This window comes from Lepus europaeus, chromosome 4 (genome assembly GCF_033115175.1).
Source record: "Lepus europaeus isolate LE1 chromosome 4, mLepTim1.pri, whole genome shotgun sequence".
Classification (NCBI taxonomy): Eukaryota; Metazoa; Chordata; class Mammalia; order Lagomorpha; family Leporidae; genus Lepus; species Lepus europaeus.
In genome coordinates, this window is record NC_084830.1 from 105,746,236 (window position 1) to 105,816,741 (window position 70,506).

The 70,506-nt window shown below is 51.7% G+C and overlaps 1 protein-coding gene across 2 annotated transcripts; it reads right to left on the bottom strand.

The window, feature by feature from the left end:
- Positions 1-6,094: 6,094 nt before the first annotated feature.
- On the bottom strand, positions 6,095-46,086 carry SFXN1 (sideroflexin 1). 2 transcript variants are annotated; one of them, XM_062188668.1, is made up of 11 exons: positions 46,006-46,086; positions 29,652-29,824; positions 27,257-27,427; positions 24,464-24,562; positions 22,966-23,041; positions 22,371-22,456; positions 21,053-21,180; positions 17,495-17,544; positions 10,063-10,112; positions 9,295-9,342; positions 6,095-7,336 (listed from the first exon to the last, which is right to left on the bottom strand). In XM_062188668.1, the coding sequence occupies exons 2-11, from the start codon at positions 29,813-29,815 to the stop codon at positions 7,240-7,242; spliced, it is 969 nt and encodes a 322-aa protein (XP_062044652.1). In that variant the 5' UTR covers positions 29,816-29,824; positions 46,006-46,086; the 3' UTR covers positions 6,095-7,239. The 2 variants fall into 2 exon arrangements, with proteins under 2 accessions (XP_062044652.1, XP_062044653.1); XM_062188669.1 differs by lacking the exon at positions 46,006-46,086 and having other exon boundaries at positions 27,257-27,407; positions 29,652-29,740.
- Positions 46,087-70,506: the final 24,420 nt, after the last annotated feature.

Consider the following 70,506-nt stretch of genomic DNA (forward strand, 5'->3'; position numbering starts at 1 on the left):
GGAGCCAGGCGCCCCGTGCAGGATGGGATGCCCGCGCACCGAAGGGATGCCTCCGTGCCTCTGCTGGACCGCGCGTGCACCGAGCTTCCTCCCCGCTTCCTCCCCCCGGTGCCTGAAGTCGCCTGGGAAATCCGGCGACGCAGGTCCGCGGGCGGCAGTCGGCGGCCTGGCGCCACCTGCCGGCGGCTCCCTGGCGCGCCCGGCTGCAGCCGCGCCGATCTTGCAGGCAAGGCTGCGCCCTGGCGTCGCCTCGCAGCGCGGCGGCTCTTGGACAAGGGTTTTTTCCCCTGGGCAGCTAGCTGGCTGGCATCGGAGGGCGGTCCCACGAGGGGCTCAGGATCCCGGGCCTTTTGGATGGAGGGTCTGAGCGTCGCCCCAGCCGCGCACACCCTAACTTGAGCTGGGATCACTGTGCAGTCCTGGGGAGAGCTGGAGACACGGGCCCTGCCTCAGCATCCTGGAATTAGTGGTTTTCTGATGGATTACAAAAAATTAAGACTACCTGTAAATCCAAGTCATCAACTGTTAACCACTCTTATGGTGTATTTAAATATCCTTCCATATGAAGGTGTTTTTATATGTATCATTGCTTTATTACAAAACTGCGATTATAATGCACATAGAATTAAAAAAAAAACGATTTATATTTTGTTTGAAAGGCAGAGTTACGGAGAGAAAGATCTTTCATCTCCTTGTTCACTCCCCAAATGGCCACAATGAAGCATGGCTGGGCTGTGCCAGGCTGAAGCCAGGAGCTGGGAACTCTGGAGTCTCCTATGTGGGGGACAGGGGACCAAGGACTAGAGCCATCTTCCATTGCCTTTCTCAGGCACATTAGGTGGGAGCTGGACAGGCAGTGGAGCAGCCAGGGGTGGAACAGGCGCTCGTGTGCGAGGACAGTTTTGCCGGCGGTGGCTTATCCTGCGGCACCACAATGCCAGCTCCCTAGAATTTTTTTTTCTGAAATAGCACTTAATGTGCCCTGAGTTCAGAAGCAGAAGACAATGCAGAGAATTAGAAAAGAATAAAGGGAAAAAATTTAAAAACTACTCCTCACTCACTATCCAGAGATAGCTTTTCTCTTAGGGCAGTTTAGTTTAATTTTATAACTATCAAGTCATTCATATATATATATTATGTTTCATAAATATATATGTATATATATTTATTGCAAGACTTGTAAACCTGAATTTAAAAAGCAGTGCCCCAAAGGAACAATTGATTCCTACATCTGAGATTAGTCCTTGGTACTACAGCTGGTGCTGTGTATCTATGGGTTCCACATCCAGAGCCTCAACTAACCGCGGACAGAAAATGCTGCCATTAGGTACGGTGACGGCATGTGTACAGACTTGTACAGACTTTCTTCCTTGCCTGTGTTCCCTAAGCAATACCACGTGACGCTGATTTCCATAGCATTTCCATTGTGTTTAGCCTGCTAGGGAGTCCAGAGACGACAGACCCATGGGAGGATACGCACAGCGTACACGCATGCCACACCGGTGGTTTATACAATGCACCGGCGCTTCCACAGGATTTGGTATCCACGGCACGGGGGGTGGTGTCTCGGAACCAATCCCCCACGGGTGTCTAGGGACAACTGTGTTTTGGTTTTTTTCCTGCCTGGAAGCTCCACAACATCAGTTTATCTCAAAGGCAGAGTGACAGAGTGGAAGAGACACACAGAGAGATGTCTTCCATTCACCGGTTCACTTCCCAACAGCCAGGGCTGGGCCAGGACGAAGCTAGCAGTCCAGAACTCCATCCCAGTCTCTGACATGGGTGGCAGGGGCCCTAGTACTTGGGCTGTCTTCACCTGCTTTCCCAGGCGCATCAGCAGGGAGCTGAATCAGAAGCGCATAGTAGCAGGAACTCCAACCAGGGCTCAGATATGGGATGTGGGTGTTTGGAGCTTGCAGCTTAACCCACTGTGCCATGATGCCCATATACTTGCTTTAGATCTTATGTGATAATTCGCTATTGCAATGGCAATGTGATGGCTTTTACTCAAATTATGTGTGTGTTCCTTCACTAGCTCTCACCCCGAATATTCTAATGGATAAATAATAATGGTACATTTGCATGGAGAAATTTGATAATTTCATACTCGTACACAGTGACTGGTGATCCCACAACAGTAATTAGCATTTCCATTTCCTGAAACATTTATCACTTATTTGTGTTGGGAGCTTTGAAGTCCTTTCTCCTTGTTCTTCATAAAATACACAATAAACCATGGTAAATCATCGCCACCCGACTGTTCCATAGAACATTACACCTCATTCCTCCTAACTGGATTTTGGAACTCATTAGCCAACCTTTCTCCTTGCGTGGACTTCTGAAAGCCCCAAATAAGGTTTGCAACAAACAATTTCACTTCTTCAGTGGGGCTTCCCCTCATTTTAATGGAGACGATGCACAGAGAAGCGCTTGGAGTGGTTACAAGAGAGCATGTACGTATGTGTGTACAAGGCTGGGCGATGCTGTGGCAGTCCCCACTGTAAGCCCCGGGGAGGGTGGACAACACCATCGTGGTCCTGCCATCGTGTGACATGGGGCCATTAGGCCTGCTAATGAAGGTTCGTGTTAAAACACCTGTGTTCCGCATCAGAGCCCCTGGGGATGGTTCCCAGCTCCAGCTCTGACTCCAACTTCCTGCTCATGCACATGCCCCTGGGAGGCAGCGGTGCTGGCTCAGGTAGCCGGGTTCCTGTCATCCGTGTGAGGCCTTGATTAAGTTCCTGGCTCCTGGCTTTGGCCAGGTCCAGCCCCAGCTGTGCACATACGAAGAATAAACCAGAGGATGGGCGCTTTCTCTCGGACTCTTTAACATGTGGGAATATTATGGACTCCTTGAGGGTAAATTAAGTCTCCGTGTATCTCCCACTGGCTCCCTCTGCACCAGAAGCGTGGACAGTGCTGTGCTTCTTGCAAAAAGGGCTGGCTCTGGACCAGTGGCTTTACCCAGGTTGCTCACACCCACTCCCCATCCTGAATTCTCAAGGATAAAGTTCCTTTTCCAGCCCTCTTCCCAGAAAATCCCATGTTCCCTGTTCTTTCCACATCCTGGGGATGACTTCTCCATAACCGGACAGGATGTGAGGATGCTTTGCAGACTCCTGAAGCACTAGGGTGAACGCAGGGAACACACGGACCATGGGCTGGTGCTGGAGACACCAGCAGCGGCAAAACAGAAAATCGCTGTCCTCGGGAGCCTGATGGTAGCATGGACCCCCACCCCTTGCAGGTCAGCAGCAGCCCCTGGTGTTCGCTTGGATTCCACTTACAGTTGACTTCGAGCTGACTTAACAAAGCTCAGAGGCCTCTGGGAACCCCAGAAGGGGGCTGCAACCAGAACCTCTTAAGCCCTGATGTGCACGGGGGTCACCTGAGGCTCTTGTTATCTGGAGATCCCGTCTCAGTAAGTCCGGGGCTGGCCCAAGACTTTGTGCCTCTAACAAGCTTGGATGCTGCTGGCCCACAGAGCACACCTTGACAATCCAGGGGTTAGGGGCGACCTTGTGTCATCACCACTTCCAATAGCATTCCGGACACACGGAAGAACTAGCACCTTCTGGTTGGCTGCATTCTTGGACAGGGCTGCAGGTGCAGGGTCAGATGTGGGCCCCCAACACATTGGGAGCCCCAGCTCTCTCACCGCGGGTAGACGCCCCCCACCCCCCGGCCCACTGCCCCGTTAGGACAAAACCCTAACTGCTAGACATCTCGAAGAGATGCATTTACCTGGCCCTTGTCACCTGGTATTTTTAGCTTGGAGCTCCCCTCTGAGGAAGTCGCCAGGGTTCTGATATCTGAACCACCATGCACCGGCATTCTGAATGCCTGTCCCGTGTCTCCAAAGCAAATAGCTGGCATCCACTGAATGTTTACTATATGCTATCCGCTGCACAGGGATTATAGTGCTTAATCTTTACAATTCTGCGAGGTAGACTCAATTATCTTCTGCAAACAATCCAAACGAACTAAAAAGCCTGAAGGTCACAGAGAATGTCATTAAACTGGAAGGAATATCCTCTGCCAGGAGCTACAGCAAAGACCAGACCTGATCTGCTTCCCAAACCCATGCTCTTCAATACACGCACATAACATCGGCAACAACGGAGTTACGGTAGCGAAGCTGGTGCAGGAAGATGAGCAAGGAAGTGACGATGCTGTCTTTAGGAGTCTGTCCAAAGGCCCTGCTGTCTTCGCTGCTTTACTGTGGCAAACGCCAGCTCCATGTTAAGAGCTATAGAAGCAAAATTACCATCAAGTGCGATGGCATTCGTCATTAGGGTCTCCAACAGAAACTCGCTTCTCTCCTTGCTCATAATTAACGCTCCTGGAAGGACAGTTACAGGGTGGGAGGTGCACCTCCAAGTGAGGTGGTTCTCCAGTATCCGTGGGTTTTTTCTTCAGTTCTAGGGACTTGCGGTCAATTGCATTTTGATCAAAAATTGAGTGGAAGATTCCAGAAATAAACAATTCATAAAATTTAAATAATTTTGATCAGGGTATATTAAATTGTTCTGTTTTATTAGCTATTATTGTTAACCTTCCTGTGAATAATTTACACATCAAAGTAAAGACTCACGTAGCTAGAAAAAAATAGTATAAAAAAATAGGGCTTGGTGCCACCATGGTACTAGGCATCTACTAGGGGTGTTGAAACACATTCCCTGAAGATTTGGGGGTTACAAAATGAACCACGGCACTTAAAAAGTTTACAGAAAATGCAATTAAAGGGTGTTTGTTTTCTGCAAAAAAAAATTTTGAGATCTATGCATAGCTTTTAATATTTATTTGAAAGGCAGAGATATATACACACATAGAGAATTATCCATCTACTGATTCATTTCCCAAATGGCTGGAACAGCCTGGGTTTGGCCAGGTCAAAGCCATGAGCCAGGAACTTCTTCCAGGTCTCTCATGTGGGTGCAAGGGCCCAGGCACTTGGGCCATCTTCTACTGCTTTCCCAGGTGTATTAGCAAGGAGCTGGATCAGAAGTGGAGCAGCTGGGACTCAAATTGGCATTCATATGGGATGCTGGCACTGCAGCAAAGGCTTAACCTACTACACCCCAGCGTGGGCCCTAGTTGTGTTTTTTTTTTTTTTTAAACACATTTTCCATGAACTTTTTGAAGACTCTCACACCCAGCTCCAGAATGCAGAAGAGTGATAGCCCAAGCCAAATATATTTCCTACTGAAGGCGTGATCTAAGCATGTCTTTCCACTAGGAGTTAGCAATGGCACCGCAGATGGTCAGGCTGAGCGCAAGGCACCATTGGCTGAAACGTGCCAACTGCTCTATCCTTTACGTACAAATAAGAGAGAGAATTTATTTTCATTCCGAGTTTATTTAACATTTCATCCAGTTGAACTGAAATAACACACTGACTTCAACACTGGCAAGACGCTGGGCTAATACTGAATCAAGACTGCCAGTGAGGAATTCCATCGCAACCCTTTGTATCACGTCACCAGGAGTAGTAATCACTATTTATCTTTGCCAGCTTATTGCACTTCCTGTGGCTTTTTTATTTTGCCCCCTCCAGAAAAGCTATTTCTAAATGGTTAGCGAGGACTGCCAACCTTGCTTCTTTTGTTCTGTTTTTTTTTTTTATAAACCATGATTAAACTATATAGTTAATATTTCTATAGAAAAGCAGGAAGTCTGAAGCTTCAACAGACAATGTTTAAAAAGATACACCTGCACACAAGGTCCCTGCGCCTCTCCGGACTGTGTGTGGCCACCTCTTCCTGGCGGTCTTTCTGGTGTGTCCCCCTGTCCTCTGACCAACATCATTCCACTTTCACTTAGGGTTCAGTGCAGAGTGAGTGGGGGCGGGGGCTCTGCTGTGGCTGGCGCTGTGGGCCAGGCCCCCAGACCTGCAGCCCCGCCTCGGAAGTCAGCCTAGACCACCTGAGGGAGACAAGCATCGATGGGAAGAAAATACGTCCCCAGGGCATAGCGCCATGGGGAAGCCACTCTGCCCCGACAGATCTGGGTGAGAAGACCCTGGGGTGGGGGTGGGGGTGGGGTACAGCTTCAGATGTACTCATCCCTTCTGAGAAAAGAGCAAACAGAGACACAAGGCACGCACGCTCTGTTTATGAGAGTTCCGTCTGGGCACACGGTCAAGGCTGAGCAGTTTCTAGCGATGCTTCTCACTTAGGGTCTCGGAATTACAGGGATCTCGGTGGCGCACCTGGGATGTTGCACATCCACTCCTGGTGGCCCCATATCCATTATTCGTGTGAGGTCACCGCCCATGCCGCCAAGGGTGCTCCGTGGTTTCCGGGGCGGGGCGGGGCGGGGCATGACACACAGCGTTCCTTTACTGACTCACACACAGCTTATCTCAGTATCTTTCTCAGAGTCACGCGCCTAGGAGAAAAGACAACACTGGCAGCTGCAACCAGGGTCTCACTTGAAAAAAAAAAAAGAAAAAGAAAAGAACCCAACAAGGCAGCGTGAGCCCCGACCACGGAGCGCTGGTATGAGCTGCGCTGCCAAACGCTGACATGGGTCCGATTCAGCTCTTCAGGGACTCTCTGACTAGAGAAGGAAACAGCAGCCCGGTGAGATGAAGTTTCCGAAGGATGCAGGACACTAGATGGAAGCCGGCCAGGGACATCCACTGACAGCCCCCACGCACGCTCCGGGGCCAGCGAGGATGGTGGCTGGCTTTCCCAACGACAGCATCGTTTGCACAATGAACCCCCAGGCTTCATCATCTACCTCGGGCCTGCCCACTGCCCACTGCCCACACTTGGAAGCCAACCGCTGTTGCTGTTTAAGCCCAAGTTTTCTCAGGTTAGCCTCGAGGCTTTTGTATTTTTCCAAGTCAATGCTGAGATTTCCCGGATTGGAAACAGGAATGGGATGAACATTCGGTACTTTAACGATTCCCTATCCACGGATGGAGCATCACTAAATATTTGCTGAGTCTATCCCAACCCCCTGCTCTATGCCTCACAGTGCTGTTTCTGGGAACCCTAGGTGAGGGCTGGGATATCATCTTTGAAAAACAATTTTGATAACAGCCACGGGAAGGTTATTCTGTAAATCATAACATGAGTCAAACATAAGGGAGCCTACAGGTGCCGAGTTAGAAGTTTAGCAGCTTGATTCTAAGGGGCTAACGTGGACGTGTGCACCTGGGAGCACTCAGGTCGGATGGGGCTTTCCCCAGTGACGTGGCAGGAGCAGCTGTGGGGGCGTCTCTCCCCAATTTTACAAGCCCTTGTTAAAGTACACGCGCCGTAGGTCAGGATGGGCCTCCCGGATCTGGGCCTGCAGCTCCGCCTCCAGGCTCGTCACAGACATGGAACTGTGGAGAGGGAGAGAGAGGCAGGGTTACTGAGGGGTGCAGGCGGGAGCCAGGGCGAGGCCAGGCAGCAGTGCGATGGATCTCAGTTACGTGTGCTGAACAGGGGACTGGTGTCGGCACACTATAGAGGCAGTGGGTGACACTCTCGTCTGAAACTTTCCCAAACAGGCAAAACTGAAGATCTCTGTCTCTAGATGTTTACTGGCAGACGTGGGCATGTTCAGACACGCAGAGGTGAGTTCATGGGAGAGCAGCTTCCAGCATGCTGGTTGCATCTGCAGAGTCTTGGCTGCTCCATTTCCGATCCAGCTCCCTGCTAATGCGCTTGGGAAAGCAGAAGATGGCCAGTGCTTGGGCTCCTGTACCGTGGTCTCTGGGGGAGACCCGGAAAAACTGGCTCCTGGCTTCGGCCTGGCCCATCCCTGGCTGTTGCAGCCATTTGGGGAGTGAAGGAGTGGTTAAAGATCTCTCTCTCTCTCTCCCCTTCTCTCTGTATTTCTGCCTTTCAAATAAATAAATAATCTTTAAAAAAAAGATCTGCACATGAAATGGCACAGTAAGTATATCTAACTGCTATAAATCCTCCCATATACATTATTTAAAAAATTGTTTGAGAGGCAGACACACACACACACACACACAGCAAGCACTTGCATCCACTGGTTCCCTCCCCAAATGGCTGCAATGCGCAGGCCAAAGCCAGGAGGCAGGAACTTGCTCCAGGTATCCCAAGTGGGCAGCAGGAACCTACTTACTTATGCCATCCCCACAACTTCCCAGGTTTCTGCATTAGCAGGAGCTTGAGCCAGAGCCAGGAACTGAACCCAGGTACTCTGAATATAGGACAGGGTCATCTTAACCACCCGGCTGAATGCCTACCTGCCCCACACCCATACTTTATACCCCCCGTGGAGTACTAATAACACAATGCTAAACCGACAGGTGTTCGCTGCCTTTGTACTGTACTGTTTAGAGAATAATGGCAACAAAAGTCTGTGCGTGTTCAATACACACTCAATTTTTTTTTCCTGCGCACTTTCAACCCTCAGTTAAATGCAAACGCTGTGGGCATAGAGGGCTGTCTGGAACGAAAGCCACGATGTTTGAGAGTGCACTTGGCACCACGTACACACACTTTAAACCCCAGGCCGCCTGTGGGGAACCCAGTGTCTCTTCAGTGGAGGCCGGGCACTCTAAACTGTCTGGTTACACAGCGGTAACTGGTCTGCTTCAGAGATGAGGCGGCGCCTCTGCACGGGGCTTCTAGAAGGTTCTGAAGGGCCTGTCCTCTCAAGGCCGGGCTCCTCTGTAGGCACCAAGCGGAGGAAGGGCTCCCTGCTGATGAGATCTGAATCTCCATCCGAGAGCAGTGGGGCCCAGGCCGGAGTGGAAGGTGCAGAACTCCACCAGGGAGAGGGGCCTGCTCTGGGAGTTCCAGCACAGCGCGCCTGGTCTAAAGGCCTAGGATGCAACCCAGCCTACGTCTGGGCCCTGCTGGACCCTGAAGGGCGGGGTACTCCAGAGGCAAGCAGCTCAGAAACACCAAAACCAACACAAACCAAGCACCTGAGCTAAGCACCTCCAGTCGCTGAACCCCCGGCTGGAACGTCCATGCCAACACACCTGTGTTACAGATGCGCACAGCAGCACAAGGAACCACAGGCGGCTTTTTCCGAAAGCAAACCTGCAGCAGAGTTAACCTGGCTCTTCCAAAAGAATAAAGTATTTCAACTGTGACAGCCGTGGGGGGGTAGGAAAGAGCTGGGCACCCAGAGTTTGGAAGTGAGACGGATGTGGGCGTGACTTCCGCCTCCATATGGCCATCTTAGAGACGCTGGCTTTGTGATCTTCGAAGTCTGAGCTTCCCTACCAGTGGCCCAGAACCACAGCCCCGGGGGAGCCCTCTGCTGGACTCCAGGGCTGAGACTCGCCACCCTTCTACAGAGCGAAACACGTACCTCTTCTGGGGAAATAGGGCGCAGCACAGGGGCGTCGCAAACACCAAACTGAAAAACAAGCAAAGAGACAAATCTGACCGTTTTGAAGCGGCTGACGTTTCAGTCTTTTTCTATTTTACTTTTATAACAACCCCCTGTCTTCGTTTAAACTGTTATATTGCCTTATCAAAATAGGTCCTTAGTTAGTGTTAATTATATTTCCTAGCATTGCCAAAATAGTGAAAAAACAAACAAATAAAAAAAGATAGTGAGTTTGAGAAACAATCATGGGGCCGGTGCTGTGGCATACGGGTAAAGACACTGCCTGCAGCGCTGGCATCCCATGTGGGCGCCGCCTCGAGTCCTGGCTGCTTCACTTCTGATCCAGCTCTTTGCTGTGGCCTGGGAAAGCAGTGCAAGATGGCCCAAGTCCTTGGGCCCCTGCACCCCCGTGGGAGACCTGGAGGAAGCTCTTGGCTCCTGGCCTCGGGTCGGCACAGCTCCAGCCATTGTGGCCAATGAATCAGCATATGGAAGACCTGTCTCTCTCTCTCTGCCTCTCCTCTCTCTCTGTGTAACTCTGATTTTCAAATAAATAAGTAAATCTTAAAAAAAAAAATCACACAAATAGCCCCAAAGTAAGTTCCTCTCAAGACAGTTTATTTTTATCTAATTATTAGGACCTATGGGTGCTAGGTGGTCTGGCATTGTCTCATATTTTCCACCCATCATATGCTGTATATTTAGCTTTGAAAAAGAAATTCCTCATATCAAGTAATTTCTACTCACCAAAAGCCGACTAGTCCAACCTGAATAGGCGCGCTCATCCACGGGAACCTCTGTGTTGAGACAGAAAGGGCTTTGAATGCCTTGCACAGACAGGCTCTTGGGCCATTCCTAGCGCAGCTTTCTGGAAGGCACCTCTCCGCATTACAAGATCAGGTGCAATGGGTTAGTTACATGTCAGGGTGACACTGCAGCAAGTGTGTTAGCCCGGCTCCCCACAGCCCCTCTGCTCGGTCAATGAACACACATGCAGAGAGAGACCCCATGCGGCTTCTATTTTTTCCCTTTGCACACCTGAGTACTATACGTGTGCTGCATGGCTAGGGACAAGGAGTCTTCAGCAGGGTCACAGGAAATGCATGTTAGGAAGAAACTGCGTGGCCTTCCACATTTTTGTGCCCCCAAACAAACACCTTTGATTTCCAATCCCCATGGACTTTCTGAAATCCCCTGGTATGGAGAGGTGAGAAATGGCTTCCATTTAATTACAATTCCTCTCCCGCAGGAGCCCGGCCACAGCCTGTGGACCAGTGCATCGGTATGCACGTCTCTGCAGGCTCTGAAGTCCTTGTTACAGTACAAGTGCGTCCCGACAGCTTCCTAAACATGTGCAGAGGAAGAGTCGCCCGGTGACGTTCAGGACGCACCTGACCCAGTGCTTGCAGCACAGCAGAACCCAACACTTGCCTCGCAGCTTTGGCTTTCTTGGTTGGAGTTGCTGTCAGTATGGCTGAAACTATGTCTCCCATAAAACATTTTTGCTACTCATTTTCTTTTTTTTTAATGGAAAGCAATGAGTTGGCTGGTCTTTTGGAGGATAAATGCTGTTAGATTTCTAGCTTTACAAAAGGAGTGGGATCAAAACACACACTATGAAGAACAATCAGACGGTTAGGTAAATAAGGCCACAGAAAGGGCGGCAACCGGCTTGCGGGGGTGGGGGTGGGGGGGATGAGCTCAGAGTCAAGGCAAGCTAGGTGGCGTGCACGAGTGGCGTACCCTGGTCCCCAAGGAGACTCCTCTGGCACAGAGGTACCTCAGGAGGGCCGATGGAAAGAGAAAGGCATGGACTAGAGAGGAGTGCAGAAACGCTGTCAAGAGGATGATCCACGCGCTGAGTTCTCAAAAAAACAGAGAGAACAGCAGAGTCGTATGTTGCTAAGACAGACACACGTGCTGAGAACTCTGCGGCTGGCCATGCTGTCATGGGGAGCACAGCGTGCACTTACGCAGGCTGGCACGACATCACGCAGTGACGCTAACGGGGCCGCTGTCACATACGTGGCCCGTCACAGACCATGATGCTGAGTCTACCTGACTGCTGTCTGCAGGCCTCCTGGTTCCGTGTGATGCAGGATCTTCCTAAGGACACGGGAACTACCTGTCCTAACACTTCCAGGATGGGTGACACCTGCACGGGGCCAGGGGATGGGAAGGCAAGCTAAGTGCTGAATGAGATCCTGTACTCGCAGAAACCCGAGCCTGGGAGAGCAGCCTCCAAGTTTCAAATAGACTCTGGTCTGCAACAGACTGGCTACCCTGTCCTACACACAGCACTTCAGAGGCTCACACCTAAACAAAGTGCGCACTGCGGCCCCCACGGAGGGTCTTCATGGAGAGGGTCCTCAGAATGATGGGAATCCTGGGGAACTCTAACTTACCTCGCAAAACGCGATCTGATGTCATTGCTTTTCCTGCCTCCTTTATGCCTACCTCTCTAATAGAACTCAGTCTGGGACCACATCAGCGTGCTGAGGGCTGGTCTCTCACTAGATAGACACAAGTCCGCAAGGCAGAGACATGCCTTACCTAACAGAACCATGCCAACAAAGGGCACTCTGGGGCTGGGCGTTGTGGTGCAGTAGGTTAAGCTGCCACCATCTTGGAGTGCTGGTTCAAGTCCCAGCTACTCCAATTTCAAACTAGTTTCCTGCTATTGTGCCTAGGAGGGCAGTGGAGGATGGCCTAAGTAGTGGGGTTTCTGCCACCCAGGTGGGACACCCAGCAGGGTACATAGGGTTCCAGCTCCCCCATACCTCACCGACACTTGCTATGTTCAGTCTTTCTAATTCTAGCCATTGCAATAGGTGCTCAGGGGTTGTTTGTGGAGTTTTAATTTGAATTTCCCTGATGACTAAAAATACTGAATGTCTTACGTGCTTATCTTATCTTAATCTCTGCATATCTGCAGAAGTGTCTCTTCAAACCTTTCGCCCCATGATTTTATTAACAAAGTGGTTTCTTTGTTTCTAAAAAATGTATTTGAGGAGAGAGATCCTATCTATCCACTGGTTTGCTCCCCAGATGTCTACGACAGCTAGGGCTGGGGCGAGGCCAGGAGCCAGGAACTGAATACAGGCCTCCCCATTTCTGGATGGCAGAACTCCATCCCCACTGCCTCCCAGGGTCTGCACTAGCAGGAAGCTGGAGTCAGGAGCCGGCGCCAGGCACTGAACCCACGCACTCTGAGAGTGGACACAGGTGTCTCAACCACCCCGGGGCTGTTTTGTTGGATGAGTGTTGAGAGCTCTTTGTATTTTCCAAATATAGTCCTTTGGGAGGTACACGCTTTGCAAAAATTTCCTCCCACTCTGCGCCTTGTCTTTCACTCTCTTTATAGCTTTTGAAGACACAGAACTGAACATTTTTGACAAAGTTCACTTCGTTGGTTTTCCTTTTATGAACCGTGCTTGAGGGCTGTCGGAGGAACCAGTGCCTGGCCCTGGTGTTCTGCTACGTTTTCTTCTAGCAGCTTCACACCTGAAGACTTTAACACTGGGTTGTCTGAGCCACTGCGAGTTCATTTCACTGAGCTTCTGGAGAACACGGGGCCTGGGTTGCTCCTCTCCAGGGGCTGTCCAAGAACTTGAACTTAACAGGAGAACTACTACAGGACCCAGACCGTACAAATTGAATTCCCGGTGAAAGTGCCTGCAAGAATGACCCAAGCTTAAAGAGACCACAGCGGCTACTGTTCAAGAGAACTGTGCAAGGAAGCGCCCACGAGAAAGCAGTGAACCTGAGAGGTAGCAGCAAAAATTCCCATGAGTCACTGGCTCACAGCCGATGCCTTTTCCAGCGCAGTACTTGGGAAGAGATAAGGCGTGGGGGTGGGGGTGGGGGAGGATGAGTCACGCCGAACGCTCTCCCAGCATCGCTGTTCAAAAATGCCAAGACTGTTCAATTAGTGCCGTGCTGGCAGGAGTCTGGTTGTTTCCAGGGTAAAATCCTAGCTAAGTGCACCCTGGCACACTTGGCCGAGTGAGGCAGCCGTGGCCCGCAGAGGGTGCTCTGAGCTGCTGTGGGAGTGGTCTCCTAAGACGGGCATGGAAGAGCCTGCTTTTCCAAAAAGGATGCTGGGGCTGGTGCTGTGGTGTAGCAGGTAAAGCCGCTGCCTGCAGTGCTGGCATCCCATATGGGTGCAGGTTCAAGTCCCGGCTGCTCCACTTCTGATCCAGCTCTCTGCTGTGGCCTGGGAAAGCAGTAGGAGATGGCCCAAGTCCTTGGGCTCCTACACCTGTGTGGGAGACGCGGAAGAGGCTCCTGGCTCCTGATTGGTGCAGATCTAGCCATTGCAGCCAACTGGGGAGTAAACCAGCAGATGAAAGACCTTTATCTCTCTGCCTCTCCTCTCTCTGTGTAATGCTTTCAAGTAAATAAATCTTAAAAAAAAAAAAAAAAAAAAAGAGGATGCCAACGTGCTTGGAACACAGGAAAGGAAAGGATGGAGAGTGACAGAATCAGGCATCCATGTGTGCCTGTGTCAGTAACATGCACACTGCCCATCACACCCCGCAGTCCTCTCCCCAGTGGCAGAGAGCAACACGGCAGCAGCCTTGGGCTTTGAAGGCAGGTGTGCATGGGCGCCTTGATGGTCGCTGGCTGTTCCTGTCTCAAAGCAGCAGCTTCCACTGTGGCCTGAGAGACGCAGCTACAACCAGAGCCTCTGCACCTAGGGCACTGCCTGGACTCACAGACAGCTACTCTGACCACCTCTGCCGCCACCATGTCCTCAAACCAGCGGCCCCTTCAGTGCAGGGGGCTGCCCAGGCAAAGGGCTTCAGTGGGGCCAAACAGCCAGGCGGGACACTTCCAAATTAAGGAGAGTATGGTACCAAGCAAAGCTAAACAACACAAACCAAGATGAGGGCGAGAATGCTCAAACAAGATACAGGTTGATCCCACTGCCATATAAAAGCCTGGAACATTGTAGCTGGGGTGGACAAAGATGGTGCTAGCCGCTTCCATCCTGGGCCAGCTCAGAAAACACCAGAGCACAGCGGTGGCAATTTCCGTCTGTTACAGCCAAATGCACCACACCTAACTGTGCGCCATGCCTGACTGTAGGTCGTGCCCAGGGTTTGTCACTGAGAGGTTACAGCTGCTGCAGCAGCACTTCCAACACCGAGGCCCCAGGAGTTCCTAGAGCTGGGACTCACTGCAGTGTGTCCCCAGCGGCCTCCCTCTGCCGTACCAACAGGGGCTGAAATGCAGATTCACAGAATTTCTGGAAGCCTGCGGCAGGATCAGGACGTGGACTTGTGGCTGGAGGGTGTCCAGGGTCCACAGGCTGCAGCCAGACGCCACTAAATAACATCTCTCTGGCAGCACCAACTAGCAAGATTCTGAGACTCCAGACTGAGCTCAGCTCCTTCTGCTGCCCGGGGAGCGTGGCATCTGGGAGACCCTGAAGGTGACCTCTGAACCACACTCCCGGCCGGCTGCCAGTTCCTGCCGGTGATGCCTGGCTGTTCTGGCTGAATGATGAGTGAGCCACTCTCACGACTCCTTCCTTGTGAAGAAGCTTTTGCGTGTGTGCGCACCTGCCAAACTGAGCAGGTGAGAATGTCCAAGCCTTGCACCACCTGGAAATCTGGGCTTGCTCTCGAAGCCTGCTTTGGCTTCAAATTCAGTAGGAGGGGCCGTCTGCTTTATCATGTAGGGTTCTCAGTTCTCTGTTGTTTCCGACGTGGCCAGATCTTAAGAATCAGCAAGCAGGCGAGTTAGAAGGTGCTTGGGTGAACGCATACAACACTGGAAATCCTACAGACCTTGTCCCTTGCAAGGTCAAGAGCCAGCAGAGAGGGGACTGGTGCTGTGGCACAGTGGGTTAACCTCCTGGCCTGCAGTGCAGCATTCCATATGGGCACTGCTTCGAGACTCGGCTGCTCCACTTCCAATCCAGCTCCCTGCTGTGGCCTGGGGAAGCAGTAGAAGATGGCCCAAGTCCTTGAGCCCCTGCATCCGTGTGGAGACATGGAAGAAGCTCCTGGTTCCTGGCTTCGGATTGGCACAGCTCTGGCTGTTGCGGCCAATTGGAGAGTGAACCATCGGATGGAAGACCTCTCTCTCTCTCTCTCCGCCTCTCCTTCTCTGTGTGTAACTCTGATTTTCAAATAAATAAATAAATCTTAAAAAAAAAAAAAGAGCCAGAGAGAAGCACACAGGACAGGAATTCAGTGATGGAGCTATCACACGGGCCCTTACACTCCTCTGTTAGGGAGGGAGATGCTGATAACCCTATTCTAAATTCATTCTATGGGTTTTTCTCCCTCGAAGCTCGAATGACTTCAGGTAACTTAAGCAGAGATGGATAGAGGAAGGTGTTAAAGCTGATGAAGTCCAGGCGGTCGTAGGACACAGTTGCTGCTTCCCCCCAGCCCCCATCCCCTGTGGCTTTACAGCTGGTCTTCCCTGAACTTGGCACCAGACAGGGACTGCAACAAAACAGCTTCATCTAAACGAGAACTTGTGGAAGTAGTACAAATGCCAGCTGAGGCCACAATTACCTTCAGCCCCCACCCCCCAGTAGTCCTCTCTCCCCCTTATCCTCAGGAGACATGCTCCAAGACTCAAGGCTTCCAGGGACTCAGAGACTGTAGCTGGTGCTGCAACCTACTGATGCTGTGTTTTCCCCTAAACACAACATAACCATGACAGTTCCATTTATAAATCAGGCACAGGAAGAATCAGGGACAATACATTATAATGAATAGAACAACTACAACCACACACGTAGCAACACCGCCAGCCTCGCGCTGCACTCTGGGGCCAGTATCAAGTAGAACAAGGGTCACTGGAACACAGCACTGGGATGGCAGGAAAGTCGCATTCATGAGCAACAAGCTTACTGAGTGACTACCGGGAGGGTAGCATCCGCAGGGTGGGCCTGCTGGACAGGGCGGGAGGAGGTGAGATCTTATCACACTGCTCAGAGTGCGGCATGATGCACAGTAGACTGACTGCCCATTCCCGGAACATCCCACTTAACATTTCTGGATGGCAGGTGTCTGTAAGTAACTAACAGCACAGCCGGCAAACCCGCTGACAAAGGCGACACAGACAGTCTTCCTGCTTCCGCAGGTGTGACTGCTTGTGTTTCTGTCTAACCTGTGACGAAGCTGGCAGAAGCCTGCAAAGGAGATAGAGGGGGCCTCAGAGGGCTTCAGAAGGCGCAGCACCCTGGGGCAACACAGGGCCCTGTGGGTTTGCTCTGAGGGACCGCGACGCCCTGGCGCCCAGCTGCACAGGGCACACGGGCCTGGAGGACGGCTCCACGGGGCAGCTCCAGAAACTGCAGCCCGGAGGACACGATTCCTCCCCTTCTCCAGAGTGTCTAACCACTACTGCGCTTCACAGCACGTGGCCTCAGCCTGCTTTTCCAAGAGGGTAAGCGCACAGACGGCACGCACCAAGGGCTCACTTTGTATTCGCCCTGGGAGCCCGCAAGGGCCCGTCGGGATGGGCTCAGTCCATTTTTGTGCTACTACCACAGGAAACCCGAGACTGGGCACTTTGTGAAAAAAACAGCTTCGCTGAGGGCTCTTGGTGCTGGAGGCTGAGAAATGCGAGAGCACCCGAGGGCGCCTGCTCAGCTCCTGGCGGGGGCTCCGCAGTGACACTCTGCAGGCCGGCGGGCGCGGGCCGGGCAGTGGGCTGCTCTGTGACAACCTGCTCTCTCAGAACTCACTAACTCACCTCCATGGCTCTAAGGCAGCCGTGCAGGGCGAGCATAAAGCCTCCCCCACCTCTCCGCGGCCCTGCCACCACTCCTCGGGCAGCTTTCACACCGGGGTTTTCGTGGGGGACACCCACAGCCCAGGTGCGGGGCTGTGAAGATACCTGCGAGGTACGACCTCCGCCAGCAAGTGTCTGCTCTGGGAGCCGTGTCCTCGAGGTCACCGCTTATAGACCCCAAACAGTGCACCCCAAGGGAGCGGCCGGGACAAACCCGGACGCACGAGCACTGCATGGCAGCAGTGTCTGAGATTAGAAATCAAGCGTTCCTGAAAACGCCTGTTTATGGGCATCGCTGCTCAGGCCAGGCTGACCTTCAAGTTCAAGTGCGGCGTTTACGTGGGACACTACTCTGTGGAGCTTGAAGTCTCAGAGAGGGGGAAAGGAGTGAAGACAGCGACGCGAGAACCGGGCTTACCTTCAGGAAGGCTTTCTTCTCCAGGGCGTTCATGATGAACGGAGGGATGGCTGCAAGGAGACACACAGCCACTTAGGCCTCCATCAGAGTGCTATTTCCAGCTCATGTCTTTTAACCCCCTCGACGGCTGACCAAAACCTGACATCACCCTTCGAAGGGCCTATGTGTAGTGATTGTGGAAATTATTCAATTCCAACTTATTAAGTTAAAAACCGTACCCAGTCTCTAGATTTTCGAAAGCCACTGCTAAATGCCCTCTGCCAGCCAGCAAGTTCTCTAAGTCGCGAAGGGAACCTCATCTTTAACTTCGAGTAGGCCACTGTACACACACTGGGAGCTCCCCTCTCTGCCTTAGCAGAAGCAGTACAAACTCACGCATGGAGAGTGGGGTACGGCACCCGGCTTCCCTGGGAGCAAGTGCACTGGCTAGCTGTGTGGCCCGGAAGGCCCGACCTGACTTCTGGGAGCCGCACTTCTCTGCTTCCCGCATCTACAGAAGGGAGGCAGCTACTCAACTGGATCGGGCACCGGTGCGGTGTGCGGGCAGAACGGTGGGAAGTGGGCAGGCAGCGCCGGCTGGGCTACTCACGCACTTCCTCGGGCGGAAGCGCTCCATCAGCTACTCAACACCGACTGCCCCTCCAGATCTCACTGCCACACAAAGATTGCCTTTTCCTCTGGGGACCACAGAGCGTGTAAAACAGACGAGCGACTAGGAATTCCAGGAATCGGGCTGGCTGGGCCCCAGGGGAAGTGAGGCGTTTTGTAACACCAAGGAGCAAAAGCAAGAGTTGAGGCAGAGGCTGCAGCTGCAGCCTTGACTGCAGCCAAACCCAGACCCCGGGGCGTGGTGGGCCGCACCCCAGCTCCTCCACCCGGACGAGTCTGCTGGTCCTGAACCCTGGGCACCCTGCCTTCATCGCAGGCCCGGGGCTTCCCACGAGGCCGCAGAGGTGGCCTTTAGTAACTCCGGTCACCGGGACTTTGCTCAGGGAGCTGGACTGTGAATACACTGTGCCCTGACGTCCTTGGGGGACTGGCTCCGGGACCCCTGCAGACACCCAGCTCCACGACGTTCGAACCCCTCCCACGAACGGAACAGTGCGTGCAGCAGACGCAGGCACCTCCTCTTGCAGACTCTCACTCGGGAGTGGGGACCCCTTCTCCTGCCAGGGCCCATCTGGACATTTGCAGCATTACCTGTGGGCCGTACCAAAATCATCAACTTACAAATTAGCCCGCTCTAGCTTTACCAGTTCTGAGTCTGCCTGCGGTTCCCTCGGCAGGACCAGACCAGATGATTCTGCGGGCTTGACACAGCCCGAGGCCAGATGCTCCCCACCTTGCCATCGCCTCTTGATGACTCGCAATATGTAATACATTGTAAGTGCCGTGTAAATCAGAGGGGACTTTAAGAACGTTTGTGGGAGGGGCCAGTGCTGTGGTGTAGTGGGTAAGGTCATCCTGCAGTCCCAGCATCCCAAATGGGCACTGGTTCGAGTTCCGGCTGCTCCACTTCTGATCCAGCTCTCTGCTATGGCCTGGGAAAGCAGTAGAAGATGGCCCAGGTCCTTGAGCCCCTGCACTCGTGTGGGAGACCTGGAAGAAGCTCCTGGCTCCTGGCTCTGGATCAGCCCAGCTACAGCCATTGCGGCCAATTCGGGAGTGAACCAGAGGATGGAAGACCTCTCTCTCTCTCTCCGCCTCTCTGTAACTTTGCCTTTCAAATAAATAAATAAATCTTTAAAAAAAAAAAAAAAAAAAAAAAGCTTGTAGGTATGGAGAAAGATTATTTTGGTGCAACTATTTTGGAAGCTATGTAATTTTTTTAATAATATGTATTTCTATGAACTTTTTGAAGACCTTTCATATGTAACTGATTTCAAAAAAATTTCTAAAGCAAAATAAACATATCTTTTAATTCTACGCTCTATGGACTTTCTGAAGTACCCCTGCAGTGGCTGTGCAGTATTGGTTAGGGATTCATGACAAGGAAGAAGGCCGTCGGTACTTAGTACACATGCAACCTGCTTTTTCCAAATGCCGTCAATCCTCCATCGCTTGAATCTGACTCTAGAACGTTCCTCAAAGTTTGCCTTCCTAAACTTTTCTTCAACTTTTGCTGGTTCCGCCTCCGTGCCTGCTAACGAGCATCTAGCAGTAAAAGGCATCTGAAGAGGTGAGACGGGTGAGTGGGAAAGCCGGAGAGCAGCCGGTCCGGGTGCTTCCCCGGAGAGCTCCGCTTCAACAGCCCAGTGCCGCCTGAGCCAATGGTGGGCTCGCACACACGCTGCCGGCTTGCTGAGCCAATGGTGGGCTCGCACACACGCTGCCGGCTTGCTGAGCCAATGGTGGGCTCGCACACACGCTGCCGGCTTGCTGAGCCAATGGTGGGCTCGCACACACGCTGCCGGCTTGCTGAGCCAATGGTGGGCTCGCACACACGCTGCCGGCTTGCTGAGCCAATGGTGGGCTCGCACACACGCTGCCGGCTTGCTGAGCCAATGGTGGGCTCGCACACACGCTGCCGGCTTGCTGAGCCAATGGTGGGCTCGCACACATGCTGCCGGCTTCCTGCACAGAGTTCTGCACTTCTTGGGCCCTTGTCCAGGCCCGGCCTGAAGCTGGTTCTACCCAGCCTTCCGGTGGCCTGGGACCCGCCGAGGAACTACAGACGATGGAGATTCTCTGCTTTGGGCCACACTGACTCGTGTTGAAAACCGAGTTGCTTCTTGGCACATGTCTTATTCACAGCTGGTCTAATTATTCTGTGTCCCAGGGTTTCCAACGGGTAGAAATACATCCTCAGTACAGATTGTTTCTCTGCGTGGACTTTTGGAGGTTTCTTTTCAAGACTGACAAAGATCAGATTCCTTCTCTACAGACTGGGATCACGTCCAGCGCACTACCCTGGTCCCACCTGCCGCTGCCCCCGCCTGCAGTGCGGAGACGGCCTCCCCCACCGCCTCCATCCGGGCTCTGCCTAAGATAGACAGCTCACTATGCATAACTCCATGCAAGCATTCCCCAATTCCCCAAATCCAAAAGACTTCTGGTGGCAAAGACTCCGGGTAAGGCACAATCAACCTGGACAAGGATTTTTCTTTCTCTTCTGCCTCCTCTATTGGAAAGTAATTTCCACTAAAGGGAGTGGATTTTTGTTTTTTAAAGATGTATTTATTTAATCATTTGAAAGGTAGAGTGATCCACAGAGAGAGAGAGAGCAAGAGCGCTATCTTCCAACCACTGGTTCATTCCACAAACTCCTGAAGCCAGGAGCCCAGATACCCATCCAGGTCTCCATGTGAGTGGCAGGGGCCCGAGCACTTGGGCCATCAACCACTGCCATCCCAGGTCCATGGGTCGGGAGCTGGACTGGAAGCTGAGCAGCCAGGACTTGAACCAGTGCTTAGACACGGATGCTGGTGTCACGTGTGGTGGCTCACCCCACTGTGCCACAACTCTGGCCCCTCCAGGGAGTGACTTCTTGTGCCCATGGACACGCGGGAGCCTCTTCGTGCTGTGTACAGACTGAATGAACGACCAAGTCCTACTCACCCATGCCGGGGGCCGCCATGAGGATCCGGGAGATGACAACTTGGGCGATGGCTTGCTGGGCGGCGTTTGCCGATTCACCCAAGCGCTTCCCGTTTGCGTCGGTGATGGGAATGCCCACTTTGAGCTCCCTGCAGAGCAAAACACACTCAAGAAAGTTCGCCCACGCTTTTGAGGCATGCCCAGAAGCAGCACCACGCAGGGACCGCCCCTGCGAGTGCCGTTTTTGGCACCGATGGGTCTATCTTTAGACATCATGGCCAAGTTTAACCCCCGCTGTGACAGACACAGAAGCAAAATGACACTTGTAAACTTTCACAGCAGGGGGTAACTTCTCTAATAACCGTGTGCCCTGAAGTGTGGATCCACCCACTTCAGTATAAGGCCCACTTCTATGTGCGTGTTCAAAGCTGAGATAAAAACCCACAGCGCTACGCAGTCACGGCACTGCTGGGGTGGGGAAGCAGCCCCGGTCCACGGCCCCGCGTGACTGCCATGCGACCGTCCCTCCCAGGTCCTGTTTTTCATATCCACTCCAGAATGCTGGTTTCCTTCTCTTTCCTCTCCGGTACTTTTTGCCAGTTCTGTAAGAAATACCCACAGACTCATACTCTAAGTCCCATGAGAGAATTCCAGGGGAAAAAAGGAACCTGTTTCTAAGAATAAATGTTCTCGCGTGGACCTTCTTTGTCTAACCCAAGCACAACTTGCTGCAAGTCTGAGACGCACCTGTTAAGTGTTTTATTATCCGCAAGGAGCAAGACTATTCCAAATGCCCAGCACTCATCACCTTGCTTCAGGAGTGAGCAACTCAGGACGAGTGCTTGGTACAGAGGCTAAGCTGCTGGCTGGGATGCGCACGTCCATACTGGAGGGCCTGAGTCTGAGTCTTAGCAATCCAGCTTCCTGCCCGTGCACGCCCTGGAAGGGGACAGTGATGGCTCGGCTAGTTGGATCACCGCCACCCAACGCAGAAGACATGAGTTGAGTTTCCAGCTCCTGGCTCTGGGCCGGCTCGGTCCCTGGCTTTTGCTGGCATTTGGGGAATGATCCAGCAAATGGGAGCTCTGTCTGTCTATCTCTGCTTATTTTTCAAATAAAGTGATAATCACAAAAAATCAGCAACCCTTTGCTAAGCCTGCTTCATCAACATTCCCGACCGTATCCTCACGCCTACCTGCAGATGATGCTGAAGTCAGTCCCAGACCTATCATTGCATCCGTACACGTCCACACACTTTCTCAAAGGTTTACTGAAGCCAGTTACGCCGGGACTGTCCTGTGAAGCCCCGGCCTTCACTATGCGAGCAGCCCAGTCCTACCTTTGCCTCATTAATGGGATGTTAATGCAGTTCGCCGCGGCCACGGCAGCGAAGGGAACAAAGCGTCCGATCAGGGGTGACACGTGCTGCGGGGGAGAGAAGCCCAAGAGCGTTATCTTACTTCCCCTGCACTACCGAAAGGGAATATTTATTTATTCTCACAACTCTCAAAATTGCACAGTCCTATTTGCACAGAAGCGCAAGTCAAGATGCCCTGTGGTGGGCAGGCTGGGACAACGCACACATCGGGGAGGTCTACACAGCTCAGTGCAGCTCAACACATCTCAGTGCAGTCTGTGGGGAGCACTGACGCAGGCTCTCCTGCCTCTTCTGAGCCACACAGCCGCCAACGGTGTCCAGTGGCTGAACTTTGAGTACTTAACAAACAGAGCCAAGCACTAACCATGGCCTCGGCCACTGGTAATTAGTCACAACCCTTCCCAAACTCATCGGGAGACGTAATTAAAATATGCAGCTGAAGATAATAGAAAAGGCACCTGGACTTGAGCGACTTTGAGAAGCAATAGAGGGATCTGGAGCCAGACAGGTGAGGACAAATTAGGAAGCTTTACTAGAGAGACAGAAATTCGAGTACCTTGGTGAGTGCATTAAGTCCCAAAGCTGTTGCCACAGCACCCGTCGTTGCAGAAACGTAAGCTGTTCCCAATTCGCTGAGAAGAGAAAAGGACGCTGTGTGAATGAGGAGAGGGTGCTGGGAAATTTGGCTGTATTACTAGAACCAAGGGGGACTCGCGAAACAGCATGGAGGAATACAGCGGCGGGTGCTGGGCTGGTGGCTAAGGTGCAGGTTCAGACGCCCGCGTTCCCAGCTGCAGTGCCTGAGTTTGCCACCTGCCTTCAATGCCTCACTCCAGCAGGCTGCTCATGCAGACCCTGGGAAGCAGGAATGGTTCGCGTGCTGGGGGCCCACCACCCAAGTGGGAGAGCTGGATCGAGTTCCTAGCTTCTGACTCTGGCCCAGCCCAGCCCCAGGCATTCCTTTGGGAATGGAAAGCTCTCTCTCTCTCTCTAATAAACACAAATTAAAAAAATAAATAAATAAAACGGCATTAATTAAGCCTACAAAACAGCATTCGTCATCACTCTACAAGTGGAAGAATCTAGAGAAAAAGCATCAGACCAGAAAAGCTTTTCTACGTAGGACTGTACTATGGTTCCCACAAGTGCAGGTTTACTCTATGCACGTAAGGGCTACAGGGCGCCTAGGGGAGGCAGAGTTGTGTGGTGTTCCAAGCTAGAAATGCATCCTGGGCTAGATGCTTGGAGTGTATCTGCCTCAACAAAAATGCTCTCAAAATATGAGCAGACACGTGCAAAGCCAAAATGCAGGCCCACCATTCTTAGATCTTTAGTGCACAAGAAGGCTCAAAGGCTCATCTTCAACATACAGTGAGGCACCAGCCATTCTCTGCAGAGAATCTGTCACTGTGTTACACACTGCCGGGTGGTGGATCTCAGCAACCTTTGTTCTGTAAGATGGCAGCAGGAATACCGGCTGTCAGAGACAACTTCAGGTGATAAAAAAAAAAAAGGCACGCGCCTTCCTCTCAAGTGTTCTCCAAGTCATGCTAACATTCGTGGTTATTCCCTTCAGCCTGTCTAAACATGCTTTTTCCAGGAGGCAAACTTTCAAGCCCATTACTCTTTTCTTTGGACTCCACAGGTGAGCTACTTTATAAACAAATTGGACACGGAGGTCGCAGTGCCAGTGTCCCCTTGGTTTCTGGGGACCACACTGCCGACACCTCTGTTGTGATGTTGGTGGCCATCGACTTGTTGGAGGTGAGTAGGGGTGCCAGCCTGTGACCCCCCAGGGGCCACACCTGCCCTGCCTGCTCCGTGTTCTGTGCTGGCCACAAGGGCATGAGAGCGGACACGGCCTCCCTCCCAGGCCAGCGCCTGACGGAGTGACGTCTGTGCACACTGGCTGGAACAACACAGTCATTGGGACAGGGAGGCAAAGAGACGCCTTCCTTCCAAAGATGCCATGTGAACTTGGCGCCACAGAAGGAGCTTGTACGAACACTTCTGAAAGCGGGAGGGCACCGCGGGGCGACACCGCACAGCCTTACTTCACAGTGAGGGGCGCGTCTCCACTCCTGTTGGTGTAATTGACCACGGCGTTGAAGGACTGGTTAATCCACTGCCAGAACAGCACAGCCGGCGTCGTCCTGCAAGAGAGTGAGCCTGTCATGTACCCCGGCCCCAGGACCCAGCCTCCACATAGGACGGAACACGGCGACGGCTGCAATGAGAAGGGGCAGGTGCCGGACAGGGCAAACCCTCACCTGCTCTGCCCAGTGTAGATAAGGATGCCAGCACGGTCAGAGGGTGCCCAGGAGGATGAAGCTGGATTTGGCACAGGTCCTTCCCCTCGGGGCAAAAAGCAGCCATCTGTAGACTTGGGCAGTCCCGGCCCTTCCAGCTGCACTGCCATCCTGTGTGCTGAGGCTACACCTACCCCCGCACCTGTACTATTGACACCTGTACCCCTACCTGTACCAGGGCGAGGGAACAGCCGGCCCGCACAAGCATTTGGCCCAGCCCTGCCAAGGCAATCACAGCAGGGACTCAAAATTCAATTCATCTAGAGCAGGTGAATTTTTCAGTTGGCAATTTTGTGTGGCCTGCAAATGATGTTGTAAATCCCCACATGGCCCTTGACAGAATAAATGGCTTGTACAATGGATTAAAAAGGAGAATGTGGGACCGGCGCTGTGGCATAGGGGGTAAAGCTGCTGTCTGCAATGCCAGCATCCCATATGGGTGCCGGTTCAAGTCCCAGCTGCTCCACTTCTGATCCAGCTCTCAGCTGTGGCCTGGGAAAGCAGTAGAAGATGGCCCAAGTGCTTGGGCCCCTGTACCCACGTTGGGGACCCGAAAGAAGCTCATGGCTCCTGGCTTCTTAGCTCAGCTCCGGCCATCGCAGCCAGTTGGGGAGTGAACCAGCAGATGGAAGACCTCCCTTCTCTCTCTGTGTAACTCTGACTTTCAAATAAAATAAATAAATATTAAAAAAAAAAAGAATCTGCCTATAGACTTTTTTTTTTTTTTCTCCACCTCAATTTCTTTTAAGTCTAAGATTTTGTGGAAAAAAGGAACTTCCTTTTGGACAACAAAGAAGATGTTACTAGCAGAGGGAAAAGGTAAAGTTACCAGACTGGTTTCACAAAATGGAACTAAAAGCAAAACAATATTTTCTTTTTAAAGCAGCAACATCTGAATGCTGGTTTTAAGTTTAAAAGTTTTTAGCATAATTATAATCCACTTATAAGAGGAAACCAAAATGAACGTTCAGTACATTATATATTTTTCTTCAGGCATTTTATGCTAAAACACTTTAATTGTGAAATATTTAAACTAGAACACACAGGGTACAACAAAAAGTAATGCCTCAATTCTGTGTGCACTGTTTATTTAACATTATTCCTGTAATTCTTTTTGAAGATTTATTTATTTATTTGAAAGTGATAGATACACAGAAAGAGAAGGAGGGGCAGAGAGAGACAGAGAGAGAGGTCTTCCATCTGCTGGTTCACCCCCAAGATGGCCGCAATGGCTGGAGCTGAGCCAATAGGAAGCCAGCAGCCAGGAGCTTCCTCCAGGTCTCCTATGTGGATGCAGGGGCCCAAGGACTTGGGCATCTTCTACTGCTTTCCCAGGCCATAGCAGAGAGCTGAACTGGAAGTACAGCAGCCAGGTTTTGAACTGGTGCCCATATGGGCTGCTGGCACTGCAGGCAGTGGCTTAACCTGCTACGCCACAGCGCCGGCCCCAGTAATCCTGTAATTCTTATCCCCTCCCTCGATTCAGATGCAGCAAAAGAGAGGAGGAGCTCACTGATCCTTTGCTGTGAACCTGACATCCAGACTCATAACCCTTCCCTCATTCCCTTACTGGTGGCATAGCCCCTTAATTAACCACAGTTTCACAGGAAATCTAAATGCTTGAGGCCATTATTGCCAAGTGCTTTATTAGTGACTAGCTCAGAACCAAATCAAAGACAAGTTACATGTGGGACTTTTTAAAAAATGTGTTTGTGGTGAGGCTGCTGCCTACCACACCGGCATCCCATGTGGGTGCCGATTCGTGTCCCCGCTGCTCCACTTCTGATCCAGTTCCCTGTTAATGACCTGTGAGAAGCAGTGGAAAATGACTTAGTGCCTGGGTGTCTGCTACCCACGTGGGAGACCTGGAAGAAGCTCCTGGCTCCTGGCTTTGGCCTGGCCCAGCTCTGGCCATTGAAGTCATCTGGGGAGCGAACCAGCAGATGAAGATCACTTTCTCTCCCCCTCCCCCCGCAACTTGGGCTTTCAAATAGACAAGTAAATCTTAAAAAAAAAAAAAAAAAAAAAAATTGTTCTTAAAGGCAGAGTTCCAGTACCTTCCATACACGAACAAGAACAGAAACACCTGTGTGTCCAGTTGCATCCAGGTACACTGGATTTCAGAAAAACATGCACTGCACTGTTGACCTTGAACTCAAAATGTCACAAACACCAGAACAAGGTTCGTCCACGCTGATGTGTAATGAAAATGAACCCCTACTTGGGGAAAGATCTTTGGGGCAGTAAACAAACTTCTTCTTTCTTAATCTCCTTTCCCCCTTCTCCAAAGAAACAAACAGAACAAAGCAAACGGCAACAACAAAATAAGAGCTCGAGCTGAGTCTGATCAAGACTAAAGTTTTTCTTGCTTAAACACTTACAATGCGATGCTGTGATACATGTACACGTTGGAGAAGCACTGAGACAAACGAACAAACGTGGCCAACATCTCCTGTACCCAGGAGAGATGTTTCAGTTAGACTGTTCACCTTCCAAGCGCACTGGAGCCCGTGTGCCGCGGCGAGGCCCCCAGCTCACCTGTAAAACGTCATCATGCAGCCCGTGATGGTCATGTTCATGGGCACCTGGGCCGACATCCTGCCGATCAGCACCATCTTCTCCCCGGTGTCAGGGTGAAATGCCGAGTCGTACACGTACTTCGCTCTCCACAACTCATTTTCCGTGAGACCTGGAGGAACAATTCCTTGTCTGGGAAAACAACAACACATCACATGGCGACTGCGCATCTCCAGCGTCTCCCCAGAGCCTCAGGGGCAAGCAGCTGCGCGTTTGAGTTTGTTAAAGCCGGTGTCTTCCAGAAACTACTGTGCCTGGTGGGCGAGGGGGTGGCACACACCCAACTGCCACACCCAGGCAGGGACAACTCAACAAGGGACGGTGGGGGCCTAAAATGGCCATTTCCAGCCTGCTCTTCTCAAATCACCCGTAATTTGGAAAAAGCAAAGAAACCTGAGTGTCCTGGCTACGGGGGGAAGTGTTCAATCTTGAAAGAGCCTGTGTTCTACAGGGCATCTTGAAAAACGTCCTTTTAGGCCGGCGCCACGGCTCACTAGGCTAATCCTCCGCCTTGTGGCGCCGGCACACCAGGTTCTAGTCCCGGTCGGGGCACCGATCCTGTCCCGGTTGCCCCTCTTCCAGGCCAGCTCTCTGCTGTGGCCAGGGAGTGCACTGGAGGATGGCCCAAGTGCTTGGGCCCTGCACCCCATGGGAGACCAGGAGAAGCACCTGGCTCCTGCCATCGGATCAGCGCGGTGCGCCGGCCGCAGCGCGCCTACCGCGGCGGCCATTGGAGGGTGAACCAACGGCAAAGGAAGACCTTTCTCTCTGTCTCTCTCTCTCACTGTCCACTCTGCCTGTCAAAAAAAAAAAAAAAAAGAAAAACGTCCTTTGAACTTTGCAAATTGAAAGGTTTTTACTCATATAGACAAAAGCTATGGTGATCAAGAATAACTAATTCATTTTAAACCTATAGTTTGAGAATCTAGATCAGTGGAAAGAAAAGGGTTAGGTACCTGGTCATTATTCTTTACCAAAATAAATCCAAAAAACCAACCAACCAACCATGTTCACTGCTGGAAACTTAGAAAATACAGAAATCCCTCAGAGCAACTGGACTCGTTCATCGCCCCCTCACCACCACGGCTGCACCAGTCTTGGCAAAAGCATCTTCTAGAAGCTACGTATCTGCTGTGTGTTTACTTAATGGCAGCATGCAGATCTGGGGCCATATTACCACCTTTTGTATCCAGCCGTACCCTATAACATCTCTCAGATAGTCTTCTATGCTACCCAAGTTCATGTTCGCCCCAGAATCTCTGAATGTGACCTCATTTGGAAACAAGGTCGTTGCAGATCCGACTACAGCCACCCTCCAGGGTCCTAGAGTGAGTCGTTCCAGACTCCTGAGGATCCCCAAATCCAAGGCTGCCCCAATCCCTTATATAAGCTGGCAGAGTATTTGCATAGAACCTGTGTAAGGCTCTTGGACACCACAAACCAGAGACCCTTTGTGGTCTACAGTCACTGAGGTGCTCTGACTTCTCCTAAGGTCTACTGCAGAAAAAATCCTGCTGACTGGGGCCACAGAGCACCGCCATCCCTGGGTATCCACTGGGGTTTGGCGCCAGGATTCCCCTTGGATAGCACAAGCCACAGTTGCTCCAGAGTCTGGTATGCAATGGCACTGTGCTGGCGTGGGGCCTACATGCACATCTCCCTGTGCACTTTCAATCCCCTCTAGATGGCTTCCACCATCAGCACAATGTAAAAGCTATGCAGGTAGTGGTTTCCCTGTCTCGTTTAGGGAACAATGACAGGCTGGAAAATACGTGCAAGTTCAGCACAGAAGCACCTGTTTTGAGTATTTTGGATCCAGGGTTGGTTGAGTTCCTGGGTGCAGAGCTAAGTGGTGGCCAGGAAGGCTCAACTGCTGCTCTACCTTAGCAGTGCCTCACACCTGCTCTCTTAGCAGGGGCAGTGCATCCAAAACCTTTAATCCCTGCAGCTACCGCCAGCAGCAGGCTTCAGGCTTCCTGTCCAAGCGCCTGGTTCCAGGCAAGCTCCTACTTCCCCCTAATTCTCAACAACTCCCCCCACCCCCTGCATGATGCTGTTTCTGCCCAGGGACAGAAAAGGGCAAGGGGTAACCATGGGCCAGGCTGGTTGTGGAGGCAGGGTGTTGAGAAAAGGGGACCCACAGACTGGCACCCACAGCGGAGGGAGGACTGTCTCAATTTCAGGCTCTGAGGAACCCCGGATGGTCGTGTTTAAGAGTCAGCAATGGGGAGATACGAGTCTTCCAACTTTTTTGTTGTTGTTGTAAAAAAAGGTTTCTCTGCCAAACAAAACAAAACATTGGAAGAATAGCACGTGAAGGCTTAAAGGCGTGCCGGTCTACATACACAGTCAGTACCTGTAATCGTGGACTATTTTTCTTGCGTTCTCTAGTTGTTCGTTGGTGAGCAGAATGTTCCTGGGATCGGTGACGGTGAAGAAGTGATTGGCCCGACCAATGAAAGTGCTCTGGTCCCATCGAGGCTCGTGGATGTTAATGTTGAGTGGGAGTGCCCCAGACATCGTCTCGCACTGCAGAGTCCAAAGACAAGGCCACGTGAGGTCCACGGGACCACGGCACGCTCAGAGCCATCAAGTACAGATCAAAAACGACTCGGAAACCAAGAGCAGAAAGGCAGTCTGAACCCAGCGCTAACTCTTTCCTAGGTCTCGGCGGATCTACATCGAACTTCCGTAATTTCCCACCTGTTTTCCCTTAGATGTCTGTGTATTTCAGCATTCTTTGCGTGTCGGAACCCTGAAACCTTCACGGTCTGGGGGAAACAGGGAGTGGAGGGTTTTCCGAGAGCGTGGACGGTCACTGGGCCCATGGGCAGCCGGGCCTGCACTCTGTTCTGGGAAATGAGCCTCCCCTCCCTGATGCCACGAAAAAGGCTGAAATGCCCTCAGATTGCACCATTACAAACCCCCCAGACTCACTGGGCCTTGTTCAGCACAGACACTGCCAACCAAAAATTAAAAATTATGTTCTTCCGTCCAGTACCAGGAAGAGAGAGGGGACAGCCTACTCTGACGGCCTGTGAACACGAGTAACACTGGAACACCCAGTTTCCCTCACACAATGTGTATTCCTTCCTAAAAACCAGCATTTTTTCCCAGTGGTAATTAAACTTCCTCCTTTTAAGTGACACATGCTTATTTTAGGGCTGCATCGTATTACTGTAATATATGCTTATCACAGTATTCTGAAAAATATGAGCTTATTATAAAGGAAATAAAGAATAATAATAATAAAAAAACCTCCCATAATCCAGCTACTTGAAATAATTACTGTTAATGTTCTGGCACACTTCCTTGGAGACATTTTCTACACATATTATCGTATAATTTATAAGAGAAGGTGATATAATACTCGATTGTTTTATTTTTTGTTTTTATTTGAGAGGCAGAGAGAGAGAGAGCGCGCTCCATTCCACTGGTGGCCAAAGCCGGCAGCCAGGAGCTCAGTGCAGGAGCCCAGCTGTGTGAGCCATTACGGCTGCCGCCAGCATCCACCTGAGCAGGAGGCTGGAGCCAGGGGCAGAGCTGGGAGTGAACCCAGGCATCCAGTAAGTCTGGATCTGTAGGCCACATGCGTGCCCTGGCACTCTTATTTCACACCCGATTTTCAAACAGATTTGGTTTATTTGCAAGGCCAATGGACAGGGGCAGGGCTCTTCCATCTACTGGTTCACTCCCCCAAATGTCCATTATAGCCAGGGTTAGACCAGGCAGAAGCCAGGATCCAAGAGCTCCCCTGGGGTCTCCCGCACAGCTGGCAGGAACCAGTCCCCATCATCTAAGCCTCCCAGGTGCATTGGCAGGAAGCTGCGGCCAGATTGGAAGTATGAAGCAGCTGGGACTCGAACCCAGGCATCCCAAAAGGTGGGTGAACTTGCTACACCACGACACCCACCTTGACTTTTTTTTTTTTACATTTATTTCATGGCACTAAATATATACTAACACCTTTGATATGTATATGGCTTCCAACTTTTCACCATTACAAATAACGTATCTGTGTGGTGGAATCTGTTCCCTCCTATCAGACAACTTTTCTTAGACTAGCTCTCTCTGCGTGCTATTAGCAGATATTGGGCTATCAGCAGATGTTAGCCTCCAAGATCTATACAAGCTGTGAAGCTTATACACTGTAATGTTAGATTTCTAATATCAGTTCTAATCGTAGTAATCATAGCTTTCTTTCCCAGGTCCCTTGTTATTATTATTTTTTTAATGCTTTATAAGTGTTTAGGTCTGTGAAGACATCAGATGCAAAGCTAGGCATTCTTAATGTGCACTTTATCAAAATCTCTAATTGCTATGGCAGTGCTTCAAAAAGTTTGTGGAAAAATGGAATTCAAGATAAATTACTGCAAAAAGTTTTGAAACCCAGCTTTTTCATAAGATGCACTTTCCATGAACTTCCAGAAGTCCTCTCACAGGTATCACTGACCACTGGATCAAAACTGACTCTGCTGGGCCCACAGACGCGGGGCAGGCAGTGCAGGCAGAACAGCGGGGCAGCGAGAGTAAAAGTCAGGCCTGCCGTTGAGAAAGCTGGGGCTCCCCCTGCACGGGACGTCAGCTGCAGAGGTAACGGAAAGGCGTGTCTCTCCCGAGGACGGGGCAGCTATAAAACGTCACAACATTTGAGTGACTGCCGCTTTCTCGTCTGAGACGCCTTGCTCTCTTACAGTCACAGACATCAGAAACTTTGCTGCCTGAAATCAAGACAAGAAGTATGACACCCCCCACTCCTGACACAGCCGGCGCAGTGGCCTGCAGTGCCGGCATCCCATATGGCTCCATTTCCAGTCCCAGCTGCTCCACTTCCGATCCAGCTCTCTGCTCCGGCCTGGGAAAGCAGTGGAAGATGGCCCAAGTCCTTGGGCTCCTGCACCCACGTGGGAGACCTGGAAGAGGCTCCTGGCTTCGGCCTGGCCCAGCCCTGGCTGTTGTGGCCATTTGGGAGTGAATCAGTAGATGAATGATTGTGCTCTGTCTCTCCTTCTCTCTCTGTAACTCAACCTTTCAAATAAATAAATAAATTTTTAAAAAACGATCTGATGATTCAGCAGGTGCCTCGCTGCTGCTGGAGGCCCGCCCATGGGGAGTAAGAATGGAAGCAGAGAGCACCTGTGAGGGTGCAGCTGAAATCCAGGTGGGAGCTGACGGCTCGGCTGGGGTGGCCGGGGCAGGTGTCGAGAAGCACTGTGGTTCTACGTGTTGTGTTGGGGTCAACGGGACTTCCTGACAGCTTGGGTGTGGGATATGAGACCAAGAAAAGGTTTGACCACTGAGGGTTTGGATCAGAACAGATGGAGGAGCCGCACATCTCAGGGGAAAATACAGGAAGTTCAGGCTGGGATGTGGTGAGTCTGAGATGCCTAAGACACACCCTGCAGGAGATGCGCAGGCAGCAGCCAAATACAGGTGTGCGGTGCCAGGGAGCAGGCTAACCCAGGGAGACGCCTGGGGAACTGTCAGTGCAGAGACCGCGGTTAAAGACGGGCCGAGAGCACCAGGGCAGCCACGTACACGGAGCAGGGCTCCGAGGTCTCCAACGTGCAGGCGTCAGGACACGCTGGAAGCCTCAGCAAGCAGGGGAGAGGCGTGACCAGTGGGCGGAAAATTGGGAGAGCCCAGTATCCAGGAAGGCAGGGCAGGTCAGCTGACCGGCCAAAGAACAGCTTGGTAACTTGGTTCCTTCCCTTCGTGTGTGGTGAAGACAGGGGCCGTTGTGGGAAGGCCACTGGAACGCTGCTCAGAGTTGGCATGGCAAGTTCGGTGCCTTCTAAGTCATGGTGGCAGCCAGCAGGAAGAGACTGCACAAGCCACAGAGGTCCCTCCTTGTTCCTGCAAAGCTGTGTGCGCTGACCAGTGGTTCTGAAACCATGGAACCTGGCGGACAGACAGATGTCACCTCTGCTCTGGCATGAACAGGACACGGCTCTCGAACTCATGCACAAACTGATAGCACCAGGCTGGTGTTAAGCTGCCACCTGCACTGGTTCGAGTCCGGGCTGCTCCGCTGTGATCCAGCTCCCTACTAATGGCCTGGGAAACAGCAGAGGATGGCCCAAGTGCTTGGGCCCCTGCACCCACGTGGGAGATCTGGAAGAAGCTCCGGGCTTCAGCCTGGCTGTTGTGGACATTTGGGGAGAGAATCTCTGTTTCCTCCTCTCCCAAGAGGGTGGACACTTGATCCAGTGCCAGTGCCTAGGGGGGTTGGTCTGGTGGAGGTCCTGACATCACCGAGGTGTGCCCTGGGAGAGTGGATCTCTCGAGAGGGCTGCTGTAAAAGCCTCCGTGGGGCCCAGCCGCTCGCCCTGCTTCCTCCACGCATGCTCCCTCTTGCCTGGGACACTCTGCACGGCTGACTCTGCCAGCAGGAGCGCCATCCCCAGCTCCTGATCTCAGCGTCTGAACTTCCGAATCTGTAAGCCAAGCACATCCACTCCTTCCTACGTAGCCCACCGCGGGGATTCAGATGGTGACGAGGACCTATCACACCCCCTTGCTGGAGATTCCGACCTGGTAGGATTCCCGGGCGTTGACCTGGGCTCCACGGGCCCTGGCGGGGCAGTACCACCATGAGCCATGCCCTGCCGTGCCTCTTTTCCTCCCTGCCGGTGCCTTCCCTAGGCCTGAGCAGCCTGCAGTATTCCTCACGGGATGTCAGATGCCTGTTGTATCAGAAAACTGAGCGTCAGTTAATCTTTCTTCCATTTTTAACTATAATTCTCACTATCACTATTTCTCCTTTATGTTGAAGATAAATAGTCAAAACAAAAGTTAAAATGTAGCTTTCAGGGGCTAGCATTGTGGTAAAGCTGCTGCCTGCGACGTGGCATTCCATATGGGTGCTGGTTTGAGTCCCGGCTGCTTCACTTCCCATCCAGCTCCCTGCCTAGGTGCCTGGCAAAAGCGGCGGAAGATGGCCCAAGTGCTTGGGTCCAGCCACCCACGTAGGAGACCCAGATAAAGCTCCTGGCTCCTGGCTTTGGCCCAACAGCCCTGGCTGTTGCAGCCACTTAGGATGTGAACCAGCAGGTGGAAAATTGCTCTGTTTCTCCCTCTCTGTAACCCTTGCAAATTAATAAATAAATTTTTAAAAAGATTTATTTATTTTAAAGTCAGAGTTACAGAGAGAGGGGGGAGGCAGAGAGAGAGAGAGAGAGAGCGAGAGGTCTTCCATCCGATGATTCATTCCCCAACTGGCTGCAACGGCCAGAGCTGTGCGGATCTGAAGCCAGGAGCCGGGAGCTTCTTCTGGGTCTTCCCAAGTGGGTGTAGGGACCCAAGCACTTGAGCCATCTTCTACTGCTTTCCCAGGCCATAGCAGAGAGCTGGATGGGAAGTGGAGCAGCTGGGACACGAAGCAGTGCCCATATGGGATGCCCATGTCACAGGTGCTGGCTTTACCTGCTACACCACAATACCAGCCTGTAATGATTATTTTAAATGAGGCTGTCAATTAGTGTCTGCAGAGAAATGAGGTGCATTCTCTTTGAGGTGCCATTTTCCCTACAGGTAAAAACTCGCCCACTGTGCTGTGCAGTTCCGCACTGAGCGGCCTAACAGGTGGAGTGCCAGTGAGCCAGGAGGCCATGGAGGCCTCACCAAAGGCAAGGGGAGAGCCGAGGCATGGAACCCTAGTGGTTGGGGGGTTTCTAACACATACAACAAATTGGGCTAGACACTTGCCCGAGAGTGCGAGCTCCTACTATGCGCCAGCTCCTACTATGTGCCAGTGCCAGCGTAGGTTCAGTTCTCACAGCCGGGGGTCTCACACACACTGTGCACATGCAACAGAAGAGAAGAGTTCGAGTCTTCAATGTCACTCACAGCCAGCCCTGATCAACCCAGCAGGGGAGGCAGCGGGGCAGCCTGGCTCTGACTGGGAGGGCTACAGGGGGCCTTGTGCGGGCGAGCATAGAAGTGACCCCCTGCGATGCCCGCACCCTAATGCTCAGAATCCAAATGTGTGATGCGGCGCGGGAAAAGGCCTCTGCAGGTGATTAAGGATCCTGAAAAGCAGAGGCTCTCTTGTCCCCTGGAGGCGCCCGATGCAACAAGGGTCCCCGTGAGAGGGAGGGAAGGGCCTGTGTGTGGCACAGTGGTCAGGCCGCTGCCTGTGATGCTGGCTTCTCACAGCACAGTGTCAGTGTGAGTCCTGTGGCTCCACTTACGATGCAGCTGCCTGACACCCCCGGGAAGGCAGCGGAAGATGGTGGAAATTAGTGGGAGACCAGGATGGAGCTCCTGGCTCCGGCCTGTCCCACGCCCGACTGCTGCAGCCACTTAGGAGGGCACCAGCACACGGAAGCTCTTTTTCTCTCAAATAAAAATCTTTTTAAAAATAGATGCATCGATTTCTACATACTTAAAGAGCAAGAAGGGGGCAGGAGAGGCAGGGGCCATGGCCAGAGGTGAGGCTGCCAGGAGGGTGCAGGATGCTGAGGCCTGAGGCCCAGAGGCTGGAGAAAGCAGGGAATGAGTGTGCTCCACTGTGGGGGTCTCCCAAAGGCCCAGGACTAAAAGCTAGGTCCCCGGGGTGGCAACTAAGGAAGATGGGGGAGCCGCTGGGAGGATGCAGCCTCAGACTTCCTGTTTGACAATGTAAGCCCTGCCTCCCCACACTCCCACGCTGATGTGTCACCATGGCCGTCATCAGAGGTCAGACCAAAGGGGCTGCTTGTTCTTGGAATCTCCAAAGCTGTGAGCTAGCAGGGCTTTTCCGTCTGTCAGAGGGCTCCCTCCTGACTTCCTTGTAGTAGCTAACGGGCCCTCTCCCCTGAAGCCCCAGAGGGGCGGCCACCCATCCTAGAAGCCCACTTCCAGAGCCGTACCAAGCTAGATCTGTGTTGTTGTCACCTACTCAGTGTGTAGCAATTTCTTGCAGTAGCAACAGGAAGGGAATGCAGCACTGTTCCCCGCCTGCCCCTTATAATAGATTTCAAGTGGGGCCCACCGTGTGGCTTAGCTGGTAAGGCCGCTGCCTGCAGTGCCGGCAGCCCATAGGGCGCAGGTTCAAGTCCGGCTACTCCACTTACGATCCAGCTCTCTGCTATGGCTTAGGAAGGCAGTGGCAGATGGTCCAGGTCCTTGGGCTCCTGCATGCATTTGAGAGACCCAGAGGAAGCTCCTGGCTCCTGGCTTCAGATTGGTCCAGCTCCGGCCATTGCAGCCATTTGGGGAGTGAACCAGATGATGGAAGTCCTTTCTTTCTCTCTCTCTCTCTGCCTCTCTGTAATTGCCTTTCAAATAAATAAATCTTTAAAAATATATATTTCAAGTTTATGTTCATCAAACTGGCATGGGAAGTAACGACTAGACTCCATACCTGTGTCCCCTCTGCTCTCAGAATTAAAGGAAAAAAAGGGGGGACCCAGAGACTGATAAAGAATCCTACACTAGCATTCTCACAAAACAGCTGCTCTCAAACCAGATAAGGTTTTAATTATTAACCATGATCCTCTGCTTCAATCAGACAAGCCCTTTTCGCCGTGAACTTCCACCTTCAGCACAGCACCAGTTTCACTTTCTCCGCTCCAAATGCATTGGCCAACTTATCACCGGGAGCCTCGCTTTCTTGTTTCACTTGGGAGGCAGAGACAGAGATAGAGACAGAAACAGAGATAGAGCTCCCATGTGCTGCTGGTTCACTCCCCAGATGGCTGGGCCGGGCCGAGGCTGGAGCCAGGCGCCAGCAGCTCAATCCGTCTCCCGCGGGCGTGGTGGGGACCCAGTCCCGTGAGCCGTCACTGCTGCCTCCGAGGGTGGGGTTTTCCTGGGTGTCTATGCAGTCTGAACTCGAACCCAGGCACTCGGGTGTGGAACCCAGGCATCTTACTAGGCCGCTTAAACACTTGGCCAAATGCCCGCCCTTCCCCCTGCTTTAAACCTACTGTTAACTTTTTTCCTACTCCGCATTAAAATTAATGAGCCCAGGGAACAGGCACAGGGCTGCAGCTCTCTCTGAGCTTTGGATTAGGGTGTGAGGGGGGGAACCCCCTCTCCGACAGTGCCGGGGGCAACTCCACTTTGTGCCAGGATTCAATCCAGGGGACCACAGCCTTGGCGGCTACACGGGAATCCCCGGGGGGCACTCCTGGCCACTCAGGCCGGCGATGGTGTTGGGCCCCTGGCAGCGTGTGGCGGAGAAGCGCTGTGGCTGTCCACCGGCACGCTGGACCCGCAGGTGGCGGGGGAACGGGATGGAGGTGGCTTCCCTGCAGTCTGTTGCTGCCTGGATTTGCCCCAGTGGTTGAAAACTGGGAAAGACAAGACATCCTTTTAGAGAGATGCTCTTCTTTATATATAAAGATTTATTTACTTATTTGAAAGGCAGAGAGAGGGAGAAAGAGATCTTCCATCCTCTGGTTCACTCCCTAAAGGATGGCAACAGCCAGGTCTGTGCCAGGCCAGACAGGAGCCAGGAACTCCATCCCTGTCTCCCATGTCAGTGGCAAGGGCCCTGGCACTTGGGCCATCATCTGCCGCCTTCCAGGCCACTGGCAGGGCGCTGGCTCAGAAGCGGAGCAGCCGGGGGCTGCAGTCTAATATGGGATGGCAGCATGGCCCAGTGCGCCATGATGCCGGCCCCTAGAGAGACGAACTCAAGGGCGCTTACAGGACGCATGACAACAGGCGGCGATGAGCCTTCCTCTAACTGGAGTTTGTGGGTGTCAGCGCATAGTGAACTACTGTGTCTCACGGTGTCACGATGACGCTGGGGACAGCAGGAATGGTCAGGAAGCCACCAACGGTTCCAAAGACAGCCTCTTCCTTCAGAGACCAAGAGGTGGCCACCTTGCAATTGCCTATGAAAACTCCCAGAGCCCCCAGGACGGACCATACAGGACAGCAAGGATATGCAAGGACATGCAAGGACATGCAAGGACATGCAAGGTCACCAGCTTTGCGACAGCTGAAGCAGACCCCTCCGATCTGATCGCGGGAGCTCCTTCTGCCTGACGCTGGGGCAGGCATACGGCACCCAGAGAAGCACTGAGGTGATACTTCAGATGCCCAGCAGGGCTGGCAAAGGAGGAGGCCGAGGCGAAGCACTTTCATTGGAGGCTGCAGGTGCTCAGCGGCCAGAGTCACGGGGCCCACAACCCCCGAGCTGGTGTGGGATGGGGATGTAGGAAGGGCAGGGGGCTGCCCCACTCCACATGAGAACGGTGGCGTGTGAAGGAGACGGCTGGCAACAGGAGGGCTCCACGCAGACTGACAGAGCTGGGGTGAAGCTTCTTGAGGCTTGGGCAATGGAGGTGCTAATTATGACCTGGGGATGTGCCCGTGATGAATTTTAAAGACAGGGTTGGGGGGCCGGCACTGTGGTGTAGCAGGTAAACCTGCTGCCTGCAGGGCTGGCATCCCATATGGGCACCGGTTCCAGTCCCGGCTGCTCCACTTCCGATCCAGCTCTCTGCTATGGCCTGGGAAAGCAGTAGAAGAAGGCCCAAGTCCTTGGGTCCCTGCATCCATCTGGGAGACCTGGAAGAAGCTCCTGGCTCCTGGCTTTGGATCAGTGCAGCTCTGGCCATTGTGGCCATTGGGGGAGTGAACCACAGGATGGTTCTCTGCCTCTCTGTTAACTCTGCCTTTCAAATAAACTAAATCTTAAAAAAAAAAAAAAAAAAAAGAGTTGGGTTTTAAGGTATTAACATTCCTTTCTGGTAGGAGAAAGTGGGACTTTAAAAACGTCTGTGTCTGGCTGACATCACCTCCCTGAAGAGGCTAAGATGTTACTACTGAAAACCACCCTTCGGGCCTGCACTGCGGCACAGCCAGTTAGGCCACAGCTTGCAACACCGGCAGCTCCTATCAGAGCACGTTAGAGTCCTGATTGCTCCACTTCTGACCCAGCTCCCCGTTAATGCTCCTGGGAAAGCTGCCAAAGACAGCCCAAGCGCTTGGGCTCCTGCCATCCACATGGGAGACTTGGATGGAGCTCCTGACTCCTGGGCCCAGTCCCAGCTGTTATTTGGGGAGTGAATCAGTGGATGGAACATCTCTCTCCCTCTGTTTCTCTCTCTTTCTCTGTATCTCTGCCTTTCAAATAAATAAATAAATATGTAAAAAGTTCTATCACAATCCTCTTACAAAGGATTCTGGGGGTGTCATTACCTTGCTTCTAGGTTGTACCCCCTGCCCAGGAGCAGAGTCGAAGCTCTACAAGGGCAAAGGACCACCCCTGGGTGGCCCAGGAGCACCTCCCATCATGCCCACGCCCCAGCGGCTGGACAGTCGGCTCCTTAGGCAGCATCCAAAGAAGCTTACGGAACTAGCTGGTCGGCTCCATCAGTCTGGTGCCTATATGGGATGCTGGTGCTATGGATGGCGGCTTTACCTGCTACACCACAGTGCTGACCCTTGAACAAGACTTTTAAGAAGTGTACCAGAACGGAGGGCATGGATCGCTGCCGGTTAAGCCACTGCTGACAATGCTGACATCTGAAATCACAGTGTTGTCTTGAGTCCCAGCTGCTCCACTTCCCATCCAGCCCCCTGCTCATGTGCCTGGGGAAGCAGCAGTAGGTAACTCAAGTGCTTGGGCCCTTGCACCCATGTGGGAGACCCAGATGGAGTTCCAGGTTCCTGGCATCAGGCCGGCCTAGCCCCAGCCATTGCTGCCACCTGGGGAGTGAACCAGTAGGTGGAAGGTCTCTGTCTCTCCATCTCTGTCACTCTGCCTTTCAAATAAGTAACTCTTTCTCTTTTTATTAAAAAATAAGCGTGCCAGATATATCCTATGGTCAGGTAAGAAATACGATGTTGGAAAGAATATAAAAATTAAAAAAATAAAAACAACCGAATGACCTGCCAGTTGAGAGAAAACTCCTACCCTCTCGCTGGGACGGTACCGATGTGGATGCCTCCAAGCTGGGGGCTGGTTCCTGCAGCTGGAGGCTCCCTGCCTGTAGCCGGTTCTCCTGAGCACTGGCCCCACCCCCACCCCCACACCGTGTGGAAGGGGGACCTGGCCATAAACAAATACATCCTGGATCCGAGTCCTCCTCTGTCTGGGATGTCACTGGACATGTCCCTTTACAACTCTGAGCCTCATCAATACAACGGAGCCAAGAGCTGGCTGGCGGAGGTAGGATCCGCAGGCAGCTGTGGACAGAGGCCTTTATAAACCTTTAAAGACTGTTTATTTGGGGCTGGCGCTGTGGTGTAGCGGGTTAGCTGCCACCTGCAACACTGATACCTCATTTGGGTGCTGACTTCTGCCTGGCCCAGCTCTAGCCATTGTGGCCATCTGGGGAGTGAACCAGCAGACAGAAGACCTTTCTGTCTCTCCTTCTCTCTCTCTCTCTTCCTTTCAAATAAAAAGTAAATCAATCTCTAAAAAAAGGATATTATTTGTTTATGAGAGAAAGCGGGAGAGAGGTTCTCTCTGATCCACTGGTTCCCTCCCAGAATACCCATAATAGCCAGGAGCCTGGAACTCCACACGGGCGGCAGGGGCTCAGCACCTGCTGCGTTCCACGGTGTGCATTAGCAGGAACCACGGGAAGCATGAAACAAGGGCAGCGTGCCCATCGCGGTGTGAACACACTGTCTGTCCTCTTTTCCCGTTCTACCTAGCAAAAGCTGACTGCTGACCTTGTGGCTGACCAGACCCACTTTTAACTCAACAGATGAGTAATGCTGGCTTACAAATCCGCACGGAGACGGCTCAGACAAGGAAGGAATCTGCAGCCGCCAGGCCTCGGCCACCTGACCGGGAACTCCGGAGCATAAGCAGGTGAAGAGCCCAACTTCCGTTCGCAAGGACCACTGTCCAACCAGGCTCCGGCTGCTTCCTGGACGTGACCTTGGGCATCCTGCCTGACAACCGATTGCATCTGATACCCTGCTCAGCCTCCCCCAGCACCCCACTCCTCTTAGGAATAGGGTTTGTTGGGAAGGTGGAAGGCAGGCTTTCGCTCAGCTGGTCGCCTCGGTCCCAGGTAAGCGTAGACGTGTAAGTGGTTCCTTCGGTGTGAACCAGGGTCGGCAGCGTCTATGAGCGCCAGGGTGGGCTCGTGGCGGCAGTCGGTGGAGGCACAGGTGAGATGCTGGAGCAGATGGGGGCTTCCTAGGGAGTGCATCTTCAGTCCTCAGGGTTGGGTGCCAGCCACTGCAGGGTTTGTGATGGCTGGAGCCGCCTTCTTGGTGCTGGGGGACACAGAGGGGGCTGCCCCCTTGTCCTACCGGTCAAGCCTCAAGTGCTGCTGGGGCTTGTGGCAGCACTTGTACACTGAGGACAGCACTTGAGGCAGAAGGCAGGGTCTGCTCTCCCCACCCCCCACTAAGACTGCTGGCCTGCCTGCCTCGTACCAGCTCCCGCGTTTGGGAAAACTGGCCTTGGAGCGCCAAGCAGCACGGGCCTGGCTCTCCTGCGTGTCAGTGGGGTCCTTACTGACAACCAGGGCTCCAGGAGCGGAAGCCCTGTCCCCTCCGGCTGCCCTCCCCGGGCGACGGAGCCTGGCCAAGGAAGAGGATCAGAAATGTCTTAAGAGGAAGAATTATTCTCCAAGACAAACTTTTGTTTGGCTGCTTGTTGAGAAAATGCTTGACTGGTTCGGGGGCAGGGGGAGAACTTTCCAGATTCTCACAGAAGACAAGTCGGCAGTGAATGCGCCTTACTAACCCAGGGCCTTCAACCCTGGCTGAAGATTAACAGTGACAGGTGAGTTACGAAATTGGAAAACTCGCTGTGGGCTCCAGCTACTGCCTTGTGCAAGTGCTAAGTTCTGGCCAGTTCTGTGAAGCAGCCCGCCTGGGTCATCACTCCCACTGCCCGGGCTCCATGGGCCCCACCTTCGTCACGGTTCCCTGCGTCTGTGCAGTTACTGTGCCCGGTGCCCAAGATGACACTGCCGGAGGGGCAGTGCTGCCTGATCCTGCACCATGCTCCTGACCCACTGGGGGCAGTCCCACTGGGCAGCGAGCTCTGGGCACAGCCGCAGAGAGCAGGGTCAGAAAGCAGAATCCAGGGTGAAGAACTGGATTCCTTCAAAGGGGCATTTCCACTCGCCAGTGCCTGTGCAAGCGCTCCGCTGTCCCGGGATGGTGCAGCAGGAGACACGGGGCCTGGCAAAGTCCCGCCTCCTGCCTTCCTCCCTGGCCACCCACTCCCCCCCACATCACCAGCTGACATTGCAATCACTGTTCCTATTCAGACCTCCACGGTTTCTTAGGATGGGTCAAGATTACTTGATATGCTGGTATCGGCCAATAAAACACCACCAAATTATAATAGTTTGGACACATTCAATTGAATGGTTTTTATCATTCACTGAAGTCACAGATCTCCTAGAGCAAAGTCTATGAAAATGTTTAACCCTGAACTCCATGCAATTAAGAATAGGTTTGATATGAATTACAACCTAATGACTTTTTACTTTCTAGACAACAACTGCTTGAAAAACTTTTTTATTTGGGAGGCAGAGAGAGCGAGAGCGAGAGCGAGAGCGAGAGCGAGAGCGAGAGAGAGAGAACACACAGGTGCTTCCAGCTGCTGGTCCTCTCCCCTCAAGGTTCACAATGAGACCTGTCTGGGGCTGGAGCCAGAAACCAGGAACCCAACCCAGCTCTCCCCCATGGTGCGGGAAGTCTCCCAGGGGGTGCCCTAGCAGGAAATCAGAGTCAGGAGCCAAACCTGGGTATCTAACCCAGGAATTCTGGGTCAGCCACAAGGCCAAACATCTGCCCTATCTTTTTTTTTCCTCTTTATATATTTTTATTTACTTATTTGAAAGTCAGACTTACAGAGAGAGGTCTTCCATCTGCTGCTTCACTCCTCAAATGGCTGCAAAAATGGCTGGGACGGGGCCAGGCTGCAGCCAGGAACCAGGAGTTTCTTCCTGGTCTCCCACATGGGTGCAAGGGTTCAAGCACTTGGGCCATCTTCTGCTGCTTTCCCAGGCGCATTAGCAGGGAGCTGGACTGGAAGTGGAGCAGCCAGGACACGAACCAGCACCCACATGGGATGCTGGTTGTTGCAGGCGGCAGCTTTACCTCTAAGCCACAGCACTGGCCCCACATATTTTTTTAAAGATTTATTAATTTATTTGAAAGGCAGAGTTATGGGTTGGAGGAGAGAGAGATCTTTCTTCTGGTTCACACCCCAAATGGCTGCAATGGCCAGGGCTGAGTCGGGCCACAGGCAGGGGCCTGGAACTCCGTTCAGGTCTTGCACGTGGGTGCAGGGCCACCTTCCACTGCTTTCCCAGTTAGCAGAGAGCCAGATTGGAAGCAGAGCAGCTGGGACTCGAACCTGTACCCATACGGGATGCTGGCACTGTATGTGGCGGCTTAACCTGCTACACCACAACACGGGCTTCCCTGCCCCTCTTCAAAAAAATATTTTTACTGCTACTGATTTCTTACCTTGACCCTCAAGCCAAGAGTGGGTTCTACCTACACTGCAATGAACGCATCAGGCACTGCCGCAGGGTAGGAAGGAGAAGGGGGCCTTTCCCCATTCTCCGGTCCTGGGGGGCCATGCAGTTGGATGGTGGGGCTGCTCGCAGGGGCACCGCTGCCTCGGCTAAGCTCTTACCTTTCCCTGCAGGAAGTGTGGACAGGGAAAGGATGCTCCCCCTTAGTTGGCATCTTTATGTATCCACCCTATGGGATTCCATAAAACTTCGACAGACAGTTAAGATCATTCTAGGGGCCGGCGTTTTGCAGTGGGTTAAGCTACTGCCTGCGTCACCAAGCATCCCCTATGAGTGCTGGTTCGAGTCCCGGCTGCTCCACTTCCCATCCAGCTCCTGCTAACGCGTCTGGGAAAGCAGTGGTCGATGGCCCAAGTGCTTGGGCCCTGCCACCTATGTAGAGTTCCTGGCTCCTGGCTTGGGCCTGGCCCAGCCCTGGCTGGTGTGGCCATCTGGGGAGTGAACCAGCAGATGGAAGACCTCTTGTCTCTACCTCTCTCTCTCTCTGTAGCTCTGCCTTTCAAAGAAATAATTAAAAAAAAAAAAAAATCATCCTCAAAATTTTACTGATCCTGAATCACAGCCACTCCGTGGAGCACTCTCCTAACAACCACACCCACAGATACTGCCCCTCCTGGGAACACGCACACGCCCTAGCAGTCTGCACACCCACTCTACCCCTGATCATACACTGGGAGCAGCTTTACAGGCCCTCCTCGCCAACCCCCACTGCCTTCCAGAGACACCTGCGGCGCGCAGGAGAGATGGGACCTGCTGCAGGTCCAGCTTCTGGCCAAAGGCTCCATTCGTCCTCCCCACATGTATTCCCATCCTTTCCTTCCCGCACCTGTTACAGTGCCTGGAACGCGGAAGCAGCTTGGGCACCCAGGGCTGGACGGAGAACAGAGCCTCCAGAGGCACCCAAGCCAGACCTAGAAGGTGAGGCAGAAGTGAGATTAGGAATGGTGTAGTGGGTAAAGTCGCCACCTGCAGTGCCGGCATCCCAAATGGGCGCCGGTTCAAGTCCCATCTGCTCCTCTTCCGATCCAGCTCTCTGCTGTGACCTGGGAAAGCAGCAGAGGATGGCCCAAGTGCTTGGGCCCCTGCACCTGCGTGGGAGACCTGGAAGAAGCTCCTGGCTTTGGGTCGGTGCAGCTCTGGCCATTGCGGCCATTTGGAGAGTGAACAGCAGATGGAAGGACCCCCCCCCCCCCCGCCTCTCAAATAAATCTTTTTTAAACAAAAAAAAAAAAAAAAAGGAATGCGAGAAAAGTAGAGAGAATGACGAGAGGTCGGGGGCAGAGGGCAGCTGCCTGAGCTCTGTGGTCAAGGAAAGGGGCTGAGCAGTGCAAGCACAGGAGACTCACAGGGGTCAACCAGGTGATGCAACCAAGGGCTTGCACGCAGCAGGGGGTGCGGTCAAAGGAATGCGGCTCTCCGAGGTAAGGCTCAAGGTGCAAGACCCGTGGCCTTGCTCTACAAAGAGGCAGCTGTGTGACCTTGTGCAGGTTCCTCAACCTCTCTGAGCCCCACGTTTCGACAGTGCCTAGCTGGGCTGCAGGAGGTTAACCGCAAACGGATCTAGAGCACCCCAAACACAGCTGGCAGGTACGGCGGCTGCCGTCATTCTGGGAAGGCCTCAGGCCGGTGGCACGTGGGACATCAGGAAATTCGTGGTCCACCGGCCCCGGCACTACTGCTCCAAGCTGACGCACGTGCCCCTGTCTTCCTTGTGGGATTCGCAGCCCCAGGCCCGGGGGTCCGGGGGCTCCTCTCTGCGCCAGGACCACAGGCCAAGCGCCGCGGTGCGCGGTCCGGGGTCCGGGCCCGGGGTCGCCGGGCCGCCCGGAGGCTGAGCGCGCGCTCGGCGGCCGTCCCCGCGGCAGCCATCTTGGTATCCGCGCGCGGGCGTCGTCACGGCCGCCGGGGACGGCGCGGCAGGTGCGCGCGGCGTGGAGAGCCGAGCCCCCTCCCAGCGCGGGGGAGCCCCGCTCCGCCGCCGGGCTCGGGGGTCGCGGGCCGTCGCCGGCATGCCGCAGGCGGGGCGCTGTCAGGGACCCCCGCACGGGGCAGGGGCTCCTCCTCCCCAACCCCAGCCCCGTGGGCATCCCCGGCCCCCCAGGCGGCTGCCGACCTCTGAGCCCGGGCGGGGGTCTCCCCGCAGCGGGCTCGCCTAGGCGCGCGGCCCGAGCCCGAGCCCGCGCGCCCCCGGCGGCCTCCCCGCGCGTGTTCCACCCACCGGGGCCGCGCCCACGGCCCGCGACTCACCGCTTCCCCCGGGGGGCCGCCGCCCGCAGCTCCCGCTCCGCGCCGCGCCGCCGCCACCGCCACCGGAAGCGCTTCTCCCGCCACGGCGGCCCCGCGCGCCGCCGTCGCCCTGGAGCGCGCCCCCGGAGCGCGTCCCCGCGCGCGCGCGCGCCTCCGAGCCCGAAACCCGCGAGTTGGGCGAGCTGGCGCGGACCCGCCCCGGGAGCCCCCGCGCCGCCGGCCCCGCCTCGCCGGGCCCGGGCAGGATTTCCCGCGGCCCCGCGACGCTGCTGCTTTTGGCCCCGGGCCCGGGCGCCCTCGGCTCCATCACGGACTCCCACGTGCATCCTCCCCGCGGGTGGGGGCTGGGGCGGGCGCTGGAACTGGGCTCTGGCTGCGGGGCGGGCGCGGCAGGCAGGCGCCGCCGTGGTGTGTCATCGCACGGCGGTGTTTCCGAGCCCCCGAGGGCCGCCCTGCAGCGCCGGGCCGCGCTCTGCGGGGCTTTCCTCGCGTGCCCGTGGGCAGCTGGGGGCCGGCCGTGGCTCGGCTGATCTTGGCCGGCCTCTCCCGCGTGTCTGCGGCCGCCGCCGGGACAGCTGGGCTGGCCTGGCGCTGCTCCACGTGTGGCGCGTGGCATATTCCAGCAAGCTGGCTGCGAGCACACGTGGCAGAGGCCTCGGAGGACGGGGAGAGGCAGCGTGCCCAAGGCCTGTGGAGGCCAAGGCGAGGCACACCCTCCCTTTCGGGGCATCCGATTGGTCAAAACTGGGCTCCAGACCAGCCCCTGTGCAGGAAAAAACAGACTTGGCCTCTTAAAGGGAGGAGCTGCCCAGGACGCTGTCTGCTACAGCCATGGGGATGTGACTCAATCTGGATCCAACAGGATCCCACCTGAATTGCACGCGCACAGCAAGAAAGAGAAGTCCTTCATCCCCCACCTGCTGAGGTTGCCAAGCTGAGCCAGCGTGCAGTAAGATTGCCCAGGGTGTAGGGGCGATGCTGTGGTGTGGAGGGTAAAGCCTCTGCCTGCAGTGCCGGCATCCCGTATGGGTGCCAGTTCGAGTCCCGGCTGCTCCACTTCCGATCCAGCTCTCTGCTGTGGCCTCGGAAAGCAGTAGAGGATGGCCCAAGTGCTTGGGCCCATGCACCCGTGTGGGAGACCCGGAAGAAGCTCCTGTGTTCGGATCAGCCCAGCTCTGTCCGTTGCAGCCGACGGAAGACCTCTGTCTCTCTGTTTCTCTCCCTCTCTCTCTCTCTCTCTCTCTCCCCCTCTCTCTCTCTCAAATAAACAAATAAATCTTTAAAATGAAATATTGTCAAGGGTTCCCTGTTTGCAGCTACAGAAGTAAAAGAATTCAAATTATCTTACTTCTGGCCCTAGGCTCAGCCAGCCCTGAAGCTCCGTGTCGCTCCTGGGCTTCTGGTTGTGGGAGCCACTGAGTCTGTCTCCTCCTTTTCTTTCTGTCCCCCTCCTCCTTCCTCTTGCTGCCTCTCCATCCTCCGCCCTTCTCTTCACTTCTCCCGCTCTCCCCTTTTAACCTTGAGCTTCTCTGCCTCGGGTTTCCGTCACCGATTGACTGCCAGGGGTCGAAGCTTCAGTGTAACCTCTGAAGAGAGGGCCACTGGCTTGGGAAAGACCGGGAAAGGAGGCATGAGATATGGAGTTACAATTGGAAAGCAGGTGTGTGCATGTGGTCCCACCGCTGTTGTCCTAAAATACACATCTTTCAGAAACAGCTTCTGGGCAGACACAGAGTGCCAGCGAGTTCTGGCTGTGCTCCCAGGGACCAAGGTTGCAAACACCCCATGCATTTTAATCTGAGCTCTGAACGATTCGCGGCGCGACAAAAGCCAAGCAATGCTGAAGTCAGCAGGGATGGCCACAGGGTTCTGAGCCCAGCAGAAGTTCAGTGAGCCGAGGAAAGATCTCGCTGAGTGCTCCGTGGGGGAAGAGTTCATCTGGGTGGAACAGGGAATCCTGTGAGAACCAACTTGTTTTTTTCTATGTTAATTCTTCAGTGAAAACTTTAAATTCCAGATTATATGAGCCATTTTTTTTTTCTTGATGATAAAAGAGACCCAAGGAGGCTTGAAGAAGCTCATGGAAAATGGAATTGAGAGATCAAAATAAAAAATATAAGCTTTATAAACGCCATCAAATTCAAAACACTTCTGTAAGCAAGGTTGTTAGCTCTTTAGTAATCCCTAAAGAACTGAGGGTCCTGGGACTTTAACTGTGTCAGTGCTGTCCTTTTCACATTATGGACCCAAGCAGAATGAGTTTTAAAATAACTTTTTAAGCTAAAATTTATTTGAAAGGCAGGGGAACAAAGAGACAGCTCCCACCTGCTCTTTCACTCCCCAGATGCCCACAACAGCCAGGACAGGGTCAGGCTAAAACAAGAACCAGGGACTCAGTCCTGGGCTCCCACGTGGGTGGCAGGGACCCAAGGACTCGAGCCATCATCTGCTGCCTCGCAGGATGCCCACCAGCAGGAGGCTGGAATTGGAAGCAGAGCTGGGAGTTGAACCCAGATCCTCTGACGTGGGGTACAGGAATGCCAAGTGGGTGCCTCAACTGTGGTGCCAAGTGCCTACCGCTAAACATGTTTTAAGATTAGGAAATAAAAGCCAGCAGGAGCCAAATCGGTACTGTGGGGCAAGTGCCTAATGCTTTCCACTGAAATTCTTGCAAATGGGTGCTTGTTGGAAGCAAGGAATGGCCAAGGGCATTGTCATGGTGGGGAAGGAGGGATTCTTTGGTGAAGCTGCCTAGGCATATGCTTGCTAAACCCTTAGCTAACTTTCTCAAAACAGATGTTGTCATTCTTTGGTTCTCCAGAAAAGCCAACTAAATGTTTTGAGCAGTGGCAAAAAAAAAAAAAAAAAAAAAAAAAAAGGTAGCTATGACCTTTGCTCTTCCTTGGTCCACTCTTGGTCTGACTGGAGCTCCTTCACCTCCTGGTAGCCTTTGATTGTTCTTCAAGACGACACTGGCTAAGCCCTTGTTCCTGTCATTTCATCACAGTTCTTTGAAGAAATGCCCGAGGATCTTGTTTAAGATATGTGTCGAAAGCATCTCTGCCACTGATGTGCGTGACTAATCTTTGTCCTCCATACCCCCCAGCCTTTTATTAATTTAAAATGCCTGAGGAATGTCTTAGGAAAGGAGGTTCATTACGGTTCACGGTTTGGAGGTTCACAGTCCAATATCAGGCAGCCCCGTAGGTCCAGGCATCTGCTAATGCTGAAGAACTGTGGAGGGAAAATCACAGCGAGCCAGGAAGGAGACAGAGAGAGGGAGAGGCTGGGAGCACACTCTGCTTACAGAAGCAACCCTCTCTGGAGAGCTGCCTTTGCGCAGGGCACAGCCCCAGGGGCCTAAAATCGTCCCATTAGATCCGCCTCCTACTAGATCAGATCTCCATCCTTAATCCATCCGCCTTGTTAACATCAATCCATTGTTAACACAACACTGGGATTCAAGCATCTGCAACATGAATTTGGAGAGCCAAATCCTGCTCAGATGTTCCCGCCAAAACTCGTGTCCTTCTCACCTACAACAGACACGCATTCCATCTCCAAAGTTGCAGGGCCTTAACTGAGTCCAACCTTCATTTAGAAGTCCAGAGTTGGTAGCATCAGCTGAGCCTCAGGCGAGCTCTCTTTGCTATTGTGAACTTCAAGAAATCAAAAACAAGTTTCACGCTTCCAAGATCCATGGTGGGACATTTCTATTCCAAAAAGGCTATGCAGGAAAAAAAAAAAAAGACCTAAATGAAAGATCTCTGCAAGTGAGATCCCAGTGGAAAGAACAGGTCATCAAAGAAGGAGGTACCTTTCTCTGAAGGGAGGAGAGAACTTCCACTTTGACTATGACCTTGTCTAAATAAGATCGGAGTTGGCGAACTCAAAAGGCTTCCATAGCCTTGGCAACTCATGACAAGAGCCTAGGGAGATTACTGACGCCATAAACAAGAGTGTCAATTTGTTAAGTCAACAACAAGAGTCACTGTGCACTTACTCCTCATGTAGAATCTCTGTCCTTAATGTGTTGTTCAATGTGAATTAATGCTATAACTAGTACTCAAACAGTATTTTACACTTTATGTTTTCTGTGTGAGTGCAAACTGTTGAAATCTTTACTTAATATATACTAAATAGATCTTCCTGTATATAAAGAGAATTGAAAATGAATCTTGAAGTGAATGGAATGGGAGAGGGAGCAGGAGATAGGAGGGTTGCAGGTGGGAGAAAGTTATGGGAGGGAAAAGCCATTGTAATCCATAAGCTATACTTTGAAATTTATATTTATTAAATAAAAGTTAAAAAAAAAACTTGGAAAAAAAAAGGCTATGCAAGAAAATTTAAAAGAGTAATTGGGCCGAAGCCAGACACAAATGTAGCAGGTCAACCTTAAATTCTGAACCCCCCTCCCCCGCTCCGCCCCGTGCTGTATCCTGTGCGCTCTGTCTTGGGAGCAGTCCCACCCAGCTCCGGTGCTCAGTTCACATCAGAGTCTCACCTCCACAGCCGCACCAGGCGTTGCTCACACGGGCACTGTCTGCAGCACCTCCGGCCTCACATGTCCACCTGGTGTTTCCCTGGTGGAGACTCTTTCCAGGGACCCCATGCCTGTCATTGCTCTCTGACTGGAGCCCCAGCTTGTCCAAAATAGACTTTGAAATACAGACGGAAGCCTCCGATCCTCCACTGTCCTGTTGGTCTCCGTCCACGACTGCTCTCTGAGCCTGTGCGCTGGCGTTGGTGGCCTTCCCAGGCTTGCCTGGCACACTGCTTGGGGCTTCCCTTCGCCTGTGTCTCATGTTGCCGGCGCCTCTGCTTTTCTGGGGTCTCCTTTGCAGCTCTGCTCTCACAGCTCCAGTACAGCCTCGTTCCACGCAGGGGCTCTAACACTGCAGCACAACTCTGCCTGCTTCCCCAGGCTTTGCTTTGAAATCTTGGTGGAAGCTTTTTTAATTCTGCGCCCCTGCAAAACCAGTCTTAGTGGATGATACCAAGGTCTGCCACCAGGAGGAGCTGTGCCCACATCTGGCAAGCCAGAATCTGGTGCTGGTTCTGGGCCCGCGGGGTACCGGGGACTCCCTTCTAAAAGGAGTCTGTCCTGGAAGATTTTTCAAACAAATGTGCACTTCTAGGCGTGTGATGGGAGGGGCTGCCTCTAATATTTCGGGAATGCCTTTGGGGTTTTCTCCAACTGTCTTGCCCATTGCTTCCTTTGATCCAAGCCATTTCTGCAGCAAGCAGTGTCTCTACCTCGCCTTCCTATTGCAAACAGTCTTTTTCTTCCTTCTTTCCTTTGCAGCTGTGAATGTTCCAAATCTTTCCTCTCTACTCCTTTAGCTTTTGCTTCTCACAGCGGTCAGTAATACCTATGCTGCAGCTAGAACACGTTGCTGCCTTAGAACCTTCACTGCAGGGCTGGAGCTGTGGCGTAGTGGGTGAAACTGCTGCTGTTGCCTTCAGCGCCAGCATCCCACGTAGGCACTGGTTCGAGTCCCGGATGCTCCACTTCCGATTCCGCTCTCTGCTAATGAATCTCAGGAAGCAGCAGAGGATGGCCCACGTCCTCAGACCCCTGCACCTGTGTGGGAGACTCTGAAAGAAGCTCCTGGCTCCTGGATCCAGATTGGCCCAGCCCCGGCTGTAGTGGCCATTTGGGGAGTGAAAGAGGACCAGCTTCCTTTTATCCACTCCTCAATAGGACCCACATTTCCCCAGGAACCTCACCAGCAAGGCTTTTACCATCTACACAGTCCTCTCATAGAGATTTATTTGTTTATTTGAAAGGCAGAGTTACAGAAAGAGAGAAAGAGAGAGAGAGAGAGAGAGAGAGAGAGAGAGAACTCTTCCATCTCTGCTTCACTCCCCCAGATGGCCACAATGACTGGAGCTGGGCCGATCTGAAGCCAGGAGCCAGGAGCTTCTTCTGGGTCTCTCACGTGGGTGCAGGGGCCCGCGTGCTTAGACCATCTTCCACTGCTTTCCCAGGACATAGCAGAGAGCTGGATCTGAAGAGAAGCAGCTGGGACACGAACTGGTGCCCATTTGGGATGCCAACACCGCAGGCAGAGGCTTAGCCTACTATGCCACAGTGCCAGCCCCTTAATTTATTTATTATTTGAAAGAATTACATACACAGAGAGAGATATGTGGGGAGATAATGTTTATCAAACACACACAAAAACACAGATCTTTCAGACGCTGGTCACTTCCAGATAACCACAACAGCTATGTCAGCTATGTCAGGCTAAAGCCGGGAGCCAGGATCTTCATCTGGGGCTCCTACGTGGGTGGCAGGGGCCCAAATGCTTGGCCATCTTCCACTGCCTTTCCCAGGTTGTTAGCGGGGAGCTGGATGGGAAGTGGAGCAGTCGGGATCGCAGGTATACTTTCATTTTTCAATCATAATTGAAAGATGAACTAGCCGAGATGCCCTGTGTGCTGGCTATTATTTCTGCTGTTAAGAATCGATCCTTTTCAATGAAGGCAGGAACAGGAGTAGATATTTGTCTTGTAAATTTTGTGGATGGTGTGCTACTGTGAGCCTCTTCATCTGCATCTTGTCCCTTCCAATGAGTTCTCCATTTGCAAGCCCGTTCATTTCCAAGGGGCGTCTCCCCCACGCACTTTCCACAAAGCTGCAGTGATGTCACTTTCTTCCATCCAAGCTTCACCATAAACTTGGTGCTTGTTCTTGCCTCAATTTTAGCAGAATTCATGCTGCTCTGATAGGAGTCATTTCAAGCGGATGCCTTCCTTCTTAGGGCCTCAAAGCAGGTCCTGTTCAGACATCTTATGACCAATTAGCAGGAGTTTATTTTGGTATGAACATTTTTAAAGCCATGCATAGTTTTTCCATTATAGGCATTTTCATGAATGTTTTTGGAGACCCCTGGAAAATAATCATAGAAATTTGAAAATTATGGGAAAGTACCTGTACATGCTCAGTGCTACTCCCTGGAAACCAACCCCCACCCTTTAGATTTTTATTATATTTATTTCCAATATGTTCTTTTATTCCTGACCCATCCAACTCCTGTTGCACTTGACTCTGCTCCCGGGAGATGTGGCCAGAAGCACGCGGCTTGGTGCTCTCGCGCAGATGCCTGCGTGCAGGCCAGCCTGGGTGCTGGTTCTGCCTCTGCCCGGATTGGCAAAGGAGCTCCAGGCGAAGTAGGCCTTCAGCCTCTGCTTCCTCAGGTCTGGGGCGGCGTGAGGTTAACACCTGCCACACTGGGACTCCTGTGAAGGTTGTCTGGGCGGATGCCCACTAGGAGATGAATGGGGGGTCTGGTCCACCATGAGCTTCGATAGGTGAGAATGAAAGATCCCGCTGCATGGCTCCGACGGAACCTCAGAAACTGTCTTCTCTCTCCGTCTCCGACCCTTTTACATAGGGAGCCCAGCCTTACTGAGCTTTCTATCCTCAGTGTCCAGCAGATTTGTTTGCAAAATATGTGATTGGCATCACCGTGCACATACTCTATGTTCCACTTTCTTCACTTAAAATTAGGTTTGTCTGTTGAAATCTTTACTTAATATATACTAAACTGATCTTCTATATATAAAGAGAATTGAAAATGAATCTTGATGTGAATGGAAGAGGAGAGGGAACGGGAAAGGGGAGGGTTGTGGGTGGGAGGGAAGTTACGGGGGGGGGGGGGGGAAGCCATTGTAATCCATAAGCTGTACTTTGGAAATTTATATTCATTAAATAAAAGCTAAAATAAAATAAAATAAAATAAAATTAGGTTTGTGGAGCCGACGCTGTGGTGTAGCAGGTAAAGCCGCTGCCTGCAGCACTGGCATCCCATATGGGTGCCAGTTCGAGTCCCGGCTACTCCACTTCCAATCCAGTTCCTTGCTAATGGCCTGGGAAAGCAGTAGAAGATGGCCCAAGTCCTTGGGCCCCTGCATCCGTGTGGGAGACCCGGAAGACACTCCTGGCTCACAGCTCATAGCGGCTATTTGGGGAGCAGACCAGTGGATGGAAGATCTCTCTCTCTCTCTCTGGCTGTGCCTCTCTGTAACTTTGCCTTTCAAATAAATAAATAAATAAATAAATAAAGTCTTTTTAAAAACAGTTTTATTTATTTGAAAGGCAGAGTTACAGAGAGAGAGAGAGAGAGCGAGCTCTTCCATTTGCTAGTTCATTCCTCAAATGGCTGCCATGGCCAGGGCTGGGCCAGGTCTAAGCCAGGAGCTTGGAACTCCATCCGGGTCTCCCATGTGGGTGCAAGGGCCCAAGGATTTGAGCTGTCTTCCGCTGTTTCTCAGGTACATTAACAGGGAGCTGGCTAGGAAGCTGAGAAGCAAGGACTTAAACCAGCGGCCATATGAGATGCCGGCATTGCAGGCGCCAGCCTCTGCCTCCTCTTCTTGTGCAAGACTCTCGGATGGTGGAGAAGGCGGCTCCGAGTCGGGAAGTGACTTCCTCCATTGGCTGTTGCTCTCCGCCAGATCTGACTGCCTGGGGTTAACTGCTCCCAGCACAGCTCACAGCCCAGATCTGACTGCCTGGGGTTAACTGCTCACAACACAGCTCACAGCCCAGGGAGGACTGTTCACTAACTGGTATGCACTGACTGGAGCTTAAAGGCAAAGGACAGCCAGGCCGTGGACATGAGAGCAGTAGTGATCAAGAGAGGGTACACCTAGCCCAGTGGCAGAGTCTTTTCAGCCCAGCTCATGGTTGCTATGGGAATATGGACTCCCTGTGGCCACCTCCTCGTCTGATTTATTTATTTACTTATTTATTTATTTTAAAGTCAGAGTTATACAGAGAGAGGAGAGACAGAGAAAGAGAGAGAGAGGGGGGGGGGGAGAGCGAGAGAGAGAGAGAGAGAGAGGTCTTCCATCCGCTGGTTCACTCCCCAATTGGTCACAGTGGCTGGAGCTGTGCCGATCCGAAGCCAGGAGCCAGGAACTTCCTCTGAGTCTTCCCACATGGGTGCAGGGGCCCAAGGACTTGGGCCATCTTCTAGTGCTTTCCCAGGCCATAGCAGAGAGCTGGATCAGAAGTGGAGCAGCCGGAACTCTAACCAGCACCCATATGGGATGCCGGCGCTTCAGGCCAGGGCGTTAACCTGCTATGCCACAGCGCCAGTCCCCTCATCTGATTTATTTAAAAAGAAACCAGAAACCTGGGGTTTTATGTAAAATCTCTTACTCCCTGAGTGTTGATAACTGAGTTATTATTGCTCTGATTATTATTATTAAGACAAAAACAACTGAAAGTTGCCTGTGGATGGGCTCGGGCCTCTGCACTAATTTGCTCCTTGCACATCAAGCTCTGCTGTCTAAGCAAAACCTGAATTGTGACCGTTTTTCCTGCTGCTCATAGCTCAGTGTAGACTCGGCTGTAAACACGGCCTGATCTCCTTGTTCTCCCTGATGTCTCGATTTACTCCTGATGTTCTGTGGCACTTGCTTTGGGTGATGAGGCCTGGTGCAGGGGCCACGGAGGAGAGGTGGAAGGGGGTTTCCACATAGGAAGTGTCCGTTGTCCCGGTAGGAACTTTCGGTCACTTTATTGAGGTGCAATGTCCCCAGGCTCCAGGGCACAGCCCAGAGTACGGTGTGCGGTTCTTTGGTTTCTGATGATGCATTGCACCTGTGTGCATCTGCCAGCAAAATCAGCATAAAAAAGATTTCCAGTGTCATGAAGTCTCCCTTGTGCCCCTTCATCTGCTTTCTCTAACCGCTGGTTAGCTTAGTCTTTTCTGGAATGCCAAATACACAGAATAATCATAGAACACAGTTTCTCGTGTTGGTCTCATTTCACTCACCACAAAAGCTGTGATTCAGGGCCGATGTGGTGGCACAGCAGGCAAAGCCGCTGGCTGCAGCGCCAGCAGCCCATATGGGTGCTGGTTCAAGTCCCGGCTGCTCCACTTTCAATCCAGCTCTCTGCCGTGGCCTGGGAAAGCAGTAGAAGATGGCCCAAGTCCTTGGGCCCCTGCGCCCACATGGGAGACCCAGAAGAAGCTCTGGCTCCTGGCTTTGGATTGGCTCAGCTCCGGCCATTGCTGGGGAGTGAACCAGCGGATGGAAGCCACTTCTCTGCTTCTGCCTCTCTGTAAGTCTGCCTTTCGAATACATAATCTTTTTATAAAGCTGTGATTCATTGTGTGGTTCCCTGGACAAAGTATGCTGTCCCTTTACCCTGCTAAGTAGTCGTCCACTGTGTGAGTACGCTGCAGCTTCCTATCCATTGAACACATTGGTGTTTGCAACTGGCTCACTGGGGGCGCTGGGGCAGGGCTTTTGCCCAGGTGGCTTTGGGGGTTGGCATTGTCATTTGCATAATGTCCTGAAGGTGACAGGGGATTGTGATACAAGGTGATGGGTGCCCAGGGCCCAAAGGACTCCAGAATGACATCATCTAAACTCAACCAAGCACGTGTGCAGTGACCCCATTTCCAAGCAAGGTCCTGTTCTCAGGGAACGGAGGGTCGGGCTTTAGATATGTGTTTAGGGGGGCACAGTCCAACATGGGACAGCACAGGATGTGGTTCAGCTCAGCAGGCTCCCCCATGCAGAGGTGACCTCTGAAATCTCTCTCTGCCTCCAGCCACCGGCCCCTCTAGCCCATCTCATCTTAGCTTCCTGCATGGTCAGGTTTTCAGTGCAGCCTTGACAATGACCCTGGGCGATGGGGGTGCAGAGGGAGACCTAGCCACTCAGGGAAGGGAGGAGCTTGCATGGTAAGGCCAAGATGCTGGCCCGGGTTTCCCGCTTGGGGCACGGATCTTTTCCTCATATCCCATCTAGCATGGCTGAGCTCAGCTTGTAGGTCAACCCTTACCCTTTGGATTTGCTTTGGGTGGACAGGCAGAGAGGAGAAAGCCATACCCGTTCTTTGAGTTATGTTGAAGACAAAAAGGAAGGATTTTAAAAACGGTCTTGAATTTAAAGAGAAATCTGTGAGCCGCTTCTCTGGGTTGTAACACAGACAACTCAAAAATTTCAGCACTGGTAGTTTGCTTTGTTTAAAGATGCTGATAGGTAATTTGCATATAGCTGGGGGAAAAAAATATTCTGGCTCTTCCAAGGCGGTTTCTAGCAGGTCTGAAAGTAGCTAGACTCTCCTAGCCACAACACTGCCTGCCAGGTGTGTATTTGATTTTCTTGGGTATGTTTACGAATTAACAAAGGCCACAATGTGTTTGATTCATTTAGGGGAAATGCTGCCGCCGCGGAGTGTGCCAGGCGTGGGAAGCACATTTGGCTGCAAATTGCTGCCCTGCTGAGGCGTGCATATGGGCCCTTGTGGTTCTGTGTGCTCTCGCCAGGACCGTGTCTCGCAGGGCTGCTGCAGGAGGCAACAGAGACCCCTTCCTTGTGCAAACACAGGGGGGGCTTATTCAAGGCTGCTCCTCTGAGAATCTCGAGTGTCAGCGGCCACACAGGTGGGAGAAAAGAGCTGATCATGCCAAGGACTGTTCTAGCAAAAGCACGCTGCCGTGACCACCTGCGTCTCCACACCTGTGGCAGCGGGGTCTCAGCCGCAGAGCTCGCCTTGGGGAGCCTCTCTCTCGTCTTTCCGCAGCCCTCACCACAGCAGCCAAGTCTGGTGATGCATTTGGCTGGGCGGGAGCCAGGCGGTGCACCTGTGCCGACATTGTGTGGGAACCTGGGCAATGTGCCTTTTAGCTCTTCAACCCCCGCGGCACAGACAGGCAGGCCAGGAGGGGCTTGGGAAGGCTGTCGTGGGAGCCAGCTTCCAGATCTGCCGCAAACCCGAGAGATAAGTCTGGATTTGGTGCGGAAATGTGAACTCTGTGCAGTTTTTCATAATAGCATCTTCCATGAACCTTTCGAAGACTTCTCGTCTACCCTGGATTTGACAGTCAGTGACCTCAGAGGACCAGAGCCAGCATCTCGGCTATCCCATTCACAGCAGAGCTTCCAAGTGTGACTGCGAAGCCTCCCCGTCCTAATTCGTGGCAGAGACCTAGAAATCCTACATCACGGGGTGTGGGGAGCTGCTTGGGCCTCCCTTCAAAATAAGAACTTGCTGGGGCCGGTGTTGTGGTGCAGAGCAATTACTGCTACAGCTCTTAGCAGAGTGCAGGTTTGAGTCCCCAGATGGCCGCAAGGGCTGGTGCTGAGCCAAGCTGTTTGACTTCCAGTTCAGCTCCCTGTTACTGCTCCTGGGGAACAGCAGATGGCAGCTCAGGTCCTTGAGTTCCTGCCACCCACGTGGGAGACTCAGATGGAGCGCCTGGCTCTTGGCTTTGGCCTGGCCCAGCTCTGGCTGTTGTGGCCATTTGAGGAGTGAACCAGCGGATGGAACATGTCTCTCCCCCCCCCCACTCCTCCTCCCTTTCTCTCTATCACTCTGTATTTCAAATAAATAAATACATCTTTAAAAGTTTACATGTGAATTCTAGCCCTGCCACTTGTTAACTGTGTGAACTCAGGCCGGTTAACAAATATTGCTGTGTTCTGGTTTCTCAAGAGTTAAAACAAGGATTTTTTTTTTTTTTTAATTTTTGACAGGCAGAGTGGACAGTGAGAGAGAGACAGAGAGAAAGGTCTTCCTTTACCGTTGGTTCACCCTCCAATGGCCGCTGCGGCCTGCGCACTGCACTGATCCGAAGCCAGGAGCCAGGTGCTTCTCCTGGTCTCCCATGAGGTGTAGGGCCCAAGGACTTGGGCCATCCTCCACTGCACTCCAGGGCCACAGCAGAGAGCTGGCCTGGAAGAGGGGCAACCGGGACAGAATCCGGTGCCCCGACCTGGACTAGAACCCCGTGTGCTGGGCCGCAAGGGGGAGGATTAGCCTAGTGAGCCGCGGCGCCGGCCAAAACAAGGATCTTAAAGCTTTAATCGGAGTCGACCAATAGAGGGCAGTAAAAACACATTAGTTTCCTTCACACTGTTGTTTTAGTAGTTTTTTTTTTTTTTTTTGGTGTGTGTTTCACTTGAGCACTTATAAGCAATAACGTGACATTTATTCTGTTGCACCAAATACAGAACAACTTTTTTTTTTATATCACCTTGGATTCACAAAACTTATCCATTTGGCATTGGCTGGGCTTTTTTGGTGATGTAACCCAATTAATTTTGTTAATTTATAAACTAATTAAAGTAAATTGGCTTAATTTAGAGATTTCTTGCTCAGCCACTGAATCTCATATGTTCTAATTAATGTGTTGAATTTGGCTTTTAAAAGTGACATCTGTGGTCTCTGGTGTTTGGCAGAGTGGTTAAGATGCTGCTGGGGGGTGGGATGGGAAGGAAGGCTGGCAGGTTAATACCCTGGCCTAAAGTGCCGCCATCCCATATGGGCACCAGTTGGAGACCCAGCTGCTCCACTTCCGATCAGCTCTCTGCTATGGCCTGGGAAAACAGTTGAGGTATGGCCCAAGTCCTTAGGCTCCTGTACCCATGTGGGAGACCCGGAAGAAGCTCCTGGCTTCAGATTAGTGCAGCTCCTGCCATTGTGGCCAACTGGGGAGTGAACCAGTGGATGGAAGATCTCTCTCTATCTCTCTCTTTGCCTCTCCTTTCTCGGTAACTCTGCCTTTCAAATAAATAAATAAATCTTTTTTTTTTTCTTTTTTAAAGATGCTGCTTGGGATGCCTGCATCCCATATCCGAGAGCCTGGGCTCGAGTCTCAGCCCTTTTGCTTGATTCCAGCATCCGGCTACTGCACACCCTGGGAGGCACAGGTGATGGCTCAGGTACCTGGGTCCCTACCACCCCCATGCGAGACCCAGATTGAGTTCTGGGCTCCCAGCTCCAGCCCGGCTCAGTGCTCCTATTGTAAATGGCAGATAGAAGGTATATCTCTTTCTCCCTCTCCCCCTTTTAAATAAATAGAATAAGTAAAAAAATAAATAAATAAAAGGGGTGGGTGACCAACGCCTTGAAAGATTCCACCTTTCAGCTATCAAAACAATTGATTTGGAGCCCAATAGGCTGAGATGGCTCCAGCACTTCCGGTTCCAACAGAAGGAAACCAAAACCCAACTCAGAGTCAACAGTCTAGGAAAAGAAAACTTGAGCTTAATCGGTCAGAAGCCACCCGTTCCTGTCTGTCTGGGAGTTTCCACTTTGGCCCAAATCCAATAGCTTCTTTGTTCAGCATTCAATAGGAAGTTTATAAAATTCTCCCCTCATGGCCTGCAGGGAAAGCCCAGACCACTTGGAATCTGGTACGGCTCAATTCTTGAATCACTATCTCCTCACATAAACTCATTAAAATTGCAGTGTGCCTAAGGTGGTCTTTTAACACTATTGCGAGAAAACGCTATTATGAACACCAGCGTACACATAAGTGTTTGGGTCCTGCTGTCGATTCTTCTGGATGTGTCTCTAGAGACGGAGTTGCTGGATCATGGGGTAATTCAATTTTTATTTATTTATTTATTTATTTATTTATTTTTAAAGATTTTATCTATTTATTTGAGAGGCAGAGTTACAGAGAGGGAGAGGGAGAGAGAAAGAGAGAGGTTTTCCATCTACTGGTTCACTCCCCAGATGGTCGCAAGGGCTGGTGCTGAGCCAATCCAAAGCCTGGAGCAAGGAGCTTTTTCTGGGTCTCCCATGAAGGTGCAGGGGTCCACGGACTTGGGCCATCTTCTACTGCTTTCCCAGGCCATAGCAGAGCGCTGAATTGGAAGAGGAGCAGCTAGGACTAGAACCGGTGCCCATATAGGATGCTGGTGCCGCAGGCAGAGGATTAACCTACCGCACCACAGTGCTGGCCCTTAATTTCATTTTTAATATTTTAAGGGACTTCCGAGCTGTTGTCCACAGTGGCTGCACCATTTTGCATTCCCTCCAGCGATGCACATTGCTTTCCATTTCTTCACATTCTTGTTAACACTTGTTAGCTTATGGCTTTTTGGTTTTCCATTGGTTATAGCCACCTTAATGAGTGTGAAGTGGTATTGAAGTGTGGTCTTGATCTGCATCCTCCACTTGTACACCTGCAGAGTCAGCCGACCACAGATCGAACATGTTGGAAAAAATTAGGTCTGGACTGAACATGGGAAGATTTTTTTTTTCTTCTTGTCATTATTCCCTAAACAATAAAACAACACTTTATGGAATAATTTCATTGTATTAGGTATTCTAAGTAACCTAAAAATGACTTACTCTATGGGAGAGGATGTGCATGGTTTGTGTGCAAAAATGACACCATTTTATATGAATTGTGGTCTCCGTGGGAGGGGTGTGTCCTGGAACCAAGTCCCCACAAATACCAAGGGGCAAGTATAAAGGAAGTAATGTATTTTACAGAAAGGGACAAGTGGAATACCCTACAGGCTGTCATATCTAGAAAGCTCAGGTAGGAACATGGAAGGGCAATTAAAGGTGTTGAGAATGTAATTTTATAAATTTGCTCCAAAAATTTGATTCCCATAACATACAACTTTTGTCCTTGTCAGAAGCCCTCGAGAAAGCTGAAGTAGTGATGAAGAGGTTAGCTGCAGTAACCCATGTAACAGATGTTAGGTAGCTACAGAAATAGGGAAAGGGAGGGGGTGGCGCTGTGGCATCCTGGGTAAAGCTGCTGCCTGCAACTCCAGCATCCCATATGGGCACCGGCTTGGGTTCTGGCTGCCACACTTCCAACCCAGCTCCCTGCTAATGCCCCTCGGAAAGCAGTGGAAGATGGCCCAAGTGTTTGGGCCCCTGCTCCATGTGGGAGACCCAGATGAAGTTCCTGGCTCCTGGCTTCAGCCTGGCCCTGTCTTGGCTGTTGTGACCACCTGGGGGGTGAGCCAGGGGATGGAAGATCTCTCTCTCTCTCTCCCTCCCTCCCTCTCTCTCCTCTTAGGTTTCTCTGTAGCCTTAATTTTCAAGTAAATAAATAAATACTTAAAAAAATAAAGAAACAGGGAAAGGGGTCAGATGTCTCCTTGACTGTCAGGAGTAGATGATTTGGAACGTGGGTGGGGTGGGGGTGGGGACACACCTTAGGTACTTCTTAGGCTCCCATGGCTGTGTCTGGGGGAGAACAGATGCTTTGCTCCAACACAGGAATCACAATAAGAGCAGAACATCTTGGTGTTTGGGAGGATAAGTTTATTAAAGGACATGGTAGAGGGTGGATGAGCTGGTAGAGGTTCAGTAGATGGTTGGCAATGTAAGAGTTCCAGGGAGGTGTGGGGCTGGAGATTGGGGCCACACTGGTGAGTGGCATGGAGAGAAAACCTTTACCCAAGACCCCCAGGATTCTCTCCATGAGGGTTTTTGACAACTCTGTGCCCATCTCCAGGGTTTGCGTCTCTGCCACATTGGAGCCATTAAAACACGTGGGGCTTCTGCTGCTGGAGTCTCTGCCGCGTGAACGAAACAAGGACTGTTGGAGTCCTTGAGACTCCACAAGTTTCCAAAGAGCAGCACCTTGACCTCAAAGGTGGCTGAATTTCAAAAGGACCCTCTTTTCCTTCCTTTTTCCTCTCTTTCTTTTTCTTTCTTTTAAAAGAATTGTTTATTTATTTGAAAGGCTGAGTTACATAGAGGCAGAGGCAGAGAGAGAGAGAGAGAGAGCGCGCGCGCAAGCTCTTCCATCTCTGCTTCACCCCACAAATGGCCACAACGGCCAGAGCTGGGCTGATCCGAAGCCAGGAGCCAGGAGCTTCTTTCGGGTCTCTCACTCGGGTGCAAGGGCCCAAGGACTTGGGCCATCTTCTACTGTTTTCTTTTTCTTTTTTTTTTTTTTTTTTAATTTTTGACAGGCAGAGTGGACAGTGAGAGAGAGAGACAGAGAGAAAGGTCTTCCTTTTGCCATTGGTTCACCCTCCAATGGCCGCCATGGCTGGCGTGCTGCGGCCGGCGCACGGCGCTGTTCCGATAGCAGGAGCCAGGGGCTTCTCCTGGTCTCCCATGGGGTGCAGGGCCCAAGGACTTGGGCCATCCTCCACTGCACTCCCTGGCCACAACAGAGAGCTGGCCTGGAGGAGGGGCAACCGGGACAGGATCGGTGCCCCGACCGGGACTAGAACCCGGTGTGCCAGTGCCGCTAGGCAGAGGATTAGCCTAGTGAGGTGCGGCGCCGGCTGCCATCTTCTACTGTTTTCCCAGGCCATAGCAGAGAGCTGGTTTGGAAGCGGAGCAGCTGGGTCTCGAACCAGCGCCCATATGGGATGCCGACAGTGCAGGTGGTGGCTTTACCCACTGCGCGACAGCTCCGGCCCCAGGGCTCTCCTTCTATTTCCTTCCCAACCTTGCAGTCACCTCTCTCAGCACCCCTACTGCTTCCCTTTCGCGTTCCCCTGACACGCTCTGGGGATCTTTGCATTCTTCGTTCCCTCTGCCAAATGTCTCTTTCCTTCCCTCTCCATCTTGCTATTTCCCATGTTTCCTTTAAGGTCAGGTTGTGGTCTTCTCTGGAAATCTCCTTTGGCCCTCCTATTCACTCCTATTCACAATACAAAGACTCAGTGCCTGCCGACTCTGGGGGTTCCAGGCAGAGGCAGCTGGGGAGCTTTAGGGATCAAGAGCAGGAAGTCGCCCAACGGAAGGAAACAAAATCACACTGTTCATTTAATCCATTGAGTATTGTTGTTATAGATGCTATGGTTCGTGTTATATATCAATGTTAGCCGTCGCAAAACACACCGAACACCGGAGTAAGGGAAAGGGTTTATTGAGGAACACCCTACAGACCGGAGTGAAGGGGCGGTGAAGGAAAAAGAGAGAAGGAGAGTATAAGACAGAGAGAGACAGAGGAGAGAAGATAGAGAGATTGTAAGACCCCTTAAGCAGGCGTCCCACAAATTGACCGGACCCCAGAAACACGACCTCCGCTCCAACCGCTGTAATAACAAGAGGAAGTTTATTTCATTTGCAAATGGGCTGTCTCAATAGCACCCCCTAGTGTAGTGCAGAGAGAGCAGCCTCGAACATCAGTTTTCCAGGGTATTTAAAGCTTTAAACCACAACATTAGCATATTTAGTCGTGTTACAATTTCATTGGATATGTTAATGGTTACTGGGTAAGGGGCTAAGGAAGGGGGCAGTTCGGGCAGTTTCCAAGCAAGCAGGGCGGGGGCGTGCAGTAAATACCCTGCATACTTTTGCTGTCTGCCGGGACCTACAGATAAGGGGCGGTTGGGGTGCTTCCCATGCCTTTATCTGGCGCCTTATCTCGAACTGCAGCTGCCTGCCCTCGACTCATAGTTTCGGCCCAATTTCCAGGAACTGTTTTACTAGAGTTCCCTAGATCCTAGTTTTTTAGCAGGTAAATTTTCAGAAGTCCTTCATTCCCCCCTTTTTGTTTTTGGCCAATTTTAATCTTAAAATTTTAGGGATCCCCCTTAACCCCTGTCTCTGTTATATCCTCTGTTGAAGGTCTGAAACAAAGGAAGGGAGCGGGGTGTTTGAGATGCAGATGCATATAGTTGTCTTCTCTTTAGGCCTGTCACACACACATAAGCTCATGACTGACTTCCTACCTAACATTTCCCCTCAAGAGGAATACCCAAAATTTTTGGGATTATGGATGGAGTTCTGTCTTCTGTAACTTCTTCAAAGCTGGCATGTGGGCGTCGAGGGAGATTTGGGTATTTCCCCTTGCTATCTGTCTTATGGTATGTGACAGTAGCCTTAGAAAGGCTGTGCTGCTCGGTCCAGGGGGCTGCTCAGGTCGTCCAGTGGGATGGGCTGGAAGCCTTATCTGACGACAATTTGGAGTTTAACAGCTCTTAGTCTGCTAGAGACAAAACGAACAAGGGCATTAAAAACACACAGTCTGAAGAGAAGCAGCAAGATCACAGAAGTTATTGGGCCAAGGAGAGGAAATAGCCAAGATTTCCATGACCAGATGTTAGGCCAGAAATCCCAGCCCTGCTTGGCCTGGTCCTGGAGCTGTTTGGAATTGTCCAGGAAAAGTACAAATTTGGGTTTGTACCTGTCCAGTCTGATTGACTCAGAGACAACATTTTTCCTGGAGCATGGCACAGATACCCCCTGGAGCAGTAGTTAGTATGTTTAACACTTTTTCTTATAACCTTTTGTGACTTTCACACACCCTCTTCAACTTACTTTAAACATTTCACCATTTCCATTCCAGTCTAGAGTAAACTAGCCATCAGGATAAAGTCATTCTTACAAACCATGTCCTTTCCTTTTTTTTTTTAAACCCTTCTTACCAACAACACTCTTTCCTTCTAAGCCTTTCTTACCAAGCACACATTTCTGTACTTGATGTTTTCCATAGAGCCTGGTTGGCCCTTCTTACCTTACCAGAAGACTAAGGTCTCCATGCAGAGTGAAGATGCCTTAAAAATCCCTTGTGTGATCTAGAGCTCTGGTTAAGGCAATCAGTTCTGCTAGCTGAGCAAAAGTTCCTGGGGGCAGAGCACGTTCCAATAACGTGCCATGCTGTAACTGTTGCATACCCTGAGAAGCAGGTCCTGTCTGACAAAGCTGCTTCCATCTATGAACCAAACTTTATTTGCATTAGTCAGGGGGCTGTCTTTTAGGTCCCTTCTGTTGGCACAGATCAAGTCTATAGCCTCAGTACAGGAGTGGAGGGGACCACTTTCCCCTGGAACTGGCATGAATTTGCTGCATGGCCCATATCCTCTCTGGGGCTGGCTTTTTCTCCCCAGGGGAGAGAATAAGGGTTAAATATTTAACACTTTAATGGACTACCAATGCTTTGTTTTCCTCCAGATACCTAGTAGCTAGTTTTGCTAGGAAGTTAAGACTCTAGACTAGAGTCTCAGACTGGGAAAGGAGACAGACTACAAATTATTTACATTTAATCATCTACATTATGGATTATTGTGCACCCCCCTCAAGAGATAGTCCCTTTAAGTCCTCAGTGAGGACCTGTCCGAATAGGTGCAGGACTGAGTTAGCTGTTACCGAAAGTCCTGTTTTTAGGAACTGGCAGGGAGGACTTTCTCTAAGCTTAATACTATTGGATAGATGTTTAAGGCCTGGCTGGGTGCATGAGGCCCAGACCTATACAGGGGTGATGCGAATTTCCTTTAAGGGAGGCACCCTGTTGACTTGCATTACCTGGCTGGACTAGGAGGAGAGCTTTAATAGGAGGCTGGTACAAATAGGCAACTTGCGTTTCACTGACCCTAGGCCATCCCCTCAATAGCAGTGGCTGGAGCTAGAATCTAGGCAGAGGCTGGGCAGAGCTAAAGGCTTTTTAGCTCGGGGCCACAAGGTCTGCGGTTCTGAACCAGGAGTCCTTCGACACCCAGGGCAGTTCCGTGTCCAGTGGCTGTGTTCTTGGCAGAGCTGACAGAAGACAGTTTCTGTCTCAACAGCTGCTTGCCCAATGCCCTGGCTCCTTATATCAGCAACAGGTGCTGTTTGGGGTGCACTGGCCTTGCTGGGTCTCCTTGACGGCAGATCACCGTGCAGAAAGCCATAGATTAGCCTGTTGCCTATTCTTATATCGCTCCTGCTGCTAGCTTGCTCCTCGTTTTCCTGGTCTCTAATGAAATAGACCAAGGAGGCAGCCTCTATGTCAGTCAAGGGGGTGCTCAACCCAACCCTGATTTTTTTAATATTAGGGTGAGCTAAAAAACTATGGTCATGGGCAAATTCTGACACTTAGTATTTTCCTGCGAGTTAAGACCGTGCCCATGAGGAGAACTATGACCTTTTAGGTAAGATCAACTGTGGTGACCTGCTTGCATACTTTAAGGTCATCAGTACAACTTTTTATTCATCCCTCAATTTGGTCTAAAAGGGGAGTCCTGCCCATTTACCGCATACATCAAAAAATCGATCTAGCTGTCACATTATTTCATAGTTTAACCTCTTATTTTGGCTATGCTGTTTGGTCCTCCATACTGTGGCCAGGCATTATTACAGAAAAGGTCAACCATTCCTTACATAAGGTCAGGGGATCAAACCGTACATCACAGTGGAGAGTCCTGCAGAACTGTAGTAACTTCCCTTCTGGAAGAGAAAAGAGGAGAAGTGAGGCAGCTGAGTCGGGTCTCCAGACTGACTTCCTGGGCTTCCGGGCTTTCACCGTGTAGCCTGTGGACACTAGAGTTTTCTTGGACTCCTGGAATCTGGTTCTCTAGCACCTGCCGCATAACCATCTCCCATCGTCTCCAAGTCTCTTTTGGAACACTCTCTCCCTTTTGGCTAGACCTCCCATTTGATCCACATTTAAACTAGTAATACATTTGAACTAGTAATGCCTGGTTGTTCAGCATTAGCTGGACGGAGACTTCATCAGTCCCTCTTTAAAGGATCTGGCTTCTGAGCCAGAGACTGGAGCAGCTAGAAAGAAACACATTTATAGCTGAAGTTTAGCATCATTTCACATTTTGGCACCACTTTTAATCTAAACAGCCGATTGGTTATTATCTCTGCAAGATGAGAGATATCTCTTTTGACATGTCCAGGGGCCCTCTGGGGATGTCAAAAGTCCGGATAATTTAGAACTCTGATTTTCAGAAAGTCTGTTAAAGGTGCCAAGAGAACTTAAGAGTACCTGGTCAAAATAAAATTCCTTAACATCCTGAAATGATAGCCATTCATTAGTCAGGGTGATTTTTACACTTTTAAACCAGATCTGATCATGATGCTTAACAATACTTTTCATTAATCTGAACTTAACAGAGACAGTAGAGTACACAATAGATTACTTTGGCAGAACATGAATTCTATGTTTCTTGTTTGTCGAATAAACCAGAAATAAAACCTTAAACATAAGGGTTCACATAATTTAGAACTATTTAACAGAGTCAAAAAGAGCTTACAGGACCTAACTCTAGAAATGGCAGAGCAACCGATTAAGCAGACACTGTTAAAATAGACATTACAGTTTTTGCAAAAACAGATTCCAAGATTTACGACTTAGACCATTTCCCAATATTTACTAACATTAGTGCACAATTTTTTTTAAAAAACCTCATTGTTGTAACAGAAGATTAGACTTTAACTTTAGGTAAATGTAATTTTGGCATTAGCACTCAAAGAAAACTCCGTAAACAATTTTAAAGTTGTAAACCTTTTAAAATTTTTCATGACTTGCTCATGTTAGGTAGGAAGTCAGTTATGAGCTTATGTGTGTGTGACAGGCCTAAAGAGAAGACATCTATATGCATCTGCATCTCAAAGTCATCCTAACAAGGTTTCAGGGGAAGCCCAGATTTCGCATCCTGCCTGCCCTGCCCCTTCTACCTGATAACCTGCCAGGCGGAGGCGCCCAGATTTCGCATCCTGCCTGCCCTGCCCCCTTCTACCTGATAACCTGCCAGGCAGGAGGCCCTCACCCCCTCCTGCTTCCTGCCTGACAAATCTTCCTCAGTCTCCCGGGTGCAGCCCAGCATCTGCATCTCAAAACACCCTGCTCCCTTCCTCAGGTCTGATAACATTTGCATCCATAAAGTCCTTTGTTTCAGACCTTCCACAGGAAGAAGCTTCTTATCAGTCTTTCTTTCCAGGTGGAAGCATGTGAAGATAAAGACCTACTTCTTTAAAAACCCCAGCCTAAATGCAGGCTGGGCACTCTCTCTCAGGTCCTGTCTGGAGAGGTGCCCATCCGTTTTTACGGATGTCCCTACCCTAATAAACTTTGCTACTTTTACCTTCCACTACTCTCTGTCTCACGCCTGAATTCTTTCTTGCGCGAAGACAAGAACCCTGCAATTTCTCCGGTAACATTTTTGGCGAGCCAGCCAGGAGTTTGAGAAGACATCGGAGGTCAGTATTCCTTCCCTCAAGCGGGACCGGATCTGTGGAAGTGACCGTTGAGTGTCCGGCACCCCACAGCTCTCCGAGAACGCGGAGTCCCCCCGGCCACGGCTTAGCTACGGCCGAAACTCCAGAGGGATTGTAAGGAACGGGAGGGCGACTAGGAAGGGCAGTTGCCTGAGAGCGTGGAGACCCCCTGAGCTCGCTTTGGCTTCCCGGCGGCCGGACCGCAACCCGAGAACCAGGTCTCTCTCTTGGAGGGACGCCTGGTCACGCTGCCTACTGCTACGCGAGCAGGGCTTAGCTTCGGTCGAGGCTAATATTGGTCCTCCAGGTAAACTCGGACAACTAGGTAGTGGGCACTCTTGAGCGATAGGAGATTTCAAACCCCACTCAGCCCCCAGACATCAGGGCCTTTTCCCTTTGCTCTCCTCCAGCTGAGATTCATAGGGGAAGGTGAGGGCAGCCGCTCACATCTTGTCCACCTAGGGAAAAGCTGTTACCAGTTAACCCTTTCCAACCTGGTAGAAGGCTGTCCGTCTTTGCAGCTTATGGTATCTGTTTTAATTGACTGAGTGTTTGCAGTAGTCCTGATTGATCTGGCTTTGGCTGAATTATAGGAGGTTCCCAGCACTCTTGGTGAAATGGCGCACCTACCCAACCCCACGGCCAGTCCTGCCAGGCCCAGGTGTGCGCAGTCTTCCCTGTAAATGGGGGACCACAGCCTTTCTCTGCACTCTATTCCAGTCCACGTGGCCTGCTGCACCCAGGCAGGCATAGCCAGATATCCCTATGGAAAGCGCCCCCACCCAGGGCTGCTTTTTTTCCTCTCCTGGAGGAATTTCCAATTCAATACTACTGCTGGCCTTACCTAAGGGAGCCAGAACCTTAATCCATTAACCCTTTCCAACCTGATGGGTTTTTCTCTTTGCAGTTAATGGAAACCTAAGCAATGGGCTCATATGCTGATGTCTAGTTCTTTTCTGTGCTGCTGTCCCTGACTTATCTGAGAGTGTTCGTTCACGTGCCTTGAAGGTTTCGCGTTTTTCTATTGCCATTATGAGTCTTGATTGGGAAAACTGCAACGCGAAGTTGTCTATGTTGTTTATCTGTTTCCAGTGTTTGAGTGATTACCCAACTGATCAGAAATGTACTAATTGTTGGCTAAACCGCTTGACTCTGACAACTTAAATTCTAAACCGAGTCTTCCAACTTTGGGCTTCCAGTCGGATCCCTGGAACTCTCAAAGGATGAGACTCTAAAATTTGTTAAAGTAACAGCTGCTTGAGTCAATTCAGATTATGTGAAATGTATTAAAATGTTGTAAATGGTGTCAGACCTATGCTGTATTCATGTTTTTGCTTTCCAGCTAGAGTGGTTTTATAAAAATAAGAGTAAATTCTGTGTATACAAGCCTTTATGTTGTTAACATTGGTTCAGAGAATTAAGTTAATGCCAAAGCCCTTTGGTTTGCTTGGTAGCTCACTTGCTCGGTTTTACATGTCTTTGATATGCTTTAAACATGTTTCTCTTAACGATGAAGATCTTTTCAAAGTTGTAAATGTGTACTAGTGTCTATGTTTGCTGTCCAGGAGCATGTATTCTCATAGATTGTCCATACATGACAATTCAAGACTATGTAAAAGTAACTACAGGTATAAAGTTTCAGAAGGTGTGAGCAAGTCATAAAAAGTTTTAAAAGGTTTACAACTTTAAAATCGTTTACAGAGTTTTCTTTGAGTGCTAATGCCAAAATTACATTGACCTAAAGTTGAAGTCTGATCTTCTGTTACAACAATGAGGTTTTAAAAAATTGTACACTAATGTCAGTAAATATCTGGAAATGGTCTAAG

Coding starts and splice junctions, on each gene's coding strand:
- SFXN1 (XM_062188668.1), bottom strand. CDS start 29,815: ATGTCTGGGGCACTCCCACTCAACATTAACATCCACGAGCCTCGATGG. Junction 22,457..22,965: donor GACTTAATGCACTCACCAAG/GTACTCGAATTT, acceptor TCTCCCCCGCAG/CACGTGTCACCCCTGATCGG. Junction 10,113..17,494: donor AGAAGAAAGCCTTCCTGAAG/GTAAGCCCGGTT, acceptor GTCTCAACACAG/AGGTTCCCGTGGATGAGCGC.